Source organism: Cydia amplana, chromosome 2 (genome assembly GCF_948474715.1).
Source record: "Cydia amplana chromosome 2, ilCydAmpl1.1, whole genome shotgun sequence".
Taxonomy (NCBI): Eukaryota; Metazoa; Arthropoda; class Insecta; order Lepidoptera; family Tortricidae; genus Cydia; species Cydia amplana.
The window spans coordinates 20557341-20629429 of NC_086070.1; the positions used below are offsets into that span (position 1 = coordinate 20557341).

Here is a 72089-nt window from a genome sequence, read left to right on the forward strand (position 1 = left end):
AGAAAAATGACTGTGACATACACGGACAGACGGACAGACAGACAGACAGACAGACAGGCATGACGAATCTATAAGGGTTCCGTTTTTTGCCATTTGGCTACGGAACCCTAAAAACATGTCTATGGTTCACCTATTTGTCAGAGATGACATTTAAAATAAGGTTGGCAACACTGTATTTCATTTAATATTTTTTAAGAGGTCATTACACGAAGTATCGTAACATCGCCAAAACGATACTGCGTGTAAGGACAAATTCTTTTTTGGGGAATAGACTAAAGACTTGTCTTGACAACTATCAGGTAGGGTTTTAAAGGTGTGTGCACGACCCTTTAAATGACAAATAAAAGTACGGGAGTAGAAAAAATATTTTTATTAAAATCCTGTCTCTAGGACTGATAACTATATGGGGCATTATCTATGAAAAGGGACCTTATTGTCGATGGCGCTTACGCCGCACAGCGTCGCGCGGCATTGTATTTATATCGGAGCATCTTTAATAATGGCGTAACCGCCATCGACAATAAGCTCCCTTTTCATAGATAACGTCACATATTATATTTCATTAGCTAGACTTATAACTACCCAATAGGTACGGTAATCATTAGTAAAAGTAACATTAGCTGTTTGTTATTAATATTACGAGTATATTAGGTAATAGTATTTAAAATGTAATTGAGAAAATACGCCAAAGAAAATATCATGAATTAATTAACCTGTCTTACATGGGTACTTATATGTTGTACAATCATCATGTCCAACGTAATACATAATTATACCTAATTCATTAGTGCTAAAATATTTTCATTGGATTTAAATTAGGCATATCTAGTTATAAACTTATTATAATTATATTCAATCATTTTTGCCATGTATAGTAGAAAATCTTTGTGAAATAGTTATTTTTGCTGATGACACATCATTACTTTTTAAGGTTGATCGGAAATCGATCGATTACAGTGTAATTAACAGCACACTCGTTGATGTACTTAACTGGTTTACTATGAATAATTTGCTTCTTAATGCTAAGAAAACTAAATGTATTAGATTTTCTTTGCCGAATGTTAAACCAGTCGATACTAAAATACTTTTGAATGAATGCTTAAAGATGGTAGATCAAACACTGTTTCTTGGTTTAACATTGGATAAAAATCTACAATGGAGTCCTCATATAGGAACACTGGCTAACAAATTAAGTTCGGCCGCTTACGCCGTGAGGAGAATTAGACAATTGACTAATGTTGAAACAGCTCGCCTTGTTTATTATAGTTATTTTCATAGTGTAATGTCATATGGTATTCTGGTTTGGGGCAAAGCACCTGACATACAGACTATATTTGTCTTACAAAAGAGAGCCATTCGTTCTATATATAACTTAAGAGCGCGTGAATCATTAAGAGAACTTTTCAAAGAAATTAATATCTTAACTATAGCTTCCCAATACATATATGAAAGTATTATTTATGTTATTAAGAATCTAGACTCCTTCACTAAGAATTCTGATGTCCATAACTTTAACACTAGAAATAAAAATAAGCTTGCTATCAGAAAGTTTCGTGTCCGTAAAGTACAAAAGTCATTCGTTGGGCAATGCATTAATTTTTATAACAAGTTACCTGAGGATGCTTTAAGATTACCCTTTCCAGCTCTTAAGAATTACTTAAAAAAGTCATTGATGTTGAAAGCTTATTACAGAGTCGAGGACTACTTGACAGACAAACATGCATAGCCCAAACTAGAAACAAATAAAAACTAAAAGAAATTAAAAACATTGTATTATGTATAGAGTTATAGGTGACACAGCTCAGTTAAGAAAGCACATCAAATATGTTATGTTGGTAATTCATAACAATTAATCAGATTTATTGTTTTCCCATTTATTTTAATAACTTTATTTTCTTTTCCTTTTGTAAGAATTTGATATGTTTTCTGAAAGAGCTACGTATTTGTATGATTCCATACAAATTGTATTACACCTTATGTGTATAATTGCATGAATTCTATAGTAATTTAAAATGTATTTTTTTTTACTTATTTTCTCGTAATGCATGTTAATTATAAGATGTATTTTTTTTGAAAAGATGTGTCCCGCCGAGTTTGTTGCCGGTCCCATATTGGGATACCCTCCTCCAATTGAGGGGGGACTTAAATCTTCTCGGGGCAGAGGTGTAGGGTTGGAGCCGGTCTACCTAGCTTTATTTGACGTTCATAAGCGCATTGTAATTATGCCTACTTGAATAAACTATCTTTTATCTTATCTTTATCTTATCATTTCATTACAATCTTTGTTTTTGAAAATTATTAATAAATAAGACGGCTACTTTACGTATTAGTACCTATTACAATTGGCTGTTCAGAATAATGAAGGTATAAGCTTCATTAATAAATTTGCTATATCAGCACACAACAGAAATTCTTCGTCACCAATTACGTAAGGCCTTTTATGTTAAAAACAGATAAGTCGCTCAAGTATGTATCTTAAGATAATACTTGTAAGACACTTTCCGCTTGCGTAAGATCTAGAAGGAAGAAGAGAATTCGCGCTCGACTCCTAACAAGATAAAACAAAATACAATCGCACACGGCACCGTGCACGCTCTAATTGTATATCTCTTGTTAAAGTCTCTCTTTAGATATATTTCCTAGAAATGGCTTGCAGTTAAAGAAAACATTGAAACGTTGATGCACATTACATATAAATAAGACGTTTGATATAAATGCACTCAAATCGGTTTGTTGTATATTGCAGTTATTGCAAATATAATAGCCATCATTCCTTCCTTTGCACAGTGTGGGATTTTTCCTCAATTTTGCTAAACTCTGTTTAATTGTTTAATTTGTCTGCCATATCAAATGATAGCGAACATTGAAACTCCCGTAGTCCTATGTATCATAGTTTTGGATATTTTAGAGAATGAAGCAACGATTAAAACGATAAACACATGATGAACAAAATTGAGGAAAAATCCCACACTGTGCTTTGGGGGCTCTCAACTTTGGGCAATTTGTTTTCTTCGTTTCAAATGGGCACTGCGCATTGCTCAATTTGGGTATTGACTGTCGATAAACATAGTTAAAAATAAATTGGTAGACTATCTTGCATCTGAGATATCGTCGCGGCGCACTTGTGCTAGGAGTAATTTAAGGTTAAATAATTTCAAGCTAGAGAATTGTCAAATAATTTAATTACAGTAACACTTCCTGTTTGTCATTTTACGCGTTCTTGTTGTCCACTACACCAGCTGGAAGCTAGTCTCAAGTCTGTGATTTATGTTAGAAATCTGGACTAGAAAGTATACTGGTTATTTCTTAAACTATCTCGAATTGCAACTTGCACTAAAATAGGGCGTCTTCTATGTCCTTTTAACGAAAACTTTAATGTTGTTTTAGTTGACGAACGGCTTTTAATAATCGTATTTGGAACATTATTTATTTTTAACAATATTCCTCCTTGATTAAGTCAGCGCCCTTTTCAGCGATCATAATCGCAGGGGCATTTAAGTTTCCTCTAATAATCTGCGGCATTATTGAACAATCTACCACCCTTAACTTATTAATGCCATACACTCTTAGCCTTGCGTCAACTACAGACTCGGTATCCGTGCTTGGGCCCATTTTACAAGTGCCAGCCGGGTGTAATATAGTAGTCGTATAGTGTGTCAATAAGCAAGAGAAATATTCATTAGTACCCCAATTAAATTTTTCACATCCTGATATAGGTACCTTTACAAAATAAGCACCATTTTCTCTAAACGCTGGGGTATCCTCTAGAGTGGTAGCGTATTTTATTCCAGATATTAAAACTTCTAAGTCTTCTCGTTCGGTAAAGAATCTAGGATATATTAGCGGAGAACCATAAACCGGGTCAGTGTGATTAAGCATTATGTACCCTCTACTTTTAGGAATCAGTAACAAAGGTTTCACTGACAAGCCAGTATAATACGCCAAAGGAAATATATTACTTGCTGTAGATGACGGAGGATCAGCATAAAATTCTTCGATATTTCTCCCATCAAAGTGGAACTGAATATCAGGTAAATCTTGTTCCGATAAATTTGTCTTAATAAAGGCAACTGCGTTTATAGTACTTGTAGAAGCCAAAGAACCATTCTTGTGAGGTGGTTGATTATAATAATCATGAATGTTATTCAGTAACTGCCGGCCATCAACCGCAGTGTTGTTGGTAAGCGCAATAAGCAATGCGTTAGTCGTGACATGGTCTTGTAGGTTACGGCCAACTGAGAGATTTGATAAAACTGTTATATTATGTTTTGCTAAATGCTCTATGGGTCCTACACCAGATAGCATCAGTAACTTTGGAGAATTTATCGCACCTGCACTTGATATAACTTCTTTAGAAGCATTTGCAGTAAACACCACTCCATCTTTGATGTACTCTACTCCAACAGCAGTTTTAGTAACCGGATTTATAATAATTTTAGTTACATACGCTTTTGTAACTATTTTTAAATTAGACCTAATATGGCGTATTGGCCTGATATAGGCTGCATTCACGGACAATCTTTGTCCATGCAGTGAAGTGGACTGTGCTATATCTATTCCAAGTTGGTTTTCTCCATTGAAATCTGTGACCGGTAGACCTCTTTCTTTAAATGCTTGGACTAACATTAAAACGTTATTGTCTATATATGGAAACCGTTCTACATTCAGGGGTCCGCCTTCAGAATGATACTTTTTGTCGTATGCTTCAAGATTTCTATTGTTCTCTGCTTTCTTGAAATACGGCAACACCTGAGATAAATAAATACTTATTGGTTAATTAAGTATATGGAATAATAAATTAAAAAAAAGAGAAAGAAATATAATCATAGCGCTAACTTAAATCCGAGTTTAGCTGCATTTCTTAGATGCAGGGTCATAACTCATAATAATATATTTTTAAGTACTTAAAAAAAATATATATATTTTACCTCTCGATAGCTCCAGCCGGGGTTGCCTGCGGCGGCCCATCCGTCGTAGTCAGCTTTGTTCCCTCTCATGTACACCATGTAGTTTACCGCACTAGAGCCGCCCATGGTTTTCCCTCTGAAATTTGATAGGTAATTATTTTTACAGTACATATGGGGCTACTTTTCCGCACTAGTGCGTAAAATAGCACTTTTCGTGCGTATGTCGGAACTTTAAAGTGCCATATGTACTGTAAAACGTTGTTCGATACACGTGCGAATAGGTAATTCGCAACTCGTGTCGATTTAAAACACTCCCTTCGGTCGTGTTTTAATTTATCGCCACTCGTTTCGAATTTCCTCTTTTTCGCACTTGTATCGAAAATAACTATTAAAACATTCGTAATATTAATAATGTATGTATAGAAAGTTAAATTACTTACTTAATACAGGGATTAGCGTACCTAGCGTAAGCGGTAAAAATATATTCAGTCAGCAACAACAGCAACTTAAAGACCTCACCAAATAAAAGTACGAGACGGAGCAAAACCGTGAAGTCGCTAAAATATTTTTTTCATAGGGTCGATGAGGCGAATCTTATCACTCAAACAAATTTAGCATTCCGGCCAAGTTCTTAAGATTGTGGCTCTAGCTAGGGATAGGGAGTGTATCATTACTTAAATAGCCTTCCAAACAGTATCATTTTGATTTTGGTTAAATTTGGATATTTTTTTGTTTAGATGATCACTTGAAGTACTAAAGTACATCAAAACCTAAGATTATTTGATGTACGAGTGGTTCAAATCTAGCTAAGTAAGATTAGATTATCTACGTATTTGCTTTTACAGCATAAAATACTACAAACTAAATAATAAATATAGATAACATACGACTAGATACTCATACCTAGTCCAATGGCATGTGTGTCCCTTCAGCCCCCGACATGAAAGCTCATCTGGTTGCGTATTGTAGCCCCAATCGATACTGGAAGATGTCAGAACCGGTGAAAGCGCTGGAACGCTAGTTACATTCGGTTCTTCGGGACCCGCTTCCAGGAGAAGAATCTAGAGACATATCTTTTAGGGGACAAACCCATACAGATCAACCTTAACATAGCATAGGTTTGCATAAATATAGTTATGTTCATCGATAATTATATACATTTGGAACATGCTCTCATTTTCCGAGTATTCGCCTTGTACCTTTGCAGACAAGGTAATTACTATATAAACTTTGTCGTATACATTAGATGAATTTAGTACTGTTGGTAATACAGACCAGACAGTATCAATAAGAATGACATTACACTTAAGTAATTACCTACATTAACCTCTCGGTTCCCAGTGACTCCAATAGGAGTCGGAATTGTATGGATTTGAGAGGTCCTGGGAAATGAGGGGTTAATAATAGGCGGTGATGTGATTAGAATACTTGCAACGTAATGAAATAAATGTCTTTCATATTGATATTATTCAAGTTTATGGCAGAAAACTCTTGAATTTTTTAAATGAGTATTGTGTATCAATCTTTCTTAAATCGACCTATTCTCACAAAAAGATCAATAAAGCTACATCTATAATAACTTTTAAGTATAATCTAATACTGAAAATTACGGTGAAATAAGGTCTTAAAATTAAAAAAAAATAGTAAAATTTGATTACCTTCCAATTTTTTATTTCGGACAAGCGGTTAGCCAGTACGCACCCTGCCGAGCCAGCGCCAACTATGATAAAGTTATATTCTCCTGGTGGTGATGGTCGGTCTTCTGGTACCACAGCCAGTTGTGGTCTTTTTTTCCTTATTTTCTTTTTCCCTTTTCCAACCGTCACTTTTCCGTTAATCGCATGCGGAGCGCAAGTTTTGGCTTTACTGTTTTGCAATGTCAATGGGTCTAAAGGAGGTGGTAAAATTATTGCATTCAAATTCAACAACTTTGACTCTAATGGCTCTTCCGTAGATTCTGAAGAACTGCTTTCAATGTCGGAAAGTGGAATATCCGCATACGGGTTCCTTCCAGAGTACGGTTTATCATCAACTGAATGGCCGTACAGTTGAGCAAGGAGTGTCAAATAAAGGAGTCCAGTTTCTGAACACTGGGTCAATTGTGCAGTTGCTCTAGCGCAAATTTGGCTGATGTCATGTGGTCTCCACTGAGAAGCCATCATCACATTCAATGCATTAACTGAAACACTTAGTCCCATTTACATACCATCGGTATATTTGGCTACTCACGAACGTGCGATTAAGCATTCGTATAAAAACTGTGCTTATTATGTTGCTTTCGGTTTTTATGGCAGTATTATGGATCTTATCTTCATGCTTCGGTGGCGTCTTTATAATGGTGATGATAAAAACTGGTACTGTTACGATATATATGATACTCGTAAAAAAGAACGTGATGAGTAGGTAATCAAGTTTATAAAGCAGTTATTTTTAAAACTGCGTTTTATAAGCATTTGGTGACTTTCCGACCCGATTACCCTACAATAAAAAAAGATTGATTTGATACTAATGTTCTAAGGCTATCTAAGGGCGTCCACTAGCTGGCGCGGTTCACGGAGCGGGTGCACGCAGGCGGATGCCATTGTTCAGTACAAGTAATTAAAAGCGCTTTTAGGGCTTGTACAGTATAACTTTAATTTTAATTATCGACTCACTATAATCTGCCAGTGCGATGACAAATATATCCCAATATCCTCTATAGTCCCAAACTTATAAAGTACCAATCATATAACTTTAAAATATAAATATCATTTACATACATGGTACTTGCCTGTATAACAGTAGTTGTACCTACTTTTTTTACACATATACCTAACAAATACTTTTTTAATGCATAAAAACGATAAAATTAAAACGCTCGTCATTAATATATAACTTATGTAATTCTTCATTTTGTACATAGTTCTTCTATTGTATAATTCTAATAAGTTAAAATGAAATATAATCTTCCTTAATCATATCAGAAGCTTTTTCTGCAATCATTACTGTAGGTGCATTTAAATTTCCTCTAATAATCTGAGGCATAATTGAAGAATCTATGACCCTTAACCTCTTTATACCATACACTCTCAGTTTATTGTCAACTACCGCCTCGGTATCCCAACTAGGACCCATTTTACAAGTACCAGCAGGGTGATATATGGTAGATGTATAGTGTGTTAGCAAACAAATAAAATACTCATTAGATCCCCACAAGAAACCTTCACATCCAGGAACGGGAATCTTTACAAAAGAAGCACCGCTTTGTTTAAACGCAGGAGTTTCTTCCAAAGATACAGCAAACCTCATACTAGATACTAACGTATCTATGTCAAGCTGGTGAGTAAAGAATCTGGGATATATAAGTGGTGAACCGAAAAGAGGATCAGTATAGTTAAGTGTTATGTATCCTTTACTTTTTGGTACTAAAAGTAATGGTCTCGCTGCCAATCCGTTATAAAATGCTAAAGGAAAGATGTTACTTGCTAAGGATGATGGCGGATCGGCATAAAATTCTTCCACGACTCTGCCATCAAAGTGAAACTGAATGTCAGGTAAGCCTTCTTCAGCAAATTCTGTCTTAATAAATGCCACGGCATTTAACGTACTGCTAGATGCTAAAGGCCCGTGTTTATGTGAATGCTGTCTAAAATAATCATAATGTTCATTCAGTAATTGCTGACCATCCACTAGAGTTGACGTTTTGTTTGAAAGAGAAATAATTAACGCATCCATCGTAACGTGGTCTTGTAGATTATAACCTACTCTTAGATTAGATAATACTCGTATACCATGATGTGCTAACTGCTCTTCAGGCCCTACGCCGGAAAGCATCAGTAACTTTGGGGAATTGACTGGACCTGAACTTACAATAACTTCTTTACCGGCATATACAGTGAATACTGCGTGATGTTTGATATACTCTACTCCGATAGCGGTTTTGGTTACCGGGTTAATAATAATTTTAGTGACATACGCCTGACTTTCTATTTTCAAATTTGGTCTAATGTGTCTGATAGGTCTGATGTAGGCTGAATTCACGGAAAATCTTCTACCGTGGAGTGACGTTGATTGAGCTATATCTGTTCCTAATTGGTTTTCTCCGTTAAAATCAGTGACCGGTAGACCTCTTTCTCTGAATGCCTCTACTAACATTAAAACATTGTTATCTATATATGGATAACGTTCTACATTAAGCGGACCGCCGACAGAATGATAGTGTGTGTTGTGTGACTCGATATCCCGATTATTCTCCGCTTTCTTGAAATAAGGTAGCACCTGAAATTTAATTATATTAGTTAAAACATGATTTTTTGTAATCGATTGGTTACAAATAAAATATTATACATGTTAATAAAATTGAAAAGCTGCTACTAATACAAGATCAGTGAATTGAAAAAATAAAACCCATAATTTGTTTGCATGCACATACACAATAATTTCAGTATGTCCGAGTTGTAGGTAGTTTAATTAATTTATTTTTTCTTGCATAAATCTAACATCACAAAATATTAAAATTGTATTTAACCTCTCGATAGCTCCAACCCGGGTTGCCAGCGGCAGCCCATCCGTCATAGTCAGCCTTGTTGCCTCTCATGTAAACCATGTAGTTTACCGCACTCGAGCCGCCCATAGTTTTCCCCCTAGAAACACGAGAACATAATCAATAAATTTGTCAAAACATTAATGCTCACAAATTGAAATTGCTCTAATGGAATAATTTAAACAAAAAGTGAGAGTAACGAGATATTTTTAGAGCATTTTCCAATCTGGTCAACACAATATTAATCTAACTACTATGATTTGAAGTTAGTAACTGTCTACTACGTACTAATAAAATATAGATAAACTTATGTATATGTTTCAGCCCGCAGACCGACCAATACATATTTGCCTTCTAGCAGCCGAGGGGGATGAACTGAATTGAAGTAAGTATTCCAGTATTTTTGTTTATGAATGCTGCTTCCTCTTGGCATACTTCTGAAAATGTGTGAATTTTTGGTTTGATGCTATTACACGTCTTGGTTTAAAAATGAAACAGTTTCCAAAACAGATTATCAGTTAAATAAAAAAGAAATTTTAGTAAGCAATCTCTGAAGGAGTGCTTCATTTATAAATTTTCATTATTGCTTAGTAAAGAAATTATTGTCTTTGCAAGGTTGCTATACCCTGTCACTTCTTGTAATAGTCGTTTTCGAAGCATTTTTAAATATATAGGTAAGCAGCCTTCTTAAAATATCTTAATCAAATAATTTAGTTTTACTTTTTAGGCTCCAACTACTTCTGGCAGTAGGTAACCTTGTTTGATTGCGCTATTAATACTTTACTTAAAACTTGGCGGGGGACTTAGTGTAAAACAGAAAACATAAACGTGTTTTAATTAATATCATAAAAAAAAACAACGGGTTGCACTCCGGGAGTGCCGACAGAAGTGAAAACTCAATGACTAGTCCAAAATGTCTGCAGCACTATGTATAATTGACCCATCCTCCTTTCTATTGAAAAACTTTAGTTCCGAAATTGCTGGCCAGTGAGCTTGTTTAAAATTCGAAATTCAAATTTGTAGCGTTAATTGTTTAAAATTCGAATAGAAATTGTAAAGTTACCTTGCAGACCTCGCATCTAAATATATTTGGTCATTACATGATATTTTTAGTTTTATTCACCAGTACTAGAGTTCACTTTTATTAGCGATTTCATCAATATGTAGCTTTATTGAATTATATTTGAGTGATATAAAGTTAGAATGTAACTGTGAGATCCTCGTATTTCAGCCCGTACAAGATTAGAACCTTTTTCATGCTTCGATCAACACGGAAGGGATGCGGCATTCGCACTATTTCCCCTCTGCCTAGGTACAAGATCAACTGATCTAGCGCGGGTAATAAAACTAGTTGCGCTCGGATTTTTAACTAGACCGAGTCCAGACGCGCGAGTGAACACAGCAGCAGAAAAAATGCCTAATTGCTCGGTTTTTTGTTGTAAAAAGAGGTCGGGGACATCAAATTTACAAAAAGAAGGTGTTATATTTCACACGTAATATTTTTTTTACATGTCATACGTTTAATTATTAGGGCGAGCGAAGCGAGCCCTATCACTATTCGACAAACTATGCATTCTTGTGGTACACTTTACGAAAAAACTATCGCACTTATAGGTTTGAAATTTAACATAGTAATTTAAATTCATGTCTAGATGTGTTATCAAACATAAAAATATCATTTTATACACCTAAAAAAATAAAATAAAGGAAAAACACTTTGTATTACTACTAGCGCCATCTGTTAGAAAAATTACAAATTAAAATTCGTGCTAATGTACTATGTGCTAACAACGATGAATACAAAAAAAACCGGCCAAGCGCGAGTCGGACTCGCGCACGGAGGGTTCCGCACCATCAACAAAAAATAGAGCAAAAAAATCGTGTTTGTTGTATGGGAGCCCCCCTTAAATATTTATTTTATTTTATTTATAGTATTTGTTGTTATAGCGGCAACAGAGATATAAGTACTTACATCATTTGTGAAAATTTCAACTGTCTAGCTATCGCGGTTCATGAGATACAGCCTGGTGACAGACGGACGACGGAGGGACGGACGGACGGACGGACAGCGAAGTCTTAGTAATAGTGTCTTAGTAGCGCGTAAATTTTGGATTCTGACCCATCTCGCTTCGCTCGGTTTGATTCCCAATTTAGCAATTAAGTTTCTCTGATTACTGGAACATTCAATCTTGCTGTAGGTATATTCACTGCGGAGGTCAATTTACTCGTATGTTCTGTTCTGTGACGCCGATGAACTGATCAGTCATGTTGTGTTAGCAAACTTAAATCGGGTATTTTCAGTTCGAGAAACAGTTTTAGTGTTACTATTGCTTGGAACTGCCAAAATTATAAATAGAGATAAGCATATTAGGCCGACTGTATCGGCCCTAAATCACTGAATTGTTTGTATTAACAAACTACACCCCGACTGCAACTAGTATGGAAATTGCACGCCGACGTTGCAATTGGCGTGCAGTTCAACAAAATTACCCAGAACCCTGGCAGTACCTAGTGGAACTCAGGTCTGGTGCAACATAGGCACACGCTGTTTTAGTAATTCGACACGTCTTGAGTCTTGATGAGCACTTGGGAGAGCAGTACGATAGAGCTGATGCTGAATCCTGGCTGTACCTAGCGGAACTCAGGTTTGGTGCAACATAGACACACACTGGGTTGGACATCCGACTCGTCATGATGATCACTTGGCAGAGCAGTACCCAAGATAGCTGATGCTGAACCCTGGCAGTACCTAGTGGAGCTCTGGTTTAATACAACATATGCACACGCTGTTTTGGTCGTCCGACTCGTCTTGATGAGCACTTAGGAGAGTAGTACCCAAGATAGAGCTGATGCTGAACCCTGACTGTACCTAGTGGAACTCAGGTGTGGTGCAACATAGGCACACGCTGTTTTAGTCATTGGACACGTCGTGACGGGCATTTGGGAGAACAGTACCCAAGATAGAGCTGATGAGCTGATGCTAAACCCTGGCTGTACCTAGTAGAACAGGTTTGGTGCAACATAGATACACGCTGTTTTGGACATCCGACTCGTCAGAATGAGCACTTGGGAGAGCAGTGCCCAAGATAGAGCTGATGCTGAACCCTGGCAGTACCTATTGGAACTCAGGTTTGGTGAAACATAGGCAAACGCTGTTTTGGTCATCCGACTCGTTTTTTTGAGCACTTGGGAGATACCCAAAATAGAGCTGTAGCTGAACCCTGGCAGTATTTAGTGGAATTCAGGTTGGTTGCAATATAGGCACACGATGTTTTGGTCATCTCACTCGTCTTGATGAGCACTTAGGAGAGTAGTACCCAAGATAGAGCTTAATGAGCACTTAAGAGAGCAAATTTGGTGCAACATAGATACACGCTGTTTTGGACATCCAACTCGTCAGAATGAGCACTTGGGAAAGCAGTGCCCAAGATAGAGCTGATGCTGAACCCTGGCAGTACCTATTGGAACTCAGGTTTGGTGCAACATAGGCAAACGCTGTTTTGGTCATCCGACTCGTTTTTTTGAGCACTTGGGAGATACCCAAAATAGAGCTGTAGCTGAACCCTGGCAGTATTTAGTGGAACTCAGGTTGGTTGCAATATAGGCACACGATGTTTTGGTCATCTCACTCATCTTGATGAGCACTTAGGAGAGTAGTACCCAAGATAGAGCTTAATGAGCACTTAAGAGAGCAAATTATACGTAAGTTTATGTGCGGAGCAGCATGATTACCGCCAGTAGGTGTCCAGACGGGATAGTTTTACGCTCAATTGTGTGGTGTGGACGCATAAATAAATTCAAGGACATTGGCTCGCTGACCCAACATTATGTAGGAAAGCCAGTTGGCTTCCTTACAAAAAGTACTGGGCGACCGTGTAGGATGTAATAAACGCTTATGAAATCGTATATTACGTGTGGATGATATTGGCAATTTGATTTTGTCGTCTGGACACGACGTCTTTTAATGGAGAAAGTAAAAGTTGTAACAGACAGCCGTACCGGACAGCGACCGAGGTCCAATTAGTAGGTATATTTTTTTCTTGCTCTCACTTATAGCTGCGTCCTTAGCGGACTTATTACGTACCCACTCGATTGACCATGGAACAAGCCTCGGACTGGATCAAAGTCGCGGTCTGGTACGTTTAGGTAGAAAAACTCCGCGAGCCCTTACAAAGCTCTGCTTTTTGCTAGTATTTAAACACAATTATTATATTTTAGTCTCATGTAATTGCTGGATTTATCGATTTTTCTCGCCCAGTACAAATTGCGGATCGGTCGAGCAACAAATCCGACTTCTCATCTCTTGACGAAAATGTGTTAATGTGCGTGTTGTGACACTTGTGACTCGTCCGTACACAAAAACAGATCGATGTGTGCAAGATTTGTCTGTGTAGGGTGTCATTTTCTATGTATTTGTGTCGTCATTACAGATTGGATTTTGTATGCAAGTGTGTGAGAAGTGCGACTGTGTGCACGTTCCCCCCCGCGAAAAATGGCAGAATGATTTGAATGTCAAGATATCGCTTGGGCCTATCCCTTCCGACCTGTCGGAAGCCTGTGTTGATCGAAGTTTTCATGTAATGTCATTTAGTTTTTCTTTATTGATTTAAATGCCATCTAAACCTTACGGTCACGTGATCGCCTTACGCTGTCTCGAGTTTATCATTTTTTCCCCACCTCAAAAAGTACCAAGCGCCGCTAAAGAAGTTTTCACTTCAATTATCAAAATAAATCATAACATTTTTTAAATATATATTATAATATTACAGTTATTAGTTAAATAAATTGAAATAAATGTAAGCATTTACTACAGTAAGCTGTATGAATAATATATTGTGTGTGCGTGTCTAGGAATATCTCCTGTGTAGTGTAACACATGGATTTTATCTAGTGTCTTACTAATGGTGCAAACGGGGTCTAAATTCTACTAGCTACTTTATATTTTTATCGGTACTTACAGTCGATTCACTAGTTTAAAATAAGATAAGAAAGGAAGCCTAACCTAATAAGAAAACAGAAGGCGGCATTATGTAAATACGTACAAAATTTTTTTTGTTAATTAAATACCTAGTTATAAAATGGCAAATTGAAATTGTACATAATGTTCTAAGAGTGACCTCTCCATTCGTCTTTAATCATTTCCGCAGCTTTTTCTCCAATCATAATTACAGGAGCGTTTGTATTTCCACGAACTATATTTGGCATTATTGATGCGTCTGCCACTCGTAAATGTTTTACTCCATACACTCTTAGTCTCGGATCAACTACTGCATATTCATCGTATATGGGGCCCATTTTGCATGTTCCCGAAGGGTGATAAATTGTTCCAGTATATCTTGTAAATAAACATGCAAAATAGTCATCAGTCCCCCAATTGAACTCACTGCAAGCTAACACCGGTTTTCGTATGAATCTAGTACCGGTGTGTCTGAATGGTGCAGTTTCCTCTAATTGTACGGCAAACCTTAATGCTGCTACTAATGTTTTCAAATCTTCTTCTTCAGTGAAGAACCTTGGATATATTAACGGTTGACCGAATACAGGATTTGTCTTGTTCAATGTTAGGTAACCTCTACTTTTGGGTGACAGCAGTATTGGTCTAACATTGATACTATCATAGAAAGCAGAGGGTAAAGTATTTGTTTCTAGGTAAGTAGTCGGGTCTGAATAAAATTCTTCTTTATTTCTACCGTCAAAGTGGAACTGTATATCAGGGACTGTTTTATCTCCTGTTGCATATTTAGTTTGAATAAAAGCAGTTGCATGTAGAGGCCCAGTAGCTGCTAAAGGTCCATTATTGTGGTATGAGCTGTTATAATTATTGATTTCTTCTACCAGTTTTGTGCCGCTCACCATCGTTGAGGTTGCACTTGTGAGTTCCATCAACATAGCATTAGTAGTAACGTGATCTTGTAAGTTATATCCTACTTTTAAATCTTTGATAATTGGTATTTTTAGAAATTTTAATTCTTCATGTGGTCCAATCCCCGAAAGCATTAAAATTTTAGGAGAATTCAATGCGCCTGCGCTCAGTATGACCTCTTTTGTAGCATAAGCGGTTCTCCATGTAATATTCTCAATGTAATTCACGCCGTAGGCAATTTTTCTTTCAGGTTCAATGAGAACTCGAGTAACTTGAGCATTCGTTTTAACTGTCAGGTTCCGTCGATAATTTCTTATTGGCCTTATAAAAGCTTTATTTGCTGACACTCTTTTCCCATCTCGAGATGTTGTCTGGGTTATCATTGTTCCTATTTGTCTTTGACCATTAAAATCAACTAAAGGCAGTCCAGTTTCGTGAAACGCTTTTACAAGCATTGCAACATTTGGGTCCACGAAAGTAAATCGTTCAACATTCAAAGGTCCATCTACACCATGATATGTCTTGTCTTTGGCTTCTATATCTTGATTGCTTTCAGATTTTTTGAAGAACGGAAGTACCTGGAAAAGTTTTATGTCATTTTTATTAACTAACTACCTCCTAAGATAAGATAAGATTTTGGGATTTTATTTGTTTTCGACTTATTGAAATGATGCGAGACCTACTTCTTTGTAGCTCCAGCCAATATTTCCTAAAGCTGCCCATCCATCGTAGTCCTTTCTGTTGCCTCTCATGTATACTAAATAGTTAATTGCGCTCGAACCACCCATCACTCTACCACTGTAAAACAAAAAATATTGGGGACCGCAGAAATTGAGATTGTTTGAACTACATAACTCACTATAGGTAATTAAATCTGAAATAACTTGTAGTGTTTTGTTAAGTTTGTGTTGTGTGAGGTTGTGTTCTTACATCTCGACAATAACACGATAAAAAAATAGTACTGAACAATATCCATGTTTAATCATACTTATAATGAATAAAGGTAGTAGGTATTTAGAACATGCGCATTTTACTAAAAAAAAAGAGTCAATCACATACACTAAAATCCCAGTATCTAAAAACTTCACCTATGATCTTAGCGGTATGCACATACCATACATAGGTACATACTAGCGAAGTAACTAGGTAAGTGTCAGTTACAGAGGTGTATTCTAATTGTAGCAACAGGTTTTGAATTTGATCTGGAGTTGGTATGGATAATATATGATCTGTCGGTATCAAAAGTGACATTTCTAGTTAAAGAAGTGTCACTTGAGACTGACAGATTTGATCCGTAAAATACAGATTAAATTCATAACCGGATATTAAAATCAGAATACGCCTCACGGTTTCCTCACAAATGTTTCCATTCCCACGCGCGCACGTTGTTGCGTTCCGAGAACCACATTGGCACAGGGCAGGATCAACCCATGACCTAGTATTTAAAAGTCGCACGCCTGCATTGACTTTCCGTATCCGAAAGAGTCAGGCATGCGGCTTGTTATTTGCTATTTGACATTTAATTTACTTCTAGCCACACCTGAAGGGTTATCGCAAACTTCGTTCGTTCGTCCATTTGCGTCTATTTCGTTTGAATATACAAGAGCGATAGAGAGACAGATATGATGTTGGAACGTACGCACCTAGTCCAAGAACAAGTGCGACCTCTTTGAGCCAGGCAAGTCAACTCTTCTGGTTGCGTTCGGTAGCCCCAGTCAATACTGGACGCAGCTAAAACCGGCGCCAGCGCAGGCACGCTAGTTACTTCCGGTTCCTCGGGACCCGCTTCTAGAAGGAGTATCTGAAAAGAGAATTAGTGCTCTTTACGTTTTGGTTGAATTTAAGTATCGTTGCCCCCTTCAATAAAGCCAGTAGGTACCTATAACGAATTTATGATACACGACAAGTTTACATCACTTACTTTCATCAACCACTACCAATACTACTTATTTATCATGTCTTGTTTGTTTTGTTAGTAAGAGTATCATTTATATGTAATAGTTGTCAATAAACGCCGCCATAATACCTACGCTTGCAGTTCTCTGCAATCTAATTGACAATAAACCAATTAAAATTTCAAACGCTACTTCCAAATACCGGTCTCAATTAAACGACGAACTACACAGCCCTAGCTGCGATAAACACTACAATGGTACTTATTGTGCATAGGTACTCACTATCGGCGAACGTAGCCGTTTTGCATTTATTGCAATACAAGTTTCAATCGAGTTGCTTAAACTATAGTTTTAACGTTAGAACTCTGCAGCCATTTTGATTATTTAGCTATTATCTCTTCATTAATATTATGTACTTTTCATTTTATTACTTCCTCGGCCTCATGGTTGCGGCAAAAATTTCGAAAAACTCATTTGGAACGAGAGAGGATTCGAGCCCATGACTTCCGATTACTAAGTTGATTTTGATCTCATTTTGCACTGAACGCGTTTGGAGCCTATTCAGCAGTTTCACTTGAAAACACATCAGCTCGATTTAATTTCATGTCGAATTATAAAAGATTTTTTTATGAAAGCCACAAAAGGAGTAGCCGTAAAATTTCATAGCCAAATCTACTCCTATTTCTTACATTGTGTAAGTAAATACCGATACTAGCGCACAACGGGGCTTTGCGGAGCTTGTGTCAGGTTCCAAATTGCACTAGTTTTGCAAGTTAAACTGCAGCATATCCAATGTAATATTGGTTGCTTCTTTACTTTTTAACTAATATTTGAGCAGTTAGAGTTTCAAACGCCGGAGTAACTCAATTTTCCAGCGCCAATTTGCGAGAAAAACTTGTATCAGCGTTCGAGCTACTCTGTTGTGATTTTCGTCGTAGGATAAAGCTATTTAATCCATTATATTTGAGAGAGTGATAATCTGATAGGCTAACCCAATAGGCTTTATTACGTATATACTCGTACCTAGTCTATTTTAATTTGTTTTATTATAATACAATTGGTCGCGCTTATTGTTACGCGCAAGATGCAATGCAACAAATGAATATTGAAATCTGAATACTGCTTCCACTTTTAAATAGGTAAATTCAGTAATTAATTTATTAAATATGGCAGTAAAAACCAAAAAGCAATAGTTTTAAGTACTCATTAACTTAAAACTACAAAATTACGTTAATAGGGATATTTTATCATTCCGCTGCTGTAGTTCTGAGAGACTTCTGAGTGCCATTACGCTCAATTTACCAGAGCAGTGGTTTTTGTTTGCATTAGATGCGCAAGCGCTGGGGAGCCGAGTTCTAATGTAACTAGTGTAAAGCGACCTCGAGAACCATAAATTAAGTCTAGCCGTAGAACACACTTAATCTGGCTGGCCCGAGACATCAACTCACTAACGCCTGATCAGCGATTCGAATGATACCCCCTGCAAGCGCGACAAACTTGCAGAATCAGAGCGCCTACCGCGAACCACGTTCGACGTGTTGCCTCTCTGTCGCACTTGTAAATTCGTACGTAAGTGTGACAGGGTGGTAACACGTCGAACGTGGTTCGCGGTAGGCCCTCAGTGTCCAAGTTACAACGCTTATGCTTTAAATGAATCTATTTTACGTTTATTGCAATACTGTACCGATGCGGTACCAAAGTTAGCCAGCGGATTGCAATAGTTCTACCGCTCCGGCGGAGTTCTAATAATTAACTTCCTGGTGTATTAAATAAAGGATCCGAGCGATGAGGATACGAAAATTTGAACAACTCTTTGATTAGGTATTTGAAATGATGTTCAACGGCTAATACACAAACATCACGAGCGAAAATTCACAAAAAAATATCGTCCTACTTGCGCCCTGAAACATACACGGTTTAATTTTATGCAGATACCTATATGGTGGTGCCAATTTCGTTTCCAATGATCAAGAAATAGATGCAACATGAATATTTGAGCAAATACCGTAATTTTAAAAACTTTTTCTACTCCAGCACTTAAATGTGTCAATTAAATGACTGACAGTGATATCTAAAGCAATGTCATTTGAATGCTTTGTCTATAGGCTCATAAGATGACTGCTAGCAGTCATCTTATGAGTATAATACAACTGCTTTATTTTTTTTAAAGATACAAGTTCCGATCATCTTGATTGAAAGAGGTATGTTTTCATTTACAATAATAACTCCTTTTTTTTTAAATAATAACTCAATTTTTTTTAAATAATAACTCTTTTTTTTTAATAACTCTTTTTTAATAATAACTTTTTTTTTTTTTTTTTTGCTGCAGCTGTCATAGAAAAAGTAATGTATGCAACAGCTCATAATTGGTTCTTAAAATTCTCGGGTCTTTTTTTACAAAACTCGACTACGTCTCGTTTTGTAACTTCGACCCTTGAATTTTAAGAACCCTTATTATATCACTGTTGCATAAACTACTATTATTTCAGTGTCAATAAAGCCACGCCAATTATTTTAAACTTGTATAGATATTAGTGTCTAAAAATATGACAGTATCTGAATTTAAATATTACGTGTTCATAGAGATCCCGGTGCTGAATTTCGGATAATTTCAGCGCATGTAAGTATTAGGTATTAACGTAACATGCTATTTACTAAAAGCTTTACTAGTCTTTCCTGTTCTTCTAAGTAAAATTTAGATTTAACATAAGGATTATCGTAAGTCATAACATTGTAAGATCGCGCCGAACTCCCTAACGCCGGGCAGCATTTCCTTGCGATGTCAATGTGTGGTATTTACCGTCAATAATCTGATAAGGCGGTCTAGCATGAGTTGCGTTCTCACGCGCGATTCCATACTTGAAGTCGCACCAGATGTATGGAGTCGCGCGCGAGAACGCATCTCATGCTAGACCGCCATAGTGATAAAAACGAATGACGGAAAGAGAAAATATACAAAAATTCGTTTAAGTAAAAACTTGTACGATACCTATATCCGACTCTCCCCTACATGCATGTTCTTATATTTCTTACGAGTTTTTCACTGTACAGTAGCTTCGAAACTTCTGAGCCAATATTGCTGAAGGAGGTGTAAAAACCATTCCTATTTATAGCTCGGGTGACAAAGGCCACATTTTTAACCGACGCCTAAATGTAAAGTTGGGTATTTTTAGTGGTCCGTACAAAACTTTGTTCACGGAACACTTATAGGATCACTTCGGTCTTGCAAATCGGTTAAATGCGTTTTTTTACACTTTAATATTCCATTTCGTTCAAAGTCGTTTTACAATAACATGCCTTCTAAAAACCAAAATCCTCTCTTCCTTCGATGTGTCTCCTTCGATTTGGTTTAACATATCGACTATCGAGTGTTAATTAAGTACCTTTCACCGAAAATATTTCGCCCCTAATTAATATCGATATTTTAAAGCATCTTCAGGTTCGTTGACATAAGTAAATTTATAGGAGCAAATTTAATAAAAAAAAGCCACATAAAAAAGTAGAATGCCTAATTCTGTGCCTCCAGTGTAAACTCAAAAAATGTAATTTTTCAGTATGGCCGAAAGACGTTTCAAACCGTGTTTTCTCAACATTCTTTCTAATTCTTAAAAAACAATTTTTTAAACGAGATAATATCAAAATAAATCGTTTTGAACAACACGTTTCAGATTCAGATTTTTGACAAACTTTAACCCTTTTGCACAATCGATATCTCAGAAACTAGAAGTCGTAGGGCAGTGGGTGTCAGCACAAAAGATATAGTTTCGTGAAATAAACCTTTTAGTGGCAAAATTTGTAATTTGGACAAACTCGAGTTAAACCCTTTTACACTGGAGGCACAGAATTAATATCATAATGAATACATAAAATTAATTCGACGTACATTTTTCACACATTGGTTTCTTTTGTCTGATGCACGTATTTATTGCACGTGACGGATTCACGGTGGCACGAGCGCTTCCATAAAATAAACAACTATGCATAAAAAATCCAACTCAATAATAAACAAGCTCGTATTCTGGAAACTCTATACTAAAAGCAATTAATTTAATTTTGATAGTTTACACCCAATAGAAGTTTCATCATCGTCAGATGAGTTTGTTAAACTTTCAGTTAATGGCCTCTCTGATGCGGTTAGTTTAAAAAACTCGTGCAGGGAGGTGTTGTGTATGAAAATGAATAATGCAGCTCCATTTACTATGTGCTCAGTGCTTTTTGTTTGTTTTATCTATGTGCCTACCCTTCCCTACCTACTGATAGTACTGTTCTCGAATTAAACTGTTGTGAGATATACTAACATTGAATAATTTTACGGTTTAGACTCACTTGTTTTAAGTCACTCGCGCGACATGTTTCGGAGAGCCTAGGGGCCCGATTCAGATTTTGTAATAGACATCTATTAGACATCGCCAGGTTACGATAACCATATCTTTAAGATCTAACCTGTCAAATTTGACATCCTTTCTCAAGCACTAACAGTGCGAGCAGCGTTCACGACAGCCGTGTATCGCGTACTGCGGCACGTTGGCTGGCTTTACACTCAGTATGTGTTCTACGAGTCTAGTGGACACGTTGCGTCCGGTTTCTCCGATGTAGGACTTATCGCAAGGAGACCTAGGCTCTCCGAAACATGTCGCGCGAGTGACTTAAAACAAGAGAGTCTAAACCGTAAAAGTATTCAATGATAGTACTGTTGTTATAAATGTGAAAATAACTCTGTTATCTCTTTACACTTAAACCGCTAAGCCGATTTGGATAAGGAAAAATCATAGTTTTTAATAATCATCATCATCATCATTTAACGCAGACGAAGTCGAGGGTAGAAACTAATAGTACCTATCCATATAATTTGCTTCCTGTCGGACTTCAAACAATCACCACACCAAATAAGGTAACAGACAGACAAAGTTACTTTCGCATTTATATTATTAGCACGGATTAAATCAACCATTCAACATACCTACACCATCACTACTACACGTTTATCTATCTTTCCACGGCCAAGATGAATTGATTTAAAAAAAAAGCGGCCAAGTGCGAGTCGGTCTCGCCCACGAATGGTTCCGTAATTTATGACGTATTAAAAAAATCTACCTACTTACTAGATCTCATTCAAACCAATTTTCGGTGGAAGTTTGCATGGTAATGTACATCATATATTTTTTTTAGTTTTATCATTCTCTTATTTTAGAAGTTACAGGGGGGGGGGGGGGCACATCTTACCACTTTGGAAGTGTCTCTCGCGCAAACTATTCAGTTTAGAAAAAAATGATAATAGAAATTAGAAACCTCAATATCATTGTAACGTTAGCGTCTTGACGCTCCTTGAATGATCAATTTTGTCATAAAATACACTAAGAATAATCTTAAAACTAAATAAATAATATTAGGTAAAACTAAAATATAAGTGCCTAACTAAATTAATAATTCTATAGTAATATTTGCTCGTGTGGTGATGTAGGCGCTTATCCAGCGCGAAACACGTATGTGACGTGTGTTACCGTGTGTATCGTCATCGCGGGGCGCGAGGGGTGTCCGTGCATGGAGCTCGGCCATTTGGACTTCCGCGGCGGCGCGATGTGTTCGCTCCAGCTAAATTTTTAGTAATGGTCACATGCAACCTTTCCAAAATGTGCCGTCGGAAAATTAATTAATTGCATTAGAAACTATCATGTTCTAAATATATTTTGTGCGTTAGTGTTTTCCCCCGCTCGGGTGAGTGTTGCAAAATTATATTTTATAGCTACTATGTGCTAATTATATCATTAGATAGTTACTTCTTCCTAATAAGGTGTGTGCTTAGCTTAATTTGTAGTTAAGATCCTTTTATTACGCTTCGCCGCAGTAATTCTGTACAATTGGTTTCCTTTGTTCCTTGTAACGTAATGAATTTCTACCCTCTTGCCTAAAAAGTGAAATCTTGATTTGCGATTTCCAAATAAATGTGTAGATTAAATACAACTAGAGTAAAACTTAATTGCTATAGTTTAACATTATTGTTTTTCAATATAAATTCCACTTTATACATGTTTTGAATTTAATAGTTTTCACTGCATAAGTACTTACTCCATTAGTACTGAGTTGATTTTGTATGTTTCTACCACATCACTGATCACTATTTAATGCTTTGAGCTTGCCTTCCTGCTTTCTGCACTTTCGTCTTGCGCTTTTCCTTCACGCGGCGAAATGTTGCAGGCAGTAACGCAAAATCGGACATTTTACTAAATGTCCAATAATGATAAATTCCAGGGGTCCTACCACCTACACTACCAACACTGGCTCCGGAGTCCACTTGCTGCCCTGCTGACCCGTGAGGACCTCAAGGCCGTGACGTCACCACCACCACAGCACCAAGCGCACAGCAGGGAAGTGGCACTCGTTCATAAGTGCGTGCAAGTGAATACGGGCTCACTTTAAATTGTATAAAGAACCACCTCTGAGATCTACTAATCTACCTACCCTCAACTTTAGATATTTTTACAAAATCGTTTTCTTTATTTTTAATATAGTTTTTTTTATTATGTACTAGTTGTTTTACTTTCTAGAGTTCTAAACAACAGCTAAACTGTTACATCATTTTTGAAGACCTATCCATAATAGAATACACACGTATGGGTTTGATCAAAAAAAAAAATTTGAGTTTCAGTTCCAAGTTTGGGGAACCCCCAAAATTTATTGTTTTTTTTTCTATTTTTGTGTGAAAATCTTAATGCGGTTCACAGAATAGTCGGTCAACAGTATAGTTCTTATAGTTTCGGAAAAAAGTGGCCGTGACATACGGACGGACAGACAGACATGACGATTCCATAAGGGTTCCGTTTTTTGCCATTTGGCTACGGAACCCTAAAAAGTCGTAGTAAAGTCAGCACTCAATGCTCTAATTATTTTAACGATAAAGTTGTGTTCAGATAATTTTGGACACCTCGCAAGCTAGCTACTTCTGCTGTCTATAAAATACTTAGTTTCCTGTTGATTGCACAATATGCCTTGTACTGTTTATTGTAGGTACGGCGAAAGGTGTTGCAATAAGATCTTGTCTTTGACCTGATCCAAGTACAAATGCAGTTGCGTTCACTTTAGCCCTGACCGTGGATAAATAACAAAAGAAACGTTGTTTTTTGCAATGTTAGTTTGCAGAAAATCCGTTTATTGGGTTCCCTTTTTCCGTAGTGAAATTGACAGAATCGGCTCTGTCCTTTGCGTTGACAAAAATGTTTTTTATTTTCAACTTGTCGTCAGAAAAATAATCATCTTTATTTTAACAATAATTAACAACATCATTAGGTTCATCTTTGAATTCTGTATGATGTCCTTTTTTGTCCTGATGTTCCATAATTATGTAGTGAACTGTTTCTAAAGAATGACACCATGAACTAGTGATGGGTAGGACATCAATTTAAAATGAGTTTGTATGAGTACCTCATTTTCTAAAATGAGGTGTTACAATGTCTTACTTCAAATGAGGTGAGGTACTAGCATATTTTCAGCGTCAACTATTCAATTAATTCCAACAGCGACAATTTTTTTAAGATGTATGAAAGCTTGCAGCGCTTACGCTTGTTGTCTTTCGTGTTTAATTGTTAACGTATTTTCGGTGGTGACGCGAAGCGATATTGAAGTACGTCGTGTGTCGGTCTCACTCCCTCTTTGGGTATTTCTAATTCGTTGTTTCATTTTGAAAGGATTTTTGAGGGGTTCATGTCACAGAGAGGCGGTGAGTGGTACAAACTCAACGCATTTCTCGGTGGACCTTTTGTCGTTGCAATAAGGTTTGTAGTTCGGCAGTTGACAGTGTGGATCATTACTCGTTTCTTCATTTGAGACATTTGAGTTTTGAGTGTCGGCGAGCAGGCGAGCACCTAGCGCCTCGCGCAATCCAGGGACACTGTTGCGAGTTGTGAGGAGTGTATGAGTTTTGAGGGTCGCGAGACTCGCGAGTGAATTTGAACGGATAAGAGTTTTTTGAAATTTGAAGTGTGTGAATGATTTGTGTGGCAAGAGGTGTTTGTGATGCGCGCGAGTAAATGAGTAAAATGAATAGAGGAGTGAAGTAAGTCATTTTTGCGGTACGAAGTACTGCGACAAATTAACAAAATGAGTGGTACAAATGAGGTGCCTCACGAGTGAGCGACTCAACACTACCATGAACGATGACTATGACACTTAATTTACAAAAACAAAAGAGATTCTGTTTTTGCTTGCCCTTGTTTGCTGTCAGTGTCAGTATTGATTTAGTAACATTTAATGAACGGTCCGATAGTGCATGCCAATAAATTGTCATTGGAGAGACCGTGACCGAATAGCTACTGGCTTTTCTGTTTTTCTAAGTGTCTTCAATAAGTAATAATTGAGGTACGATCGATTAAAAAATTGCCAATTAATGTATGGGAAAGAATGTTACAGATTCCTAAAGGTTACATTCTAATTACGACATAATTGAAGTGCAATGGCTGCAGCAATGCAGCAATTAATTATAACTGATGCGATCAGACGGCGACACAGCCAAACGCAACCGTTTTTTAGGGTTCCGTACCTCAAAAGGAAAAAACGGAACCCTAATAGGATCACTCGTCTGTCTGTCTGTCCGTCCGTCTGTCACAGCCTATTTTCTCCGAAACGACTGGACCAATTAAGTTGAAATTTGGTACACATATGTAAGTTTGTGACCCAAAGATGGACGTGTAACGTAAATAAATGAATTTTAAATATGGAGGCCATTTTTGGGTGGTAAATGAGAAAATTAAAATATAAAGTTTTTCTAACTATATCGTGTTACATATCAAATGAAAGAGCTCATTGTAAGAATCTCAAATATTTTTTTGTTATAATTTTAGGATAAATAGTTTAGCGGTTATTCAAGAAAATAGACAAAAAATTACCATTTTACCCCCTTATCTCCGAAACTACTGGGTCTAAAAATTTGAAAAAAATACACAAAATAGTTTTTTACCTATAGATGACAGGAAAACCTATTAGAAATGTGCAGCCAAGCGTGAGTCGAACTTAACTCAATTACTTAGATGAAAGAGCTCATTGTGAGTAACTCAATTTTTTTTTTGTAATTTTAGGATAAATAGTTAGGACAAAAAAACGACTAAGCGTTTCGAGAAAAGGTAGGTAGATAATGTATTTAGTAATTTTTCGCTACAATCCGGCACTATACATACTTTTTTCAGTTACCACAATCAAATTTGGATAACATTTAAAAAAACTGTATACCTAACTTAGGTTTCTTAAAGTGACAGTCCATTTCCAACCGCAGCTGCACTACTGTTCATTTTACTATGGAAATTGACAGTAACAGGGACGCGTTCAGTACCAGTAGTGCAGCTGCGGTCAGAAATGGAATGTTACCCTTGCTTATAGACGTCTTGTAGGTATTAGATTATGATAGCACAGACTGTGCAGTGTGCAAGTGTTAAGTAAATTTCATAATTTCATAGAAGATTGACGTTTAAAATAACACTTGCGTAATAATAGTCTATGCTTAGAGCATTAGTCTATGCTATCAAAATCGCTGCCAACTTACCTTCGTTTGATCTATCAATTTAATTTAGGTATTTAATTTAATTTATTATTAGGGGACACATCTTACACAGATCAACCTAGCCCAAAACTAAGCAAAGCTTGTACTATGGGTGGTAGGCGACGGTATACATACTTATATAGATAAATACATACTTATATACATAGGAAACACCCATGCCTCCGGAACAAATATTTGTGTTCGTCACACAAATAAATGCCCTTACCGGGATTCGAACCCAGGACTATCGGCTTCACAGGCAGGATCATTGTTACCCACAAGGTCAGACCGGTCGTCAATTGACACTACGTTCCCAAATCCGTTCATAGACTTACGAGTAGTCACTAAATAAGATTATAAAAAATTGATTTATTTAATTATTTTCTCTAAACATCATTATAAGCAACTTCACTCAGTTCACTCACGTTTCACGTCAAAAAAGAACATTGTTTAAAATCTTATGATGTACGGAATCCTTGTAACGCGAGTCCGACTCGCACTTGGCCGCTTTTTTTTCAATTATTGTCGTTCTTGGGGCCACACTAAAGGGGCCCACAGATTATCAGTTCACCGGACGATATTAGCCTGTCAGTTAAACGCAAAAGGTTCCAAACAATTGACAGGCTGATATCGTCCGGCAAACTGGTAATCTCTGGGCTATGGGCCCCTTTACAGGGAAACGCCGTTGAATATTGCGATGTTGGACATTTTATACCTGGGCCACATTACCGAGAAACGCCGTTGATTGTCGCGATAATCCCAGTGTGGCCAGTGTAATGTATGGTATGTGTATTGTTTAAATATATTAAAATAAATAGAAAATACTATGAAGCAGCAAAATTGTTGCAAACCTATTTAGCTTACACTGTAGGTGTATCTAGAACTATTAAGTACCTAAGCTTGTAGAGAAAGAGAATACAGTTCAGACAAAACTCGCAAACTGCAATTGTACAAGTTTTTCGCTTTGAGACCAACTCTCATTGTTTTAGTTTTACTGCGAAAGAGGCGTTGTGCTGGAAGCGACACCATGAACAACAACGATGTTTATAGAAGTGGCAAGAATTTTTAAAGGGGTGCTAGTATTTATTTTATTGTTCCAATACTCGTACTGCCAGAAACCTTAGCATGATTTATCCTCTACGATTTAATCTTACTCGCACGGCTTTAAGTACGAGGAGATGTTTTGCGGGTAATGTCAAACTAATATCAGATTTTTACAGTAGGAATGCCCCTCCAGGAGATTTCTGGAAACGTTTTCAAAACACTGAGGGTCTGTCTGTGTGTTTATGGCAATTTAACGACTTCCACGCGGACAAAGTTGCGAGCAGAGTCTAGTTTACTAATAAATGTTCCATTCATATCCAGTTGATGTATATCTGCAAGCGCAACTTTAGTACGGACATACTAATTTAAAGACGATCTGAGTAAACGATATCGCGAGTGAGAATAATAGTTTTTCTTTTCAGGAACGCAGTTTCTTATTTCTTTACGGGTTTTCTCGGCGTGTCTTCTGAATTTCCTTAAGCATTCATGTTAAATGGTTTGAGATCCTTTTATACAGTAAGATAAAAGATTCCAACTTGAAATGTTCTTATTAAAAACTTAAACTTAAAATATAATTATCTTTCTTTCAATTAGACAACTACGAACTAGGTTTTATTATACAATTGGGTACCTACATTCAAATCAACTATTGTTTTAATATGAATATATATTACTACTAGCTGTTGCCCGCAACTTCGTACGCGTGGATTTGTATATTGGTGGTTATACATTCTACATTAGTTTAGCTTTAGGACATTATGCAGCAAAAGATAGCAGTAGGGACGGTTAATCATTTGTTAATTATTATACAACACATGAGATTTGTCTTTCACAACCTGGCTACGAAGTTTCAAGCCCCTAACTGAATAAAATTGTTCTCGATATAATCTCTCTCAACCCGCAGAAGATTTTCAAGTCCACTATTTAATAAAACCTACTACCTAACTACCTATTTACGAAGTTTGAAGTTCCTAGCTTTAAATAAAATTTGAACCCTCTACCAACTCTCAACCCCTCTTTAAACTTTTAGGGGATGAATTTTTAAAAACGCTGAAATTACTTTTCTTGTATTGTAATAATATGCCTTTATACAACGATTCAAGTCCCGCACTCAAATAAATATTTGGGTTCCATACAAATTTTTGACCCCCTTCACCACCTTGGGGGTTTTTACGAAGTTACAAATTCGTAGCTTAAAAAAAATTTAAACCCTATACAATCTTTCAACCCCTTTTTAACCCTTATAAGGGATGAATTTTTGAAAACGCTGAAATAACTTTTCTTGAGATCTAATAATATGGCTTTATACAAAGATTCAAGTCCCGCACTCTAAAAAATATTTGATCTCCGTACAAACTTTCAACCCCTTTTTCACCACCTCGGGGGATGAATTTTTAAAAACACTGAAATAAGTTTTATTTGTTTTTTAATTTCATACCTTTTTGCGAAGTTTCAAGGTCCTAGCTTAAAATAAAATTTGCACCCCAAGACAAAGTTTCATCCCCTTTTTTACCTACAACGTCGCAATTCCTTCTTTTTTGCAATCGGCTATTATGCCTTTCTAAAAAGTTTTAAAGCATTTGTAATGGATTCAAACTTTCAACCCCTTTTTAACCCTGTTAGGGGATGAATTTTCAAAAAACGCTGAAATTACTTTTCCTGTCTTATAATAATATACCCATATACAAAGTTTCAAGTCCCACACTCACAAAAATATTTGATCTCCATACAAACTTTCAACCCCTTTTTCACCACCTTGGGGGATGAATTTTCGAAAACGCTGAAATTAGTTTTCTTGTTTTTTAATGTAATACATTTTCAAAAAGTTTAAAATTCCTAGCTTAAACTAAAACTTGAACCCCATACAATCTTTCAAACCCTTTTAACCCTTTTAAGGGATGAATTTTTGGAAACGCTGAAATTACTTTTCTTGGGATCTAATAATATGGCTTTATACAAAGATTGAAGTCCCGCACTCTAAAAAATATTTGATCTCCGTACAAACTTTCAACCCCTTTTTCACCACCTCGGGGGATGAATTTTTAAAAACACTGAAATAAGTTTTATTTGTTTTTTAATTTCATACCTTTTTGCGAAGTTTCAAGGTCCTAGCTTAAAATAAAATTTGCACCCCAAGACAAAGTCTCATCACCTTTTTTACCCCCTTAGGAGTTGAATTTCCTAAAACGTCGCAATTCCTTTTTTTTGCAATCGGCTATTATGCCTTTATAAAAAGTTTCAAAGCGTTTGTAATGGATTCAAACTTTCAACCTCTTTTTAACCCTGTTAGAGGATGAATTTTTAAAAACGCTGAAATTACTTTTCTTATCTTATAATAATATACCCATATACAAAGTTTCAAGTCCCACACTCACAAAAATATTTAATCTCCATACAAACTTTCAACCCTTTTTTCACCACCTTGGGGGATGAATTTTCGAAAACGCTGAATTCAGTTTCCTTATTTTTTAATTTAATACATTTTTACAAAGTTTCAAATTCCTAGCTTAAAATAAATCTTGAACCCCATACAACATTTCATCCCCTTTTTAACCCTTTTAAGGGATGAATTTTTAAAAACGCTGAAATAACTTTTCTTGAGATCTATTAATATGGCTTTATACAAAGATTGAAGTCCCGCACTCTCAATAATATTTGATCTCCGTACAAACTTTCAACCCCTTTTTCACCACCTCGGGGGATGAATTTTTAAAAACGCTGAAATTAGTTTTCTCGTTTTTTAATTTAATACCTTTTTGCAAAGTTTCAAGGTCCTAGCTTAAAATAAAATTTGCACCCCAAGACAAAGTTTCATTCCCTTTTTTACCCCCTTAGGGGTGAATTTCCTAAAACGTCGCAATTACTGTTTTTTGTAATCGGCTATTATGCCTTTCTAAAAAGTTTCAAAGCATTTGTAATGGATTCAAACTTTTAACCCCTTTTTAACCCTGTTAGGGGATGAATTTTCAAAAACGCTGAAATTACTTTTACTGTCTTATAATAACATACCCATATACAAAGTTTCACGTCCCACACTCACAAAAATATTTGATCTCCATACAAACTTTCAACCCCTTTTTCACCACCTTGGGGGATGAGTTTTCGAAAACGCTGAAATTAGTTTTCTTGTTTTTTAATATAATACATTTTCACAAAGTTTCAAATTCCTAGCTTAAACTAAAACTTGAACCCCATACAACCTTTCATCCCCTTTGTAACCCCCTTAGGGGTTGAATTTTTCAAAATCGCTTCTTATCTCTGGTACACTTTACAAATGCAACCTAGTGTGCAAATTTCAATTTTATAGCTTTTGTAGTTTCGGCTCTGCGTTGATGAATCAGTCAGTCAGTCAGTCAGTCAGTCAGGACACTTGCATTTATATATATAGATTATTACTATAAAAAGAAATATTAAGGACAGCTAGAATTTACAAAAACTTTTTTCTGGCAAGTTACTAAATAAAGTGCATTGATATGTAATGGATTTAATTTGAGTTAAAAAATATAAAAAATTACAGATTGCACGTTCGGTTTTTCTTACTACAATGTCCAGAAAAGTTTTTGTTGCACTTTGTTAAAACTCGGCCCTACATGATATTGTATCATGTCACGATTGTATAGGTTTAATTTAAATCATACGAGTACACAAGGTGTCACAAAAAGGCTGTTGATCCGCTTTAGGCCATCAATTGTAAAAAAATGAACTATTACTACCTATAATATTTATTTACACTTTTATTCTAACAATTAGGTAGATTATGTCAGGTTCTTATTAATTTTACTATCAATATCATACTGCCATCTATTACGAAACCTGGTGAAACCTGGTAGCAAACATTTCATAAAATGCTCTTACGAATATGTCAACATACCTATGCATTTAACAATAACTTTATAGCGTAACACAATAAAATCATTAAATGAGTATTGTTAAATCATTATTTCGCAGCCAGGCTCCCACAGCACGGCATAATATGCGTTAATTCCCATATAAAAAGTGGGGCATTGTTGCATGACAGTGCACTGTTCCTAGTTCACTTTTACTCTTCTACATAGCTACTCGTAGATGCTTGATGAATATTTTTTTGTGTTTTCGATGCGAGTCTAGTCCGAGAACGTTTATGAAATACCTACTTACTTTATTTAGGATTATAATTATTAATATAATTATCTAGCCAGTCTAGCCTTTTTACCAGTAAGGTTTACCAAAAACCAAACGACCAATGATAAACAAATTCGAAGCATAATTATTATTAAACCTAAAGTTGTATGTTTAGAAATCACTGTTACCCACGCCACGAATAACGTACTTACCCTAATTATAACAATTTAAATGATTTAATAATTGTATTGTTTGTATTGAGATTAATTACCTTAAATTTATTTTTATACGTAAGTAGGTATTCAAATAGATTGAGTTTTACAAAATCGATTTATGGCCAGCTGAATTATTTAATTTTCCTGTCTAAATAATGTAGGAAACAAAGAATTATATCATTATAGCAATAATTCCTCATTGGAAGAAAATTAGGCAATTGTTTCCATATAGGTAGGAATAACTTAACATACCTTCCACTTCTTAACTTCAGATAAACGATTTGCGAGAACACACCCCGCCGATCCGGCACCGACTATGATGAAGTCATATTCTTCTGGCGCCTGTCTTTTCTTTCTGCGTTTCGTCGTTTTCTTCTCCACAGCCACCGGTATTTTCTTAGAGTCAGCTATATCCGCATCAAAATATCTGTTTTCATTAAATCCGAACTCAAACGGTTTATCAAACTTTGAATACGGATGCTCGAATTTCCTCCCAAATTCGAATTTAGGCTCCTGTTTATCCGGTTTTAAATAGAACGTTTGCATGAGATAACTTTTACCATTCGGTAATTTGTACTGATTGATTGTGGAGCTTGGCAAGAGAGGGCCTAAGGGAGCGTTAATTTCCGGGTTTAATTTTAAAGGTGTCGATCCTAATGGAACTTCCAACGGCCGTAGTAAACTTGTTTCAAAACTTGACCCGATCGAGCTAGGAGCATTCAAATATGGGTTTCTTCTAGGGTAAGCGTCGTCATCTATTGAGCGTCCGAACAATTGAGCAAGAAGGGTCAAATAGAGGAACCCGGTTTGGGAACATTGGGTCAGCGGCGCGTTTGCTTCAGCGCATATCTGGCTTATGTCCGGTGGGATCCATTGAGAGGCCATTGTCACTGAATTTATTGAGTTCACTGAGGCACTATAACAGTCGCATAACTCTGGCAAGTGCTGTTTCACCGTGAGCGCGCGGTTAACTACGTTCGCCTGGGCGGTAAGCGGGTGGCGTGTCCTTAGTCTTAGGTTATTCATAAACGTGCGAAAGATCTAACGGCGGCTAATTGCAAAATCTTATCTTTTCAGTTCAATGGAGCCTTTCACTGGTTCAGTTATAGCGATGCGCTAACAATAATGTATGTGCATTGATGCATACCTATCATTGATTTTTGCTGCAATATCTCCTATTCATCTGTAACCCTAAAATACACTGTGGCAATGAAATATAGTTATAGTATAAAGCTTAAAATATAACAAAACACAGGTGTTTCAAAACTTCCGATACAATATCAGAAGTTTTGAACTTGACTAAAGAAAAAAAATCCAACATCAAAACCTCTCGTGAAAAACATCATAATTGCCACAATCAATCACACTGTAAATTCGGAACAGTTATTTTCAAAGAATATCTATTACATATAAGCTAATAAGACACTTACGTGTACCCGAAATGGAATAGGAAATTAATAGGTAGATATGTACGAGTATAACGTTCTTCAAATTCCCAATGCCTTCCTCAGAAATATTATTGAGTATTTATAATTACAATAAAATTAAATTCAACCTAGTAAATAATAATTGATATTTTAGCCGTGAAATCAAACCACCCTCGAGGGAAATCTGAGGCTAACTTCCGACTAAATTCATTACGTTGAGAAATGGCTAAATAATTAAATTTAAGAAATAGGCGACTTGAATCATAGTTATAAGGGCCATCTCGTATTGGGACTGACATTGTTAAGGTATTGCAAATTGCAAGGCTATTTAATCATTCACGAACTTTAATTATAAGGCCAATTTTTTATGTTGCATTTCTCATAGGAAACAACGCGAATTTGTTACTAATTATAAATAATATCCCATCAAAATTGTAAATTTTTTGGTTCCGTTGGATTATTTATTTGTTTTTTTTTTTTCGTGTCCAATCTGTTTTCATTTCATGATTCAAAATTATGTAGATATCCTATTTTACAAAATTTTAAATTCTAATATACCTACTAAAATAATACCATAAATTTATTAAATTATAAAAGAAGCAAAAAACATCCCCATGAGGATGCATGCACATGATCAAAATTTATGTTTTTTTCTATCGAAGCAATTTAATAAACTTTTAAACGAGTCCCAAGGAATTATTAAATATCTTGAAGTAACATGAAAAGGAGATTAATTATTAATTGTAGATTTCATGATTTTTTGTTGATATTTCCAAATACATATAAATTTTTCCTTACTATGGACGTAAATACTCGGGGTATCACGTGTTCGCTTGCGGTTCAGTTAAACCTTATCAAAAAACCGGCCAAGTGCGAGTCGGACTCGCGCACGGAGGGTTCCGCACCATCAACAAAAAATAGAGCAAAACAAGCAAAAAAACGGTCACCCATCCAAGTACTGACCCCACCCGACGTTGCTTAACTTCGGTCAAAAATCACGTTTGTTGTATGGGAGCCCCACTTAAATCTTTATTTTATTCTGTTTTTAGTATTTGTTGTTATAGCGGCAACAGAAATACATCATCTGTGAAAATTTCAACTGTCTAGCTATCACGGTTCGTGGGATACAGCCTGGTGACAGACGGACGGACGGACGGACGGACGGACGGACGGACGGACAGCGGAGTCTTAGTAATAGGGTCCCGTTTTTACCCTTTGGGTACGGAACCCTAAAAATGACGCATACCCATATATGTACTATGTGAGAGCTTATAATCCCTTACATTAAATGCAGTATAGATATCATTATTCAGTCCGTGCTATTAACTCTTCAATATATGTATATTATATTGTTGCCTGTAACATAAATACACATTGATCTATATGGAAACGACATTTATGAAAATATACACAAAACGAATCCCATTTCGTTCCATCTGTATTTTATTATTAAAAGGGGAGAAATGGAGCATCTCTATTCATGCAGTGTTCAGTAAGTTGTTATTTCCATCTTGTTTACAGTTCTGATATTTTCGAGTTTTCTCTAACACCGCTGCTCCGTAATGAAGTGGTACTACGCGAAAGAAATGTCAACTTATATTTTTTGACGCTATTTCTACAAGAGTACCTGAAATATAATTTGTTAATTTTATTATGTCACTAAATCTACCTTAATTACCCCTTTCAGCATACTCCCGAAAAAATATGAAACGATTATTAACTTCCGATAAATGTATTTAATAGTTGATGAACAAGAGGTTTGTTTCACAGTTAGTAAACACAATCTTTTCTTTTTGTACGAATGTAGGTGAATCAGCGATAAACTCAACAGGTAACAAAGTGATGTAGTCGAGCTCTGAGATTTGATCCCGACGTGGCTGACATTGCTTTAATAGGTATATAGTATTGTATAGTATTGCTTTAGTAGTAATATAGATAGATAACCAATTCAAAAAAGTGAAATGGTGCATCTTTCTTCTCATTGTCTTATTTTCTGTTTTTAAATCATCTGAGTGAGTTGAGTTTTTTTTATGAGAAGGTATTGCGTTTTGTATTGTATCAAATTGGACGTATAGTGAGAAATACGTACAATGGCACCGAACTTTTTTTAGACTCTTAGATAGTTAGGTACAAATCAAATCAAATCAGTGGTCAGAGAAAGGACAACGAAAAGAATGTGTGAACTTTTAACAGGAAAAGATTCAAAATGCATTAGTTTTTCTTTATTTTCTTTCATACTTGCCATTGCTTTCAGTTAAGCTATTCTATTCTACATATAAAAACAACAAAAGATGGGGCCTACCCAAAATGCTTTACTTTTTATTTAATAATATTAGTACATACTTCCAATTTTTCACACGTAAGTAGAACAATCGACTACCCCTCCAGCAGTAACGCTTCGAGACCAGGGGGGCTACCGCGAAAACCGAATTCGCAAATTGCGGGGATCTTTCTCTTTTACTCCAATGAAGGCGTAATTAGAGTGACAGAGAAAAATGCCCGTCATTTGCGATATTCGGTTTCCGCGGTGACCCCTCAGCATTATGTTTTTTCGCAACATTTGAGCCGCCATAACAATATTGGCGTAGCCGCAGCGGGGAATTCACCTGTTTTATGCTCCACAACGCAGGTATGAGAACTGTTATGGCCCCTTTATAGTGCAGGCCTGAATTTTTGATGGCGTTCGCCTCAACCTGGGCTTTGTAAATGTCTGATATACGACTGCGGCGACATTGATGCCGAGCATTGCAGCATTGGGACTTGTAGAGCTTGTTATCCTGTATAGATCTAGTTGTGCGTACATACGTAGACTCTTTTTCAAATCAAAGATATATCATACGTAGAGTCTTTTTCAAATCAAAGCACATACGGTCGTACTCTTTTTCAAAATAAGTATACACGGAGAAATACGATTGTTTTTGCGATTAAACTTTATGTAGCACAACGGGACTTAATTAATACAATTTAATTATGTGTAAAAAGTGAAAGTTTAAATCAGTGTTAAACTTTATGTGTTAGTCAGGTAAACTATCTTAGTCGTGCCCATTTCTTAACTGATTGTTCCAATCTCTTTGTAGCTTTAGGCCAGTCACGAATGAAATAGTACTAAATAGTAAATGCCATTTATTGAATTCCGTTAACTTCGGAGTATGATTATGTACATTTACAACCTACCTAACCTTTAGTAGGTACTAAAGAATAAAAAAAAACTATAATTTAGACAAAAATGCTCATAATTTCATTTCTAGTGTCCCGGGAGGCAGTTTAATACACGTCGCAATAACATTTCTACATTTTTTTTTATTTTACAGAAAGTTTTGCAAAATATTCGTTCATTTGAGAACAATGTGCATCTTTCACACGAGGCGACGCAACTGACATGTAATTTAAGTTTTTGCAGTGTTTCCAGTGTAGCGGCAATGTCGGTGGAATGAAAATATTATACCTAGTCGGAAACTTGGCAGTAACTACCAAAATTATATTCGCTGTTAAAATTAAATGTATAAAAAAATGTAATGTAAAATAATTATGGATATATTATAAGACTTGTTATTTATTTTTCTCAAAAATGGATGGCAATGTCGACGTTGCCGGTTTAACAATAGACCAGGTCGCGAAGTGCGTAGTTTATGCTCAGTCAAAAATTAAAAAGTTATAAACATTGCAGTCTCGATTTCGGGACTGCAATGTTGCATACAAATTCCATTATTTGTCGAGTTCCAAACTTTTTAAAAGTTGAAATGGCCATATCAAATGAAGGCATAGGTCCATTAAACAGCCAAACAGATGATCAGTACTTATTATTATAATGTTGGTACCGCGGCTATTTAGGTGTCTCAAATAGATTGGCGTATTTTCAGCAGAAAAATACGCTTTCTTTTTTTTTTAAAGGCGGCATAGCAAATATTTTTAATGGATTTACTTTTTTTCTGTGAAAATTAGAACGTTGATTCTGTAAAATATTTCTATTTCTTGCACCATTTTTGAGAAAAGCACTATATATGACTCGGCTGGAAGGCTACTTGCTGGCTTCGGATTCAATTAAACGGACTCCCAAGGTCGTCCGTTTAAAACGAATCCTCAGTCAGCAAGTAGCTACTTCTGAGCCTTGACAATAATATACTACTTATTAATGAACGGGTTAGGTACGTTAGCATTAACTTATTTCCTGTTTTTGTTTGCATTCAGAATTAGTTTCAAAATATACCCATTAACTCTCTTATTTCCTTTAATTAGTAAAAAAAAACTTATTTAATTATTTACCGTAATTTCGCGTGTATGGTTATGTCTGTTAGGTACGCTTAGTATAGTTCAGAATGGCACTTAAATCTATTACAGTTAAGAGCCAACAAAACGTGTCAATTGGTTTTGAATTTCCTATAAAAAACTGACGACTGATTCATTGCTCTTAAATATGTGTACAAGATAATATTTAAAAGATACTAAGTATATAGTACGTCTTTTAAAACTTAAATATATGTCGTATCCAAATTATCTAAAAATTATTGAACAATTTATCGCTAAAAATAGAAACATGTACTATCAAATACTCGTGATATACCTATGGAAGATTTGTATATTTTTAAATTTAATTACACATTAATACAATTCCTTAGTTAATTTATTGTTCAGCTTTCATCCGAGACGTAACATTCGCCAATGCAGAATGTATACGTCCATTTAAATATAGTATTGCAGCAGCAGGAAGTTTTTGCAGTAACTTACCCGAACAATACCGGTCGGAAATAATGTCGCAGTACATTTGCGAACACTGACATTTCCTACACTTTAACCGATTGTTACTTTTGTAACTCGATATCGACATCTAAGTGAAATCAATGAGAGTTGAATGATACTACAATTTAACTTATAAACAAATGATGTATGTATTGTCACCTACAGTGCGACATAAAATAGTAGAAATTAAATGACTTGAAATTAAAACACTTTCTACGTAACTGTCACATTTTTTACGTAAAATGCTTAAATATGGCAACAATTAAAATGTGGATTTTTTTAGTTCCATTTTATTTTATTTCTACTATTTTATGTCGCACTGTAATTGCCACCATTTATGGTTGGTTTAAATTAAACTATCAAACAAAAAGTTGGAATTGGTTTATTAAAACAACTTAAAGGCCACTTAATGCGAGCATCCATTGCTGCCACACCTCGTGTCGCCCATCGCCCACCATACAAAATTATAGCCAAGGAAGTTAGAATCTTGTTGTATTTTCAATTAGGTTGAATTTTATTTGTTCGAAATTTTTACGAGACATATGAAATGCTACCTACTGTGTTTTTAATTAAGGTTGATATTCCATCAAAACTGAGTGTACGTCCTAATGTACATTGGGCGGCAGAAGGATAAATAATTTTCCGATCATAAACGAATCATAGGCGACACGTGCCGTTACTTTGCGGAAGCCCATTAAATTAAAATAATAATATTGCTTTGTAATACGATACTGCGATGGTTTGTTTTACTTATTTGCGTATTTCTTTAACCAAGTGGGAAGGTTTTAACATTAATTGCGTGTTAAAAGTATTTAAGTAAGTTTACGAGTTATACAATTAACTAATAATGATTAGCACGTTATTATACCGCGGACTAGCAAAGTAATATCGCTAGCCTTAATTTAATTAATAAGTAGGTATAATTATAGTCGTATAAATCTGGTACCTATCGCAGTTTTTCATGGTATCATGACTAGTTTTTCATAGTAGGAGTGGTATTCTAATAGTACTAAAATTAGTTTATGAATTTGATCTGAATTTATAAATGTCACTTTTGACACACCTATAACAAACTCAGAACAATTTCATAACATGCTATTACAATCTGAGGAAGGTCTATTAGACTCTTCAAAAGGACAGTTCGTGGCCACCGTATGTCAATTATTTTAGAAAGCCAATTCAAACTTATATTTTCATATCTAAATGATGTTGTGTAAAAGGTATGTACCTTTTAACTAACGCGCGCGCGCGCACACACACACACACACACACACACACACACACACACACACACACACACACACACACACACACACACACACACACATACACATGCACATCTACGGACTTAGTACAAGCTGAATGCACGCGCCACTAACCTTATATTGGTATCTTTGGCTTTGTAGTTCGACTCTTTTCAATGAAAACTCGTAGTGACGCGCTTCTCCTGTGGGAAACAACACGGTGTTCAATAAAGTGGTTTGCTCCTTTGCCATTTCTAGTTGCTTTGAATGCAATTTTGTTGTGTCGAGTAGTACCAGGTTATAATGCTACAATGTCCTGCAAAATACGAAATATAGTGATGGACTGATGGAGAGAGTAACTGTTAATGTTCAATGTTCAGTGTCTTTGGTGATACAAGATGTTTTACGCATGATGCAAAATGGTTGGTTATATTGTTTTAGGCAGCTTGTGCAATAGGTGATTATTTCAACTAGCTGGGATATATAAAAATAAACTAATAAAAAATTGAAAAAATCCTTCAAATATATACATCATTAGGTAAGTAAAACAGCACTTAAATACTGTCAAGAAGTCATGATCATTAATATATAATTTTCCTTCTGAAAAACCGTAAGCGTAGTCAAGGACATATAATTAAGAAATTCAAGTATACTGTATACATTTTCAAACATGCCAATTAATAATGATGTTACCATCAAAAGATTTCAACCGTTAAGTCAAGAAAGCGTAACTGATGCACTGACCTTAATGTTATACAACAACAAGTGTTAATTTACTGCCTTAACCGTTAATGAATTGTTAATATATGTTCGGTCAAGAATTGCACGTAGTGATTTACACCTCAATTAGTGAACCGTTAAACGTAAAGATTCCCAAATAAGTATCAATATAGATATTGGTCTAAATGTAAAAAAATACTATTTTATTTCTCTTTATCGTTTACCTAATACAAACATAAAATTATCATTCGAGTTTGATTCAAGTAAACAAGATAATATAAGCTCTTATATCTAAATTTAAATAAGATAAAACAAAATTCTTAATAACTTAGCAATGACGTAATTTAAAAGACGAATTATTATTTGATTCATTTTACTAGCGTTGCGTCTCAAATCAATGAAAATGAATGTAATCTACAATGTGCAGCTTGGTAATGGTAAGTATATAAACGAATGAGTACAAGCTACACAATGTAGGTCGTTAAAACGATTTTTTTAACTTGAGCGTTGTGTCTTTGTTCAAATTAATTTTACTCTTTTATCAAAACAAGTAATCAACATTTAATAAGAATAAAAAACCGATCTTAGTTATCGATAAATAGAATGTACCTCTAGGCCAAACCCACCGGCTGTGGCTACCGCGTGACAAGCAGTCACAAAACAATGGCACAACTGCAAACCAGTCCATAAAGTATGATAAAGTGCAACACCATAAAACCTGTCATAAAGTACAAAGTCGCAATTCAGACTTTACATGCATAAATCGTGAACAGATATCGAATATTGAATTCCGGATCATAAAGTGGAGTACGGCGCTGGGTAAACTTGTAAAGATTGTATACATCTCGTTGCCTACCGCAGGTTACTCGCGGTTATGGTTTGTCATTCGACTCTCATTCATTTTGGTTTCGTACGCAAAGGGTAAACATGGGACCCTATTACTAAGACTCAACTGTCCGTCTGTCTGTCTGTCACGAGGCTGTATCTCATGAACCGTGATAGCTTGCCAGTTGAAATTTTCACAGATGATGTATTTCGGTTGCCGCTATAACAACAAATACTAAAAAGTACGGCACCCTCGGTGGGCGAGTCCGACTCGCACTTGTCCGGTTTTTTAATCAATAATTGATTAAAAAAACAATTATTGTCTCCATAAAATACGAATAAGAAAGACGCAAAACGACGAACTGGGGCCGATTGCATAACAACTGGTAACTAATAATTAATAATATTAGCGAAAGTCTCTTTTTAATTATATTGGAAAGAGACTTCCGCTAATATTATTACATAGTTACAAGTGACGGGTACTTCAAATACTAATTACCGTAAACGTGACATTCAGAGGGCAACTGCAGCAGAGCTGCATTACTATTGCGACTTTAGTGCTGAGTGATGTGACAAAAAATGAGTGACGGATTGAATGTCACAATCGCGGAAGGAATGCAGCGACGAACGTCACTCATTTTTATTTAATATTTTAATTTAGGTATTTGGTAGTTTCATACTATGTATGTGATTGTATTAACTTATCCTAGAAACACTAATCCAAATAAGTAAACATACGTACACAAACATCAATCATTTCAAATAGCATTTTAAATCCACACTCGAAAGTACCGTCAGCAATGCAAATCCTAAACTAATAAAACTCGAGCACATAACATTTTTACTTGCCGGTGCCAACTCTATGAGTTCATGTTGCGCTGTAAAATACTTCATCCGTTCTTTTTGAATTCCTTCACTGGTTGGTTATATTTAAAGGACTGTTCTTTTTATAGAACCGTTCTTTTGTGTACACGGCAACAGGGAGATATGCTGGAAAGTGCCTCTAAAAGCTGTGAATAAATTTCAGTCATGATTTAAGATTTTTCAGGAGAATTTTAACAATTTTACATATAAAATCACTACGCGCCACTTGCTCTATTCCACTAACCAGTAGGTACAATTGGACACTGGGTTTATGGTTTAACCGCTTAACCCCGCGTTAGTGCGATGGTGCAAGTGGCCTTAATATTGGTGTTAGCTTATATTTGAGTATGCAAAAAGAAAACAAAAGAATTTTCAAACACTGTTCGAAAATGAGGATCATAATATTATGTTACATAAAACAGAAATACACTAATTTAGTATAAACGTTACATTATCTCTCCAATGACTTTAGTAAATATAACTCAAACAACCTCAAAGCATAATGCAGTATAATGCAAAATTTATGAGTTTTAGTTCTTTCCCTTGGGAATTACCTATATCTAAATTACTCTATCCGTAGGAATTATTTGCTCGCAGATAACGCTGCAATCGGTATTGTACATACGTACTAAATTGTATTTTTTTATATGTAGATACCTAGAAACTAATTTGTGAGGTTAACTATGAAATACATTAATAGTAAAACTAACAAACCAGTTATTTCAGTAAAGTGTCGCAGCGGCTTTGCGGTCGGACTGCATTTGCGCTACTACTGATGTTCATAAAAAAGTAAATCCATAGAAAAATATGCTTTCAATCCGGAGGTGGCGGGTTCAAATCCTGGCTCGTACTAATGAGTTTCTCGGAACTTACCTATCTACGAAATATCATCTGATATTTACCACTAGCTTTTCGGTGAAGGAAACATCGTGAGGAAACCTGCATACATCTGCGAAGAAATTTAAAGATGTATGTGAAGTCCCCAATCCGCATTCGGCCAGCGTGGGGACTATAGCACAAGCCCTCTCGCGCATGAGAGGAGGCCTGTGCCCAGCAGTGGGACGTATTTATTATTATAGAAAAATAATCTTATTCACACACAAGAAATTATTTAAGGGACGGTTTTGAACATTATGCCGATTGTTCACGTACGACACACACATTTTACGTGAACGATCATTTACATTCCATTGTTTAATTCTGGCGTAATCTGGCCATAACCTATCGCTTAACAATACCAATTACCTGATACCGTTTACCGCTTGGGAATCGGTTTTATTAATTGAATTTTCACATGTAAATTAATGCCTCGTACAATTAAAATGTATTATGCTGGTTGAGTAAGATGAATTCGATCTTTTTTAATTATAACCATACATTATAATATAGTATAATAAGTTGCAAAATATAATAATTATATTGTTAGAGAAACATACTAGAGAGACTTGCTCCGTCCATTTGAAAAAAGGGTTTTACGAGTAAGGTTCTGTTCTCGACAGTTTCCACCCAAGAAGAAAAAAGGGTGAGGCTTTTTTGTACATAATTTCACTTAGCTGATTATGCATATTTTACTGAATAAAGTATCTACTAACTCACATTTATAGACGGGTTTAACGCGAAATTTATTCACATACCTTTATTTACCGACGTTTCGACACAGGTTTCGCTGGTCATGGTACTGGTAAGTATCTACTTATTCAGTCCTTATTAAGTACATCATCTACTGGAGTACGACTACCATTGACCACCAAAGTCATTGACAATGCCACAGACACCGAGGTAGTCCAAACGAAAAAAGTAAATTCAAATCTCGAAAGTATTAAGGCACATTAAGGCATGTTTATGCGGACGCCGTGTGTGTCGTAATGCGAGCTCATTTGTCATTTTTACGAGCGGACCGCGGCGTTCGCGGGTGCTTACATGGCTTCACTTGATAATGTTTGTTACATGCTGAATTACAAATTTTTAATACTTATGTAATTTTTAATAATTATGGAAATAAAAAGCGCTGGTGGCCTAGCGGTAAGAGCGTGCGACTTTCAATCCGAAGGTCGCGGGTTCAAACCCCGGCTCGTACTCGTACCGAACCGAAATATCAATTGAAATTTACCAGTTACTTTTCGATGAAGGAAAACATCCTGAGGAAACCGGACTAATCCCAATAAGGCCTAGTTTCCCCTCTGGGTTGGAAGGTCAGATGACAGTAGCTTTCGTAAAAATAAGTGCCTACGTCAATTCTCCCATGAGCCGTGGCATAATGTCGGGATAATTATCGCCAGGAATAAGAGCAGAGAAATGTAAGGTTTATTGAACTGTAAGATTAACGAAAAATACTGCTGTCTTACCTTTTAACTTTACTAGGAAACAGGCCTAAATGCTGATATAAATATCAGCCAAAACCAACCCGTTTAATATCAAATGATAATATTTCGTACATACGTTACGACTAAATCATTAAACAGTTTTCGATTTCTATTATTTATGGTTTGATACACATTGCACATTGGCCCATAATATAGCTATCATTTCTGCTTACAATATGGCGAATTGTGGGTGTCGAAGCGAGCGGAGTAAACACGACAATCGCTATTCATGCAACCTAGCACAGCTTGCGACCAAGGAGAAGGGCAGGAAACAGAGATTACATACTAAGTAAAGTTAATATAATAGTAAAAAAAACCTAATAATAAAAAAATAAGTTAAGATAATAATACTCGTAATAGTAAAAAATCGCTAAGCTGCCGAAGATACGAATTTCAGTTATGCCAAAATAACACAAGCCAAATTTGTGTCATATAAATAACAACTGGACCGTAATAGGCCACCTAATTAAAGTTTTGTTGTTAATTGTTCTAGATCAAAAATATACCTTTTAATACAAAACAAAATACAACATTAAAACACATATCAATCCAATAAATTATACAACGTTAAAACCTAAACAAACTGAGATAAAAGTCTGACCCCTAAGGTGCCCATCACGCACCCTGGTTGAAACGTTCAATCGCAATATTCGCAATAGACAACCTAAGCTGCTGCATCTGAAATGACCCGGAACGAGGGTCACAACCTCTCTCCCTTAAGCCTAGATAAAGTATTTATTTGTATCGGCCTTGTTTCGTTACGTTTAAACTTTAGGTAGGCAAGTTTGCGACTCATCTTCAATAATAATGCATTTAAAGTATGCCATTAAGAGTATGAATGTGCTTTATTAACTCATTTTTAGCACTTTAAAAACGAACAAAATACTCATGACATTTGTTGTATATATTCTTCGTTAATAATTCTATATGTATAATTAATGTCATCTCTGTTTGATACATCTAGGGAAATCGTATGCCTGTGCATATTCATGATGCAGATTAGTGGCACCTCCATCTGATCGCTAAACATGATCAAATGGACCCGCGCGCGCTAACCTAGTGAGGGTTTATGACAACATAATGTACATTATCATCTATCAAACCTCGCGCTGTAACAGACCTGTATAGTTTAAATTACGAGTATATTAAATGTCTTATGGTAGCTCTTGGTTACAAGAATAGTCTCGATATTAAACTTTCGTGAGACATATTTTAAACTGTTTATACGACAACGGTTTCACTCACTTAAATTTTTAGTCGCTATTGGCGACATGTTTCGGGCCCTTCGGGGTCCTTCCTCAGGCTCGAGTGCTCGCGGCGACTGCAAATCGTGCAGTGCACGCACGAAACATGTCGCCAATAGCGACTAAAAATTCAAGTGAGTGAAACCGTTGTCGTATAAACAGTTTAAGAATAGTCTCACTTGCACTTGCACTTCTGTCTGCATAAGTTAATCTTCCAATCCACTCCACTTTTTTGACAGTGCATCTTGACACCATTCCGTTTTTAGTCGCCTTTTGCATTTGATAAGTTAGGTAAGTAATTGTACTAATGTAGGTAAGTAAATACTTTGATTTGGGTTAGTGAGTAGTAAGGCGCCTAGCCTTTGAAAGATTGCATATATTTACTCGAGAATTTGGGACGGTCACTGCCGGTCTCTAGGTCTAGGGCGTTAGCTGCGTAATCTGAAGACGCCGGTTCAATTCCGGCCTCGGCCACTGGAGGGCTCGGTCACTTCTTCTTTAGTTAATGGCGTCTATTTTCAGTTTATTATTTCATTGTATTTTTATTTGTAACTGAAGTAGTAATCAACAATAAGCGCTAGCGAGATGCACTGCGAGTCGTGTCATGTTTGTATCATATCAACAACAAATCAAGTTGAGGTATTTAACATCCTAATGCCACTCCTGGTTTTAAAAGAAGATTTACGTTTTTGCCCTATTTGGCATTAACATCTTTTTCACACCCATCCATTTTGCTCGACTTTACGAGCATCAAACAGGAGGCAGTTCAGCGCACCAATCATTTTGCCTTCTCTCGTTCAGTAAATAGTAAATAGCTCCATTTCCTGGAAACCGGTCTTAACGAGAACTGTAAATACAAACGTCCTCGAGGTTAACTAGAAATTAGCTTTCAACGTGGCGATGAACGAAACATGATACATTTTACGTTGGGAAACTTCCGAGGAAATAGAAAAGTTAAATTGGGTTTTGCTGTTTAGTTTTCCTTTACCATGGACGTACGTCGTATGCAGGGCTCGGAACCGGTTTTTTTGTAAAACCCAAAATAGCCCAATATTTTAAATTATTTTAAGCTCTTTACGTAGGCTGAATCATGTATTTAGGTAACAACTTCGTATTATTAGATTACCCCATTAAAAATTAAATAATAAGCCAAAGAACGAAAAAGAACGTAATAACACCGGTATTTTTTGTATGAAGAAAAAACCGGTTCCGAGCCTTGGTCGTATGTACAGGTTATTAGGCTTTTTGCCTTAAAGTATTACGCTGTCTCTCAATCCTTCAGGGTATTTGCGTGATTTTTACAAATCGGTAATTAATTTTACACCCGTCAATTAATGTATTTCCCTGACGTTTTGAACGCGGTTATATTTTTGAGCGCGAATACAATACGAAAGATTGCGACTACAACATTGCGGTACCGAGATACAAACGTCGTCACGTCACTGTCAATTTAATTGATAAAATGAGTGACGGAACACAACACCAGCAACGTTGCAACAGTTGCACCCTTTGGGCTCAACTAATATGATTTGCTCGATGCATGACCCCATCGCAAGATTTGTTCCATCCTATGTGATACATTGTTACTCACGTAAATAGATCGTGAATATGCATGCCGGTTGTCCGGATGTCCGCTGATTGCCTGGGTTTACATTTTAGGTTCCACTTTGATGAATGACGCAAAAGCAATGCTACAGAGCTTTGAAGATTAGATGTTTTCGCAATTGCTTTTGTAGTACACTTTATAACTTAATACATAAGAACAGCTGTAAAAAGTTATGAAATAAACGCTGTTGTATTTGTATTTTTAACCCCCGACACAAAAAGAGGGGTGTTATAATAATATGTGTGACGCCAATGTTCTGTCTGTCTGTCTGTCGTTCTGTGGAATCGTAGATATCCAACGTGTATGCCGATTTCGATGCGGTTTTATTAATGTAACGTTTTCTTAGGTACTTAGTTCTTAGCTATGTTTCATAGAAATCGATCCATCAGTTTGGAGAGTATGAGCTCTTGTCAAAAATGATGTAAGGGCATTTTGGCATAACATGTTTTTTCTTTGCATAATAGCGTAGGTTTTTTTTTGTAATTTTTAATTTAATAGGTATTTATATTTGTATAATACCCATATACCGTCATTAGAACTTGCGAACTATGTAAACAAACCGCCATATTGAAATTGTCTCTGAATGATGAATTTACTAGTGATGGGCAAGACTCTTACTTACTACTTTACTAATGTCAAACCATATCGAGTAATAAAATACCAAAATTAAAAAACAAGTAGTTACTTATTTTTAATTTGTTTAATCACGATCAGAAGACAAATTGGTACTTAAGAATGATGTATTGATGTATTTTACAACCGCGGCGGTAGGTACAGAGCGTGAGTTGGGTAGTGTGTAACGGGTTTATATCACAAACTTTAGTCACAACACTACCCATCATAGACAATTGTAGAATTTAAAAGAAACAAAAACGTCATTCCATCAGGTCCTAATAACCTAACTTATGAAACCATTTTAAACTTTTAATTAAATATCCAAGATACAGTTATATATTTATGTATTTTACGGAACGGACCGTTTCAATAGTATACAGTGTGGAAAGATAAGTCGGGCCCTGGAGGGAAACTACCTTAAATCCTTAAGCTGGCTCATTTTACTTAAAGGAGACATTCCTTTATTTTTAAAAAGAAACAAAACTGCATTCAAAGATTTTCTAAAACTCGCTTGCCTCGTCCGGGACTAGAACCGACTAAAAATTCCAAAAAATAAGAACTCGCAATTTTGTTCTACTAGTCGATACAGTTAATGTTAATGATAACATTTCTCCAAGAAACATTAGGTCTTAAACTCGTCTGTCGTACAAAATATCCATAAAATGTAATATTTAGTACTCAAGATTTTTTTAGACAAGCCAAATTGAAGAAAAAAAGAAAAATACTTTGAATGCAGTTTTGTTTCTTTTCAAAAATAAAGGAATGTCTCCATTAAGTAAAATGAGCCAGCTTAAGGATTTAAGGTAGTTTCCCTCCAGGGCCCGACTTATCTTTCCACACTGTATAGGTGTATAGTTTGAATTGTGTTTGATCGGGTAGTGTGAAAATTCAAGGAGAAACAGTCACAAAACAAAGTTACATTGTTTGTTTACATAGTTCGCAAGTTCTAATGACGGCAACTTTACTAAACGCATGGCTCTACGTTAGCCTTGAAAGCTAATTTTATACAGTTTGTTAAAAATACCTGACGAGTTAACATTTAGACAGCATAATGGTGTCACTAATTGCAACATTCAGTGGCATTAAAGCTACAATTTTGCTGAAATATCTTGCACGATATGTAGCTATGCAATTGGAACCAAAATACCATTATTTACCTAATATTGAATTACCTATCGTGACTAGTGACGTTTTGAAAGGCAGTAATTTGGTGCATATTACATCATTTCAATAGCGGATACAAGTGTAAATTAAGGCGTATGTAACCGCGCCATGTTCATACTAATTTATTAGTTTAGTCAACCGAAATTTGCAAAAATCGTAGGTAATGAACTGGTTTTCTCAAGCTTTGAACAATTCCCAAGCCAGAAATAAAAATCTTCTTCTCAGCATATTTGCGTCCACTGCTGAACATATGCCTATTTAATGGATTTCCATGTTGTTCTGTACGCGGCGGTTCTAGGCCAGGTCGGGCCTGCCGTCTTTCTAATTTCGTTCGACCATCTGGCTCGTGGTAGAAAAAAAATAGACATATGTATATTGTTCTGTAGAATTCCTTGGCGTACCAGAACGACGTAACTTTTGCACCTATCACATTTATGTAAGAAAACATGGCCTTGAGAGATAATAAAAATTACACCTACAGCGTATACATAATAGGTATAAAAGTTATATGTATTATGTACTTTTACGTAGGTGATATACGATACTAATCGCCTTAACGCGATTTAAATGATAACGAGGCTGAATTGCATTATCGTGTACTGTATTTAGTCAAGGTCCCAATGGCAGGGCATTTCCTGCTGGGTAACAATACCGTTCAATAGATACTTATCGATAGAAATGAGCACGAACCGCTTATTTCTTGAATTCAATGCCAATTGGTTATTAGTTACGATCTAATTGCAGTCGATTGCGACACTTGTGATTATGATCATAACTTACTAGTTAAGTTATTTTAGAATTAGTTATTTCAGCACGTGTCTCACAATGTTTCTCTGTTTTTGACGAATCGTATATAGAAGAAGAACAACAACAACTTCATATGTTTATAATAATAAAGTAAAAATCTGTATCATTCTTAAATCGTATCCATACATTGCAGTCTCGCTTGTCCAATGGATTATTGTTTATGCAACTAGGTTTTTAGGCTTAAAATTCAAAGCTAAAGCTATTTTACTTCTTAGTTATTTTACATATATGTAGTGAAATTTAATTTAATTGTATGTTTTCTTGACGTGTGATTAGTTTTAAAAGCTTAGCAAATAAAAGTGAATATGAATATAATATGAGCACCGCCTTCAGGGGATTAGAAACTATATGAAGCCCGCATTAGAATGTCAAGCGACTTAGAATGGCCACAGAAATTATAACCTAGTAGGAAAGGTTTTTAAATAAAATCTTGCTAAAGACAAAGACTATACAAGCTTGCGTATTCCGGAAGGGCCCGGCCACATGTCAGCGGTGCGGCGCCGCCGCCGCCGCGCGGCGCGGCACCGCTGCGGCGCCGCAAACCGCTCTGCGGCGACGCCCGCCGCAACGCAAAATTTTGCGGTGCCGCGCCGCAATGCGCCGTTCATTCATTATACGAAGATATGGGTTCACCCAAAATTTTCTTTTCTTTTTTTTTTTATTTCTGCGCCTTCTTAATAGCGCTGGCAGTACACCGAGAAATTCAGTAAAATGCTGCAAATGATGAAATATGAGGTATGAGGTATGAAAATCGGTACGGTTGATCTTTAGGATATTTGAAACAATTTGATCCGAAGCACCATTAAAAAAAAAACGAGATGAGTTATCTTTTTTTTGTATGGAATTTTAAAAAAACTGTTTTGAAACCTATCGTTTGTGGTATTAAACGAAAGGGCTTTCTGAGCCGATTCCAAAAATATCATATCATTACATTTCAGTCATTTTTTTTAGGGTTCCGTACCTCAAAAGGAAAAAACGGAACCCTTATAGGATCACTCGTGCGTCTGTCTGTCCGTCCGTCTGTCACAGCCTATTTTCTCCGAAACTACTGGACCAATAAAGTTTAAATTTGGCACACATATGTAAGTTTGTGGCCCAAAGACGAATATGTAACGTAAATAAATGAATTTTAAATATGAAGGCCACTTTTGGGGGGTAAAAGAGAAATTTAAAAATAAAGTTTTTCAAACTATATCGTATTACATATTAAATGAAATAGCTCATTTTGAGAATCTCAAATATATTTTTTTTTTTATAATTTTAAGATAAATAGTTTAGCAGTTATTCAAGAAAATAGGCAAAAAATGACCATTCCCCCCTTTATCTCTGAAAGTACTAGGTCTAAAATAATGAAAAAAAATACACTAAATAGTTCTTAACCTATAGATGACAGGAAAACCTATTAGAAATGTGCAGTCAAGCGTGAGTCGGACTTAAGTACTAGTTTTTGATCCGACCCCTACGGGTTTTTTAAAGACATTTTACTCACTTTTCAATAAGTTCAAATTTGGCACACATGTAAGTTTGTGATCCAAAGACGGACATGTAACGTACACAAATGAATTTTAAATATGGAGGCCACTTTTGGGGGGTAAAAGAGCAAATAAAAAAATAAAGTTATTCAAAATATATCGTGTTACATATCAAATGAAAGAGCTCATTTTGAGAATCTCAAATATTTTTTTTTTATAATTTTAAGATAAATAGTTTAGCAGTTATTCAAGAAAATAGGCAAAAAATGACCATTCCTCCCCTTTATCTCTGAAACTACTGGACTAAAATTTTGAAAAAATTACACTAAATAGTTCTTTACCTATAGATGACAGGAAAACCTATTAGAAATGTGCAGTCAAGTGTGAGTCGGACTTAAGTACTTAGATTTTGATCCGTCTCCTACGGGGTTTTTAAAGACATTTTACTCACTTTTAATGAAGTTAAAATTTGGCACACATATGTAAGTTTGTGACCCAAAGACGGATATATGTAACGTAAACAAATAAATTTTAAATATGTAGGCCACTTTTGGGGGGTAAAAGAGCAAATTAAAAAATAAAGTTTTTCAAACTAAGATATCGTGTTACATATCAAATGAAAGAGCTCATTTTGAGAAAATTTTGTAAATTTCTGTACCCAAAAGTGTTTCAAAGTAAAGTTTATTGATTTAATTATTAATTAAACTTTGGAATGATCATTTTAAGATAAATAGTTTAGCAGTTATTCAAGAAAATAGGCAAAAAATGACCCTTTCCCCCCCTTTATCTCTGAAACTACTGGTCTAAAATATTGAAAAAAATACACTAAATAGTTCTTTACCTATAAATGACAGGAAAACCTATTAGAAATATGCAGTCAAGCGTGAGTCGGACTAAAGTACTTAGTTTTTGATCCGACCCCTACGGGTTTTTTAAAGACATTTTACTGACTTTTCATTTAAAAAAGCGGCCAAGTGCGAGTCGGACTCGCCCATGAAGGGTTCCGTATTTAGGCGATTTATGACGTATAAAAAAAAACTACTTACTAGATCTCGTTCAAACCAATTTTCGGTGGAAGTTTACATGGTAATGTACATCATATATTTTTTTTAGTTTTATCATTCTCTTATTTTAGAAGTTACAAGGGGGGGGACACACATTTTACCACTTTGGAAGTGTCTCTCGCGCAAACTATTCAGTTTAGAAAAAAATGATATTAGAAACCTTAATATCATTTTTGAAGACCTATCCATAGATACCCCACACGTATGGGTTTGATGAAAAAATTTTTTTTGAGTTTCAGTTCGAAGTATCGGGAACCCCAAAAATTTATTGTTTTTTTTCTATTTTTGTGTGAAAATCTTAATGCGGTTCACAGAATACATCTACTTACCAAGTTTCAACAGTATAGTTCTTATAGTTTCAGAGAAAAGTGACTGTGACATACGGACGGACAGACAGACGGACAGACAGACAGACAGACATGACGAATCTATAAGGGTTCCGTTTTTTGCTATTTGGCTACGGAACCCTAAAAAAGACATATTGTTAAAAATTGTGTAATGTGCGGAACCCTTGGAACGCGAGTCCGACTCGCACTGGCAGGTTTTTTTTTATTATAATAAAAATAATTTTCAAAACATACCAAGTTTGGGCTTCTCCAGATACAATACCGTTCAATATTTTTTTGTAAAATATACCTCAAATTATACCTAATATCCTATTAGGATATTAGGTATCTAACCCTAAGAAAGCAATTTTGAAAATAATTACATGAAGTACTTTTTTTTTAATTTTTCAATTTTACAAAGTGTGATCTATGAATCTCTCAATTAAATATTTAAATAGAAAGCATAAAATTAATATAAGTTTAACGGTTTTTCCAGAAAGTCGCTTATATCGCGGAATCTATAAGTCGTAGTAAAAATTATTTATTCCCCTTTCCCCGAGTTCACCACCCCCCACTTATGAGAACTTTTTCTTACTTAAAGCTTAGATATTACCAAAGGAACATGTAAACCAAGTTTCAATACTCTTATTTTACCCGAATGACATTATGAGTATAATTCGGCAGGGGTATTATTACACTTTGTAAAACTGAAATAGTATTTTATGCAACCGTTGTTTAAGAGGGGTCAAAAAAGTCGAGTGGCGTGAGTAACAATTTGAGGCGAAGCCGAAAATTTTTAATAAAGACGCAACGAGTATTTTTTGACTCAGTTAAACAACGTTGCATACAATACTTTTTCTACGACCAAGCACTTAATTACTTTGAAAAAAGAAAATTGTAAATTTAACAAATATTTTTCATTCAACAAAAATAATACTTTAAGGTGACGGTAGAGGTGGGTAAATTTTCAGATTCTGTCAATTTACCCCATTTCACACACAATCGCACTTCACGCACACTACCTCACTTTACTGGGACAGGTCACTGACCCATCAAGTTTTTTTTTAAGATAGCGTTTTGAGTTTAGTGGCCTCCTTTTAGGAAAAGCGTTCCATTGAAAGAAGAAAGAGAAACAATACATTTAATCTTGCTTTCCTTGTCTGTTCATGTCACACGTGACGTATTTAAATTCTAATAATTCATTTGGTTGTTGACAATTTTCTACATTATGGCTTTGTCGAGATACGCGTTTTCTAAAGTTAAACCGAATAAAACCAGATGTCATTAAGTCAGATGTAAAATTTTATTTACTACTCTATACGACTTTTCATAAGGCTCAAAATCAATTAAATGAGAATTTAAATAAATAAAGTTCCGGCAGGGTGCAAAATTTAATTAAGGCGGACAAAATAAAATTTGAAAATATATGGAAACAGTGTTGGCTAATGTACCCCTAATATCTTACACTACTTACTATTAAATTAATACAATTAAAATAAAAAATATTATACCGGTATTCCACCGGTATTATTTCAGTGCTGAAGCGATTATCTTCGATCGTAGCCTTGATAATGTAGGTGTTGATAGTTACTTACGGCGGTAGGAGCGGCAATGAACCCCGTGCAGAGTAGAACGTGAGGTGCGTTGGGATAAGTGCATATATCTACTTATAATTCTTTGGCTGGTTGGTAACCCTCTATATTTTATTTTTTGTTTTACTGTTATTAGGTTAAGGGAGTTTTAGGGAGTGAAAAAAAAATTATTTTCGTTTTATGCGCTCGCGTGATTGCCGATGGATTATAATTAGACAAAAGAACTTGTTTTCCACGCATCGAATGTAGATCCCTATGACACTTCCTCCAAGTCTTCTCCAATAATGTTTATACCGTATTTTAATTACCTACCTTAAATGTTACATTTCTAAATATTTTTTTTGTGCTATACATACTTCAAAAAAATCGCTGGAGGCCTAGCGGTAAGAGCGTGCGAATTGCAATTCCGGCTCGTACCAATGAGTTTTTCGGAACTTATGTACGAAATATCATTTGATATTTACCAGTTGCTTTTCGGTGAAGGAAAACATCGTGAGAAAACCGGACTAATCCCAATAAGAGCCTAGTTTACCCCCTATGGGTTGGAAGGTCAGATGGCAGTCGCTTTCATAAAAATTAGTGCCCACGCCAATTTATGGGATTAATTGCCAAGCGGACCCCAGGCTCCCATGAGCCGTGTCAAAATGCCGGGACAACGCGAGGAAGATGATGATGATGTGACACATACTTCCAAAAAAATCTACAAATATTTTACGTGACAACTGCTTATAAGTAAATATTATGTAGGTACACTTATAAAGTATAAAGTAGAAAATATCTTATAGGTACATAATATAAAAACCGATCATGTACGAGTAGGATTCACTATGGGTTCCACAGTTACACATTTTTATTGCATATTTTTTGTTTACGACCAACTCACCTATTATAGGACATAGGTCTTCCATTAATCTTTTGGCGTTGAACTATTTTTTGTATATGTATTTATGTAATACAATTCTGAGTTAGGTTATGGTACATTTTTGCTCACCTACTTATAGTTATGTATTATATCTGATATGTGAGATACCAAACCTGATACCAAAAATCGCCGCAAAGTTAAAAGTTCATTTATTTACGTTACTCATCTTCGGATCACCGACTTACTACTTCCTTACTTGACATATGTGTACTAAATTTCAATTGAACTAGTCCAGTACTTACGGAGAAAATTGGCTTTAACAAAATGGCAGACACACGAGTGATCTTATAAGGGAGATTATTTTCCTTGAGTGAATGGTATGCATTTACCCCAATGCACCTCACGTTCCACGCGGCGCGGCGTAATCTGGCCCCTATTTCACCACGGTGACAGGTACGACAAAAACATCACTGTTATTGACGCCATAGGCATCCATGGACTATAGTTACCGCTAACACTGATTTAAACTTTCACGATTTTTACACATTATTAAATTGTACAACGGAACCGCAAAACGTTCAAGCGGATAAACAAGACCAAGTGCGGGTAGTTCGAAAAACTCGCGCGGTTAGAAGATGCTGATATCAACTTAAGCCAGTCTTCTCCGAGACCACGGGGACAACGCCGTCCTCGAAACGTCGGAGGTAAATCTTAAAACTTAGATACGCGATTAAGTCCCGTTGTACAATTTAATAATACAGTTACCGCTTACCATCGGGCGGGCCGTATTCGTGTTTGCCACCGTCATTGTACCTATTATTAAAAAAAAACTTTATTATATCGGATAAAACAGACATTTCTCTCGCGAAAAAATCTTGTGACAATTGTCACAAGATTTTTCAAAGAATTTTCGGTAAGTCTTGACAGGAAATGAGTTCTGTGTCGCAATTTAGATACAGTTGCCGTGTTTCTTGTGACATTTGTCATTAGCTTCGCAAAATAAGAATTTTTTAGTGGCAATATAATGGAGTTTAGTTATTTATTAAAATGTTGGTGGCAAACAAGCACATCGCCCGTCCGATGGTAAGCGGTTACCGTAGCCTATGGAGGCCTGTGACGTCAGCAACAGTGATGTCGACAACTGTCGCACCTGTCACCGTGGTCGTAGTGAAATAGGGGCCAGTAAGTACCTAATAATCGCAGTGGTCTTAAGTGTCACAGACCCTACTGGCGCTTAAGTCCTTTATGACAATTTCTGCCTATTTTAAATTGTTCAAAAAAAAAAGAAACCGGATAATTATATCGGACTACCGAATTTTCACGAGAATCAGTTGAGAAATGTGATATGCAAAGGAGAAGAATTCGGACATACGAAAGCATTTTTGCCCAAGTTGAAACGGAGACCTTCGCCAACGCTCGGTCAATGATGGTTTAGGTACAGCTAGCTGCAGAGAAAAGGTACCACCCCTGCATACAATTATCTATCTGGTCGTACCTTTTCTCTGCAGCTGACTGTACACCTATAAAAATGGTTGTCCCTGCTGTAATTGTATACCGGTACCGTACTTTGTATTTCAACCGGTATAGTTTTACCTTCAAAACGAACCGGTATTGATAAATAATAACGGTACCATACCGCTTATACCGTAAAGAAAGCATGATGCAGTCTCTGCTTTGCACAATTATTGTGTGGACAAAATTCTTATAATCACCGAAACATACATACCTACGCACATAATGTCATTGAAATAAAACATTGTTATTTTATAGTAAATTTATATAATACTCGATATATACACATAACAATAACCAGACCGCAGCGGTATTAGCCTGTAAGCTTCATCTCTTGTCTCCAAATCCGCAAAAACTAGTTAGTACTAAATGCTGGTCTTGCTGTTATTTTATTCTTGAAGATTATGGCTTGTTTCTTGATTATTGAGAACAGCACGTAATCGCACACATATAGACGGAACGAACGGCAACAAAGTAGGTGTAGACACTAAGACTTTCAGGTATTAAACGAATTACGCTTCGTATTAATAGGTAAGTAATATTTAAATGAATATATAATATTCTCTAACGTAAATACAAGATTACAATTGACATCAAATGTCATTGACGTACAGAAGTCATATACTTTTTTTTAATGACGCAAAATTGATACCAGCATAATGAAAATCAATCCCAATCAGTAAAACGAGTCTTTAAACTTTTTTCATTTTAAGCGGGTTTTGAAGGAACAAGTTACTTAAATTCAATTGTAATCGTATTGTTTTAGGATAGTTTACTGCTGTTTTCGATCGTTACGACCTGTAAATAACAACAAATCAAATTTTAAATAAATTTATTTACCCTGTTTTTTGAAATACAATTTATCTACTGGTATACATTTTCGTATGCGTATATGATGAAATGTCTAAATAATGCCAAAAACGAGCTACGACGACGTACACGTCTGCTTCGATCCAAGGCCAGCGGCCATCTGACTCGAAGAAGAATTTTGAGTGATGTCGTCAATGTATGGAAATTGTACGAAAGTTTACATTTGGGATTGAATTTCTGTGTTGTATTTGTGAGTAAAAATATAAGTAGATAATAGTTTGCTAGTTTAGTTATCTAGCTTTCAAAATCACACAACAACTCAATTACTGTTAAAGGCAAAACTGTAATGCGTGTTGCTCAAACGGAACTCCATATTTTGATTTTTGGATACTTTTAGTGTCGATTTGTAGAGAATTACAGCAAATAAAAAATATTATGCCGTGAAGAGCCGGTACACGGCTTCTTCGTGAACAAATTTACGTATAATTTAATGCAGTTATTAAACATTTCTTGAACAAATTGATTGCACAAAGTGAGCTCTAAATCGAAAACGTCATATACCGTCCTGGGACATATATGTAGGTAAACAAAACAAAAGTATACAGCTAAGATACGCGACCCGGCCACCGCGCCCCGCGCCCCACGGCCGGATGGTCAGCGACACCTTCTAGTAACTCATGAGGCCCTGGTACTTGCTCTTAGTTAAATTACAATTTTGGATAGTTTTTTTTTCTCGATTTTGGCCACAGTAGCCTATGGAGACTAACAAGCAACGCTAAGCGGTGTTCGTAGTCTATGGATCTTGCTATATTACGGGTGTCACATGCGCGTTTCTGACTTCTGAAGGAATTTTATTGTTTCTACTATAGAACCTAATGAATATTTTGTAAATTGGCAGCAATGCACTTAGTACTCATCAATCAATTAAAATTAGGTTGGCAACAATGTAAATACAATATTTTTTAAGTGATGATTACACGAAGTATCGTAAAAGCACCAAAAAGATACTGCGTGTATGCACAAATACTTTTTTGGGGAATAGACTAAAGACTTGTCTTGACAACTATAACATAGGGGTTTAAAGGTGTGTATGATGACCTTTTAAATGACAAATAAAGGTACGGGAGTAGAAAAAATTAAAACAAATATACTAAATGTAAATATTTTCAAAATTACTTTATTAGAATTAGATATGAGGATATTAGGTATAATTTGAGGTATACTTAACAAAAAAATTTTTAACGGTATTGTATCTGGAGAAACCCAAACTTGGTATGTTTTGAAAAATATTTTTATTATAATTTAAAAAAAAATGACTCACATATAATGATGTGATATACCTATGTATTTTTGGAATAGGCTCAGAAAGCTCTTTCGTTTAATACTACACACGATAGGTTTCTAAACATTTTTTTTTTAATTTAATACAAAAAAAAGATGACGTCATAACTCCTCTCGTTTTTTTTATTTGTTGGTGCTTCGGGTCAAATTATTTCAAATGTCCTAAAGATATCCCGTTTTTTGGCGAACCGCTATCGCTACAGCAAGAGCAGAACACGTGTGAAGGGATCCATGTCTGATTAAACAACTGGTAGTCGAATTTTATTCTTTACTATGCAGCGTGGCATCGCACGCGGCGCCGCACGCCGCTTCGCGGCACCGCGCGCGGCGAAACTCACCGCTTTGCGGCACCGCGCGCGGCGAAACTCACCGCTTTGCGGCACCGCGCGCGGCGCCGCGCACCGCTTTGCGGCGCCGCAGCGCGGCACCGCAAAATTTTGCGTTGCGGCGGGCGTCGCCGCAGATTTCTGCGGTGCCGCGCCGCGCGGCGGCGGCGGCGCCGCACCGCTGACATGTGGCCGGGCCCGAACACCGTCCGCAAAACACCTGGTCCACTGAAACTGCTCCCTAATTTCCTTACAAAGCGTAACGCTGTACAGTAGTCGAGAAACAATGTGTAGCTACAACAGAGTGCACATTTGGCGGTGAGGTTGCCCCAAATACAAATTAAACAGACAAAGTATGAAAGGAGCTAAAGTTTTGACCTTAATTATTATTATTAAATTTTCTTTCAGCGTACAAATTACGTCAAATATATTATGTTTACGTTTTTCGCCTTATTACGACTACAAGGCAGTAAGGTGTGTGAACATATCTTTGACGTCGACTGTGCAAAAGAAACCTTAGAAGCGTTTAAAAGTTATTAAAGGAATTTTTAATTGTAATACTTACCATCGCGCTTGACTTCATAACCGCACAATATTCTGTCGCCAAAATATTGTTTAGTTTTTAAGTTTATGAAATTTAGTCTATTGGCCTTGTTGCCTGAATTAACCATTAAAACAAATAAATAAAATAACAAAATGTAGGAAATTATAAACGTATTTACCAAGTTTTTCTGGGCTATTATTATTATTATTGGGGTGGTACTGGGCCTTTGAGTGACACGTCGACCAGGTATTGATCTATTGTGACGGCCCTTTAAAGTTCATTACTAATGCCCGTTGCATCCAGAAAATTACAGATGCTTTGGGCCGTAACGTTCTGTACCTCATAGGGTTGCAATACATGCCGCCCTAAGTAGGTATTTCTTTTTGATATTGGTCCACAGGAGCAGAGAATGTGCATTGCAGTCTCCTCTGACTCCTGGCAGAACCTGCATGCCGCATCTTGTTTCTTGCCAATTTGAAACATGTGCTTGTTCAACTTACAGTGTCCAGTCAGTATTCTGGTCACCACGCACGTTTTGTGCCTTTTTCTGGGCTAATTAGTTTCGCGTAACTAATCTAAACTATATTCCAAGCTAATACTTATAAATTTATGCTCAATATATGGCCACAAAAGCGCTTAACTACTAAGCCTAAACCAACCTACTAGGATCTAAACTACCAGTTATCAGCAGTTATTTATATTTAACGCTCAATCCATTAGCATAAACAATGAGGCACGGAACTCATTCTGTAATCTCACTGCGTATTTCTCTCATTTTCTGGGGCAAAAAATGTACCAGTTTTTCCCCTTTCTCCGCTGCGATTAATTGTCACTTTTTCATGTAAGCTTGTATGGGAACAATGACTAGTGTTTCAATGCAAACTTGTTATTTCCCGAACAATAGTGCATTCGACTAATGGAAGCATAACCGGACGATTGCTTTTGGTGCAAGGATTGGGAGACGAGCGGTTGACCATTTTGCACGTTTAGAGGATGCTGTATTTGTATGGCTGGAGTAAGCTTTCCTGAACTTAACCTACTACCTATGCACCAACAGTGTATTAACATGTCCCGTAGAGATGTGTGTAAAGAGAGATAGAGAGCTAAGAGGGCGTGAAGTAATGCCTATATTTGTTCCTAAAAAGGTCTAGTATACAAATATTCCGGTTAGACTAACCAAAGCTGTATGGTAAAATCACCTGCATATTGCTATTATTTCAATAACAACTATAGGAGCAGAAACACATATACACATAGCGAATATATACATATCGCTTCTCGTGTTTTTTGTGTTACGAAATTAGAAAAATTTGTTAACAGTAATTATGACTTCAACAGGAATATGTAGTGATATATAGTTAGGTATGGAGGTACTTAAGTAGTAACACTCAAATATCAAATATACATCATTAGTTTTAGAAGACTCATTAAATCGCTCAAGCTTATGACTTGCGATAATCACTTTATGCACCACGAAGCACCTGCACCACGTTCGCGGTGTAATTGAGGCTGCGACAACGTGCCGTTTCGAAATGAATTATCTGCGTTCGAGAACCAATGACACTTACGACGTTTTAGATATACACGCTTCGATACGAGCCCCAGTTACTGGACGTTTTCGGAGTCGCCATTTTAATAGTTTTTCATACAGAGTTCAATATAGCAGGTAATTGTTGAGAAAATTGCTTTATAAGGTTGTAATTTCGTACAAAGAGCGTCGTCGTTTACTCGTGTACTTAGTTAAAGTTTTTATTTAGTAAATCTTTAACCTTTTCAACGCCAAGAGCCACTAAAGTGGTGGAGTGCAGTCGTGCCCATGACGCCAACAGCCACTAAAAAGGCTATGACGGACGCTGTCAAAGCAATTTTCCTGCTGACAGATAAGGTTTATTTTCGCTCTTCATATTGCAACCATTTGGCGTATAAGCCACATTTTAGCATGGGACGAAAAGCGTTGAAAAGGTTAAGGGAACTCCGCTAAACAGTCTTAGTTATAGTTTTAGTATTTATTCATGAACAACACAGGATTGTGTTTGAAAATACATGAAGAGAGAGAGAGAAAAAAAAACAACAAAGAACTTATCAAATAGATATACAACTATCTATACAAACAAAATATTATTAAAAAAAATTACACATGTACTTAAAACTAAACAAAAACTATTAAATCAACACTTGAGACTAAACTATATCGAACACTTCATCCATAGTATAAACCACAGTGTAGGGTCATTCTACATTCTACAAAATGTAGGTGTATGAAAAGAGTCGTGGCAATTAGTCACAACCGCAAAAATATTCTCAGAGAATGACCCTGTAAGCGTGTTTCTTTTTAATAGCTCTGCACATACAATAGAGTAGAAATAAGGTCTCAAAACTGAAAGGCTACTAAGAGGTTCTTACCTACTACTAAAAATACATTGCCATATAGGCATCGAATTACAATAAATATTTGCGTCACGTTTGTTATACAATAACGAGAAAATACCTATGTAGGTACCTACATAATAAACCAACAAAATAAAACGAATATGGAATAACGTTTTTTACCGTCAGAGTAACATATAATTAGTTACTTATACGGGTATTTTTTCAACCCTCAGACAAATTTTGTAAGGTGAATATAGGTCATACCGATCAACCACCACCACTAAATTACTAATAAGTCACCAGTAGGTTACTTGGTCAGTGAACCAGTTTTTAGTATGGTACATATTTACCTACCTAAAATTAAAAAAAATAAATGTTTTACCAACGTTAAACTTCTAGCCCACGTGTGTTTCATTTTAAGTACCTACCTACTCATATATTTTAGACAAAATGCGAAAAACATAGGTACCTAATAAATAACGACTCCAATTGTGTTTTCATCAATTATCTGTACCAATATATTGCGCAATTGTTACTTACATTTTTATAACAACTACATTGGTGCTCAATAGAATAACCTTGAACTGGCAGCAATCAACAATTATGTTTTTGCGTCTTGCAAAATCAAAGAAATCTACAAATAGAAAAGTATCAATGCCGAATCCGCTCGCGTGAATAAAACAGTGTTTATAAATAACATAAAACACGTGTCTAATTTCACGCTTGTGTTATGTAATTTGTCAGCTTTGTAATGGAAAATGAAACGTAGTTATTTACCGCCCATTATAAGTTTTTGTCATAAACACGACATAAAGTTAAAATTTACTTTATAGATTGATAACGTGAATTAATGTGTTTGAGTGCTCATCACTGTCATACTTAAAAGAGTTAAAAGTGACAGCAGGGTGCAACTAGTGGGCATTTCAAAAACATGATTAGTTGGTGAGCGTAACGACACACTGCCGTATTCGAACTTCAAGATATTCACAAGAGACGACACGTACTAGATCCATTCTAGATACGTTATAGTTTAGGTTTCAACTAGTTCTCTTTTACAGCGCAATTCGGGCAACGAATGTCACTTTTACGATAGATCGTGTTAGATATCTATTAGATGTGAATTAGATCTCTAAGTAATATCTTGTGGAAATCGTTAAAGAGTAGATACTCTTTAACGATTTCCAGAATCGCGGAAAAGATCTTAAACATATCGTTATCGTATCTTGGCGATGTCTAAAAGATATCTAATAGATGTCTATTACAAAGTCCGAATCGGGCCCACAGTTATTGAAACAAAATAAATGCGGTTAAGTTTCTTTTTGTTATAATGAAATAAAGAGGTCAATTGGAATGTGCACTGAAAACCGATATTTATTGGAATCATAAAATATCAGTTAGCTGCGGGCGTATTACTCGCGCGGAAGGCGTCGTTGTGCGGAAGTCTGGCAAGCCAATTCGAGTTTTAGTTATTCGATCTGTTTCCGATATGATACTGGTCTGTCAGTCTCAATAGTGACATTTATTCAACCAAAAACGTTACTTTTGACACTGACAGTTCAGTATCATATAGAAAACAGATCGAATAACTAAAACTCTAATTGACCTATGAGCGAAAAAAACGCGCGAATGACAGCTAACTGATATGATTTCAATAGCATTCTAATATCAGTTTGACGTCAGTGCACGTTAAAATTTGCCTGAAAGTCTATATATTACTAACCGAAACGGAGCTTCTAGCTGACCATGCAGAGTAGCGACGATCAAATCGATACGCGATTATGCCGTAGACTCGATTTAATTAATGCACTACCGATTTCCCAGTCCGATGCGGCGGGACACCGCATCTAATGCCCACAGTGATATACTGCCGCTGCTTAATTCACTATGTATAAGTAGGTATTACTAACACTAGTTACTTCAAGCCTTTTTGGAATGAGCTAAATGAAAAAAAAATGAAAGTTAATCTAACCGTATTTTTTTTTCAAAATGACTGTATATCGCTCGTTCGTTATAACTTGCGCTATAAATAAAGTATGTTGACATATTGATTTATCATAATATATTTATTTTGTCTACAAGATCCGTGCTTCTTATTTTGATTTGGCAATGAGTTCCTTATAAGAATACTGATGTCCTCCTCAGTCGTACATACATAGCGAGATAATCCCAAAATATCCGTTTTATTAACAATCTTAAAGGGCCCACTGATTAACTGGCAGGCCGATATCGTCCAGCGGACTGGTAATCAGTGGGCTCCTTAACAAATACTAATTTGTCTTTGTAATTATTATTTTATTATAATTATTTTATTTTTAAATAAAGGATTATTTGTCGAATTTAGAAAAGTCACTGCAGATTGTACAAACGCTGTTTTGAGTTCTGCATTATGGAGTTCTGTTTTCAATCAGTCTGAGCGTCAGTTCTCTTTGTTTCTTTTTTATGTTGTAATATACCTACTTCATTGTAGTTTTAGTGATGCACAATAGGTACTAATTATATCACATAGATACGATTAGTAAGCGTTTGGTAACGGACTCAACTACGTTAAATGTGGAGAGAACAAAATAAATTTTTAGGGATAAGACATTTTTGGCTATGTCCGACCTAATTTTCTATTCTTCTTACTATTGTAAGAATATAGCTACAAAAAACGCGTGGCGGATCTAGACAACTACAGAATTGAACCACCAACTTACTTATACTTAGAAAGGAAAGTAGGAAGGGGAGTAGGAAAGGAAAATCTGAATAATCTTATAACCCGACAATGTTGCTTGCAAACATCTTGGGAATTAAATAGTTTAAAAGTCAGACAAACTACTTATGTAAGCGTAAACGTTCCCGATTTCAATTTTCCGCTGCAATAAATATAATGGGTAGAAATGTGCGAGCCGACGACCGAAGTGGCGACTTTACTGGAGACAGGAACAGTAGCCTTGTCGTCAATTGAAAAAGGTTAATGTAGCGGATTAATCGAAATTAGTAGTGTGTAGTAATTGTAATTAGCTCACAATGTTTGTAGACCTACGTAACGTTGTCTCTCTGTTACACCAGAAATCGTCTGCAATAGACAATAGGGCCATGATGATGATAAGTATTATGATGAAGAACGAAAGTCTCATACCAAACAAAACCTGGCGCGGATTTTGTATGAAAATTTTAATATTTCATTATGAATCTCACGCCAGCTCTTATGAATCTAGGTCCCTGTCCCTATACAACTACTACAGTATTAGTAGTATAATTCTTTATTATACCTAAAACAGACGTTTTGAATAAAGTCTGTCAAATTTAACAATCCGTTAATAATTGTTTGTCCCTGTCCTTCACTTTGAAACTTTAATTTAACTATTAGAAAGATACCAAATGAAACAAAGGCTTGCCAAGTTTTACGTATATGAATAAAGTATACCTAATTATATCAAAAACAGTTGAACCGCTGTAGCCCTGGTAACCTCGAATCCCGCTCCTACTCGTATTTCGCATCCCTTTCCATAATAAGCATGTCTTCGTAGAACTTGTTTCCACCCAATAAACTGTCCTAATTGGTTGATATAATACAAATTCTCCCTTTCATGGGTTCGTCAATCTCACTTCTGGGAATAAGTATTGTCTTATTTGGGCTATTTATTTTCTACAAGCTAGCTTAATGCGGATTGGGAGCTTATTTTTGAATATCTACTAAGTACTTCTGGCTTACGGAGGTAACTATAATGAAGCTGTCTTCACGATATTTTAACAAGAGCGCATATTTATAATACCTACTTAACACCTTAGTCAATATCCCTGTTAAGATCACGTTTGCAAAACCGCCTACTATAGGAGAAACCAACCAGTGAAGGGCGTCTCTCTAGGGGGGAAGTAAAAAGATGAAAAGAAGGCGCGAAATGAATTATCGATAAAGAAAAGGCAGATGTAATATGTTTGGGTACACCTAGGTACTCGTACGCATGATATCATTTGATGCAAAAAATGTTGCGAACCTCGGACCTGCTGTGAGTTATACTCAATCTTTTCAGCCATTCCAGGGGCCTCTGTTTACGTCGTTCCCACTTGACATAAAACCAATTTAAACGTTTTATTTTTATTGACAATCGCCGGACCTCTGCTTCTGAAGCCGTCGCGATATGCCATTTACTGAGCTCTTTGGTCATTTCAATGTCGAAAATCATACAAGGAGCTATGTACGATATTTCTTTTTGCAACTTTTGATGTGTTTTGATTTTGGTAGGTACCTACTAGGATACCCACAATATAAGCGTTATTAAGCTTACTGTGGTACTATGTCGGTTTGTGTAACATTGTCCTGTATTCATCTATGATTATACGCACTAGCGGAAATTATAGCGTACATCTCTTTTAATTCATCATTAAGTCACCACACCACCACATGTACCGAGTGTCATCTAACTCCTATCAGCTCGTTCGACAATTTAGATGGGAAGTGTTTGAATAAAGAGACACCACATTTCCATTTCAGTAATATTTCTGAAAAAACTTAGTAAGTTCAAGATCACTTTACAACGCTTCGAGTATTAGATCGGAAAGTTCCCACAGCAATCTCTAAATATGTCGAAACTTGGTCGATCCTTGCCGAAGTTTGAATCTTCAAATTCTGCGATCAGGTTGGAATCCCAACACAACGCAGTAACTAGTACTCTCTAGGCGATGTCAAGCAAGCAAGTAGACTCCGATTGATATTTGTCGGAAACCATATTAATGCTTGCCAAACTTTGCCTGTAGGATGTTGGATTCAGTTCGAGTTAGTTGCATGTATTCAAGAAGTAAATTCTAGCAAAACGAGAATTGAAACCGTGGTAAACGTACTTGTAAATAAATAACGGCACAGACCTGATTTCATTGAACTGGTTTACTATCCAGCTAAACAAAGGCTATTTTTAGCAGGAAACCACGGGATGGAAACGACTCCAAACCTAACAACCCAATTTAATAGGATATAAATTGCTACTCAATCCGTAGTCAAGCTTCAAAATTGCGTTATTACGAGTAAGCCTCTGCTCGCCTCAAATTTAAGGAGAAATTACATTGCATTTGTTTGTCGGGAAAATCCAGCCAACGAAGTTAGCTCATTATCATTTATTGACAAATCTAAATTGCACATCACTATAGTCCCCAACATCTCTAAATTAGTCGAATCAATTGTATCAAATAGTTTAATGCATCACTTAGAGACAAATGACCTACTGACGGACAAACAGTTTGCGTATAGAAAAAATAGGTCCACCACAACAGCTGCATATGAAGTATATGATTGCATAGCTACGGCGTTAGACGAAAAGAACAAACCGGCAGGGATATTCTGCGACTTGTCCAAAGCCTTCGACGTTATAAATCACGGCTTACTGTTAGAAAAGATCGGAAACTATGGAATCGCTAATAACACCCATAAATTATTTAAATCGTTCCTTCGAAATAGACGGCAGACAGTAGAGGTCAAAATTAAGGGCAAAAGTGTTAAATCCGACGCAGGTATACTGGAACAGGGAATACCTCAAGGCTCCGCGCTCGGAAATACCCTATTTTTAATATTCATCAACGATCTCCCTTCCTCTGTTGATGATGGCAAGATGGTGTTGTTCGCTGATGACACCACCGTGGTAGTGAAGGCGCATACGTACTCGCAGCTCGAGGACAAAATAGAAAATACGTGCAGCCAACTTCATGAGTGGTTCTCAGCGAACGGCCTCATCCTCAACGTCACAAAATCCAGTATAATGCTTTTTTCCGCCAGTCCTTCGATGAATATTCCGCAAATACAGATTCCACTTCCCAGGTGTGATTCGTGCAGATTCCTTGGATTTACCGTTGACGAAAAACTAAAATGGAAAGAACACATTAACAACTTGTGCGAAAGGCTTAGTAGTGCTATATTTGCGATGCGTAAGCTAAAACCAATTATTTCAAAAAATATGCTGCTTCAAATATACTACTCCTACTTTCAATCGCTCATGGCGTACGGTATTATTTTATACGGAAATTGCACAGAATCAGATAGGGTGTTCAAATTACAAAAAAAGGCCTTACGTGTATTAGCAGGTGTACATCCTAGACACTCATGTCGACAGCTCTTCAAGCAATATAACATAATGACGCACTACTCCCTCTATGTCTATGAAATTATTATGTTCACACGCCGTAACATTCATTTATTTAAACGCATAAACATGCCTGGCAGAATAACCCGCCAGACCGGCCGATTACAGTCCGTGCCGCGGCGCCTCGCACTGCTCGACAAAAACCCACGCGTAATAGGCCCGGCGTTTTATGAACATCTACCCGCCACTCTCAAAAATGAATCATCGGATGATGTATTTGGGCGCCGATTGAAGGAAATATAAGGAATAAAATCTTGACTGTCTAATTTTTTTTAATAAGTTTTTTTTTTATTAATTAGTAGATTGACATTTACATATTATTAAATTATACAACGGGACTTAATCGCGTATCTAAGTTTTAAGATTTACCTCCGACGTTTCGAGGACGGCGTTGTCCCCGTGGTCTCGTGAAAGTTTAAATCAGTGACATTTACATAGTTGCTTTTTTTCCTATTATTGTAACATATTAATTTTTGAATTTTTGACATTACCTAGGCTAGTCGTATCTTAAATATATTTTAAAATTATTTTGGACATTTTTATTTTTTATATTCTTAATTAATTTGACTGATTTTTACTTTACTGTTTACTCATTTCTATTTTATAGAAAGTGGTCGTTTTATATTATATTACTGTTTTATTTTTTAGATTATTATTCTAATTATTATTATTGATATTGTGTTGTGACGATCTTTTTGTGAATGCATTTTATTTTGACATGTAAAATTTAATGTACATTTTCAATAAGAAATAAATTAATCTAATCTAATCTAATCATATATTTCCTATACGCCCAAAAAATATGAGTTATTAAGTTTCAACGTATCTGCTGACATAAATCCTTTCTTATTTCGCGCCCCTTGAAATATAGCAGCGCGTGAGAGGAAAAATGTTTGATAATGGGCATTAATAACACAAGCACTGCTCAGGACTCTTTCGAACAGCACGTTTCTGATAAATCGGCAAAGTCTTTTGATAAATAATTTGTTTGAATTGTGATCTTTTAATGTTTTAAATGTGAACTCCTCTTCCTCGTCGTAGCGTTCTTGTGGTTTAATACTAAGACCCGTCACGTGGTCCATGCCGCTTAAGTCCTGAAAATTCGAGGAGGTGACAGTTTTTACGAAATCGCCGACATTATGTATGTTGAGTGTATGTAACAAGTGGTATTGATGAATCCAATACCTACTTATAAATATGAATCCAATACACAGAAAAATATTTTCGTACCGAAATAAATGGACTTTTTCAAAAATATAAATTCAAACAGGTGTCATCCAAGTCTCATTTAAATTTAATTTTAAACAAGTACCTATAAGTTAATTCTTGAAAGAGGAAATTGCGGACTCCAAAACGCGGCTGCTTTGGGTTTGTTTTATAAAGCTAAAATCGACCTAGCGGCAGTTATCCCTCTCGTACTCTATAAAATAAACCCTCACGTTAAAAATAAAATCAAAATGTTCGGGGTTAATATCCTCTTGAGTAGGTTTAACAGTTGGCGCTACATTGAGAGTATCAAAGGCTCACTGTTATTAATTACGAGTATCTAGAGATGGTTGGCGCGATTACCGGTTATCTATCAATTGCGGTGGAATGTCGCAGCAATATCCGCATTTAGTGCGATTGATGATAGATTACGTTCCTAATTGGATCTTGGGTCAACTTGGATCACGTCACAGTTACGTCATGTATCATTCGGGGTCACGAATATACATAAAAGCATTCAAAATAACCTCTTTCCCTTTTCAAAGATATTTTGAAACCGTGAAGGTTTAAAAAGTAGGTATTTTTGAATTGTACCTACATGATTAATTATGTACCCGTTACTGTTTTTTGAGCATTTTATTTCACATTTTGTTTGTAATCTTATGTTACTATGAATTTTGCTATGGGCCAGTATCCGTACCACGAGTCAAAGACATCAACGTCTACGTAACTTACTTTCTACACGTCTCGCTCGTGCTAACATACCTAATATTAGTGCGAGCGAGATGTGTTAGGTAGAAAGTAAATTACGTAGACGTTAATGTGTATGTCAGTGTTGACACGGTACCGTAAAACGAGGTGACTTTAGGAAATTTGGGGATACTTTGATAGTTTTAAAACTGCCACTAAATTATCATCATTCATTATTTTCTCGAACTGTTCGTGTAACAAGTTAGATTATTATACATACTTGTTTACCTACTACTAAAAAATCCGAATAAAAATATGTAACGGCTGAAAAACTGAAATATCGAAGTCGCCCCTGCATTTGAAAGTCACCCCGGTTTACGGTATGTGTAAAATTGTCCTTTAATATTGATTTATTTAATTAACATAGGTATGTCTTATGGATGGAGAGAGCATATGATTCAAGTTCTAACGAAGAGACGCTACTTTTTTCCCTAAACTATATATCAGTCTTAATTTTCCTCATTCATATTTTATCCAAAGTTAAATACATAATACATACGCACTCAGCTTCAGATTCAGGGGAATCAAAAGGCTCTACAAACAATTTGTTACTATATTCTTCGTCGACTCGACACTTTCCGCATATACTTTTTCTCACAAAATATTATGGTTGTAAGTGGGACATTAGTGAATAACAGTAAATGAAAGCCTAAATACTGCGTGGTTCGTTAATGAAGAGTAAATCCCACCGTGTGCGTGTCGGCAACGTACTGTGAGTGACAGTGATTGGAGCGCGGCGTTCCCAATTAGGCCTTTCCAAACAGGTCTCCGCGGAAAATGCTCGCCTAATTTCGTGTAAGGATCGCTGCATAGTGGAGCGATTTATGGACTTGTTCAGGACAGCAGCAGGATAAGCCATAGACGCAGGGCGGGCACGCCATACATCAAAAATGATTTGCTTTTATATGTGTGCGCGGCACGTTTGGACACGCGTCATTGTGTATGTGTGCGTAAGTCGCTCTACTGAGAGCATGCCAGAAGTCCGTCAGATTATGTCGCGGCCAGTCGCGGGGCGAGGTAATCCGAGTCGGGGCGGGGCGGTGTGTGGCCGTTCTGTACGATAATACTATCACTTATTCTGTGCCATAGATGAGGATGTCGACGGAGAAGCGTGGCGAAATAAAGAAGAAATAGGTCTCTTAATAGTAGTATTAGTAGGTAATCTTAGTATACCTAAATAATCCACAGGATTTAAACAGACTGAATAGATGTATAAGATAATATAAGCGAGACTGTAGCTTAAATGGCGACTGGATTTTTTTAATTCAATACTGCCACTCCACAGAGGTTGTCAATGGAGACCACATAAAGGATGACTCACGCTAGACCGTGCTGGGACTTCCGGCGCTTCATTTTCTATGGAAAGCACCACGTGATCACCGATCAGCCGTCATAGAAAATGACATGTCGGACGCCTCGGCCTGGGCACGGCCCGGTCTAGCGTGAGTCATCCTTTTATATAGAGAAAATTAAATTCGATTCCACTGTACAATAAATAGTCATAAATATGGATTAGGGGTAGCTACCTATGTAGGTACATAACGAACTCAAATGCATAAGTTATTCCAAATCATAATACAGCACGCAGAAACCAAATCATGCCTACCTATTATAAAATTTACGCCGATCCGAAAACACGTCCTTACTTAGCGGTCTTAATACGATAAGCGTTGAAGGTCAATAATTAATAACGAAGTGTGCCTAAAGAGAATTCTGTCAGTCTACTAATCACAGGGAAAATCAGCAAGGACAACTTGTGGCATGGCGACCACTTAAGGACAATAAGTACTAGTTTTTCATACAGAATTACCACGTATTAAAAATAGTTTAACAAAGAATTGAAACATTAAAAGTACGTAGTTTTTTAGGTCAAGTAATTATCATGGTTACGCTAATAAATTTTATGGAAATTGATTTTATAAAATTTAGACAATAATGATATGACACTTATATACACAAATCATAGGTTCTCCTCTCGTATCTTCTAGTTTTAGATCTGCCCTGCCTCTATTATAATATATTTTTCTCAAAAATGGACGGCAAAGTCGACGTTGCCGGTTAAAAAATAGATCGCGAAGTGGGTAGTTTATGGTCATTCAAAAAATTAAAAAG

At 36.1% G+C, this 72089-nt stretch overlaps 2 protein-coding genes across 3 annotated transcripts; both read right to left on the minus strand.

Annotated features, from left to right (window-relative positions):
* Positions 1–3419: 3419 nt before the first annotated feature.
* On the minus strand, positions 3420–5974 carry LOC134659998 (glucose dehydrogenase [FAD, quinone]-like). Its single transcript, XM_063515699.1, has 3 exons — positions 5811–5974; positions 4929–5043; positions 3420–4749 (listed from the first exon to the last, which is right to left on the minus strand). The coding sequence occupies exons 2-3, from the start codon at positions 5031–5033 to the stop codon at positions 3433–3435; spliced, it is 1422 nt and encodes a 473-aa protein (XP_063371769.1). The 5' UTR covers positions 5034–5043; positions 5811–5974; the 3' UTR covers positions 3420–3432.
* A 1806-nt stretch (positions 5975–7780) lies between these two features.
* On the minus strand, positions 7781–33212 carry LOC134659982 (glucose dehydrogenase [FAD, quinone]-like). 2 transcript variants are annotated; one of them, XM_063515689.1, is made up of 4 exons: positions 32326–33210; positions 16936–17093; positions 9415–9529; positions 7781–9164 (listed from the first exon to the last, which is right to left on the minus strand). In XM_063515689.1, exons 1-4 carry the CDS (start codon positions 33097–33099, stop codon positions 7836–7838), a joined length of 2376 nt encoding a protein of 791 aa, XP_063371759.1. In that variant the 5' UTR covers positions 33100–33210; the 3' UTR covers positions 7781–7835. The 2 variants fall into 2 exon arrangements, with proteins under 2 accessions (XP_063371759.1, XP_063371753.1); XM_063515683.1 differs by lacking the exons at positions 7781–9164; positions 9415–9529 and adding exons at positions 14493–15870; positions 15976–16090 and having other exon boundaries at positions 32326–33212.
* Between the last annotated feature and the right edge of the window lie 38877 nt (positions 33213–72089).

Excerpts from the sequence above, each read along its gene's own strand:
- LOC134659998 (XM_063515699.1), bottom strand. The coding sequence starts at position 5,033 with ATGGGCGGCTCTAGTGCGGTAAACTACATGGTGTACATGAGAGGGAAC. Across the intron at positions 4,750-4,928 it reads CCGGCTGGAGCTATCGAGAG|GTGTTGCCGTATTTCAAGAA; the intron begins GTAAAATATATA and ends TATTTATCTCAG.
- LOC134659982 (XM_063515683.1), bottom strand. The coding sequence starts at position 33,099 with ATGAATAACCTAAGACTAAGGACACGCCACCCGCTTACCGCCCAGGCG. Across the intron at positions 16,091-16,935 it reads CGCACTTGTTCTTGGACTAG|TGGTAGAGTGATGGGTGGTT; the intron begins GTGCGTACGTTC and ends TTTGTTTTACAG. Across the intron at positions 15,871-15,975 it reads TTGGCTGGAGCTACAAAGAA|GTACTTCCGTTCTTCAAAAA; the intron begins GTAGGTCTCGCA and ends AAACTTTTCCAG.